Genomic DNA, 60,948 nt, shown 5'->3' with positions numbered 1-60,948 from the left:
GGGACGCCTTGTTGTTCACATAACACACATGTATCAATGTTTCGGTTAATACAATTATAGCATGGTATGTAAACATTATCATAAACACAAAGATATATTATAATAACCAATTTATTATTGCCTCTTGGGCATATCTCCAACACGATCAGCCTGACCAGCGAGGGTCTTAATTCCTACCTGAAATCGAGAACAAGTAAGAACTAAAGATGCAATCAGAATATTGCGAATATGGATGAAAGCTTTATTGAAAAGGTGGGATTCCGAATAGTCGGTCTTGTTCTGGGCGTTGGCCTCAAAAGAAGTACACGAGAGTTGCAGCGATGGCTAACTTTTAATCTAATCAAAATCCGAGTCTAAACGTGACGGCTATGGGGGTATTTAAAGGAGGAAAAGGTGGGGTTTTGGCCAGCCATACTTATGGTGGCCTAACCAAACCCTAGAAGGCCTTTCCCCCTTCAATACGGACTCTAAAAAGTGGCTGACTTAATTTCTGCGAAAATAACATGGACCTGGCCCAAAACTAAAGGTGACGCAGCACCATAACATGCTATGGACGAAATTATGAAGTGGGAAACTCTATATTTCGTTCATGTCTTCATCTCTTCTTATGGTGGCTTCAAAGTTCTGAAATCTCCACTTGCGGCGTCATCTTCAATCCTCAAATGCTGGCTGCCATCTCCTCCATGCGTGATCATGCTCCAATGCTTGTCCTCCTCATCCATGCTTGGTCCATCATTCCTAAGAGTAACAAACATATCTGATTTAGGCAGCATCATATTCTCATGTATGTGAGGAATAGTTCCAAGAAACGAAAGTATCTGATAGTTAAGTTGTTTGGCACGAGCTCGAGTGATTGGTCCTTGTATTTGTGTGCCTGTAGGTACAGCGGTTGTATCAAGAGATGGGATGTCCTCATCATGCCCCCCTTCTTGAATTGAAGTCGTCCTCGACGAAATCTCCTCTTCTTCACCAAAGTAAGGCTTCAAATCTGCAATGTTAAATGTAGGACTAACCGGACCCAATTATGCAGGAAGCTCAAGTTTATATGCATTATCATTTATTTTCTCTAACACCTTAAAAGGACCAGCGAGCGCGTGGCATTAGTTTAGACTTGCGCAATTCAGGAAAACGATCTTTGCGCAAATGCAACCAAACAAGATCACCAACATCAAACACAACATGCTTTCTTCCTCTATCCCCAGCAATTTTATACTTAGCATTCATGCGTGCTATGTTGTCTTTAGTAGTCTCATGCAATTTTAGTATCAATTCAGCACGGTCTGTAGCATCCAAATTATTTTGCACAGAAGATGGTAAAGGCAACAAATCAATAGGTGCACGTGGTACAAAACCATAAACAATCTCAAATGGGCACATCTTAGTGGTAGAATGCAGCGAATGGTTGTAAGCAAATTCAACATGAGGTAAACATTCTTCCCATAATTTTAAGTTCTTCTTCAAAACAGCCCGCAGCATAGTAGACAAAGTTCTATTTACTACTTCAGTGTGTCCATCAGTTTGGGGATGACATGTAGTACTAAACAACAATTTAGTCCCCAACTTAGCTCATAAACATCTCCAAAAGTGGCTAAGAAACTTAGTATCACGATCAGAAACAATAGTATTTGGCACACCATGTAAACGCACAATTTCGCGAAAAAACAAATCAGCAACATGTGTAGCATCATCAGTTTTGTGACATGGAATAAAGTGTGCCATCTTAGAAAATCGATCCACAACAACAAAGATACTATCCCTCTCCTTCTGTGTACGAGGCAATCCCAAAATGAAATCCATAGAAATATCCTCCCAGGGTACACTAGGAACAGGAAGATGCATATATAAACCATGTGGATTAAGTCGAGACTTAGCTTTTTGACATGTAGTGCAGCGTGCCACAAATCTCTCAACATATCGACGCATACGTGGCCAAAAGAAGTGTGCAGCAAGTACATCCTCCGTCTTCTTCACACCAAAGTGTCCCATCAATCATCCTCCATGCGCCTCCTGCAACAACAAAGGACGAACGGAACCATCTGGGATGCATAGCTTGTTAGCACGGAACACAAATCCATCATTGAGAACGAATTTGTTCCATGTTCTACCATCTTTACAATTCAGCAACACATCTTTAAAATCAGCATCATGCAAGTATTGTTTCTTTATGGTTTCTAATCCAAAAATCTTGAAGTCAAGTTGAGATAGCATAGTATATCGGCGCGACAAAGCATCAGCAATAACATTATATTTACCCTTTTTGTGTTTGATAACATAAGGAAAAGACTCAATAAATTCAACCCACTTTGCATGGCGACGATTCAACTTAGCTTGACTACGAATATGCTTCAAAGATTCATGATCGGAATGTATAACAAATTCTTTAGGCCATAAATAATGTTGCCAAGTTTCTAATGTCCGAACCAGCGCATATAATTCTTTGTCATAAGTAGAATAGTTCAGACTAGGCCCACTCAATTTCTCACTAAAATATGCAACAGGTTTGCTCTCTTGTAATAACACACCTCCCAAACCAATTCCACTAGCATCACATTCAAGCTCAAAAGTCTTATTAAAATCAAGAAGTTGGAGTAATGGAGCATGTGTTAACTTATCTTTCAGAATCATGAAGGCGTCTTGTTGTGCATCGCCCCACACAAAGGGCACATCCTTCTTTGTAAGCTCATTCAGCAGCGCAGCAATGGATCCAAAATCTTTCACAGAGCGCCTATAGAAACCAGCGAGGCCAAGAAAACTCCTCACTTGTGTGACCGTCTTTGGCTGCGGCCAACTCTCAATTGCCCCAATCTTGGCTGTATCAACTTCAATTCCCTGCGCAGTAACAACATAGCCAAGAAACGCAACTCGATTGGTGCAAAAGGTGCACTTCTCAAGATTACCATACAAACGTGCATCACGTAAAGCATTGAAAACAACACGTAAATGATCCAAATGTTCCTCCAAAGATTTGCTATAAATCAGAATATCATCAAAGTATACCACCACAAAACGTTCAATAAAAGCACATAAAACTTCGTTCATCAGCCTCATAAAAGTACTAGGTGCATTAGTTAAACCAAAAGACATTACTAACCACTCATATAAACCGAACTTAGTTTTAAACGCTGTTTTCTATTCATCTCCTAATTGCATACGAATCTGGTGGTAACCACTACGCAAATCAACTTTAGAGAACATAATAGAACCACTCAATTCATCAAGTATATCATCTAAACGAGGTATAGGATGACGGTAACGAATGGTAATATTATTAATAGCTCTACAATCAGTACACATGCGTGAAGAACCATCCTTTTTAGGTACCAAGATAATAGGGACAGCACATGGACTAAGAGACTCACGAATGTAACCTTTATCTTGGAGAACCTGAATTTGTCGCTGAATCTCTTTGGTCTCTTCAGGATTGGTACGATATGGTGCACGGTTGAGCAGCGAAGCTCCTGGAATCAAGTCAATTTGGTGTTCTATCCCACGAATAGGTGGTAATCCAGGTGGAACATCTTGTGGGAACACATCAATGAATTCCTGCAAAAGGTTAGCAACCGCAGGTGGCAAAGAAGGAGGCATATCCTCAAATGAAAACATAACTTCTTTGCAAATAATAGCATAACATTGAGTAGTGTTCATATCAAGATCAGCAATATCAGATTTGCTAGCAATCAAACAAGGATTTTTCAAATGAATTTCAGTAGCATGGTTCGAATCAGATTTAGTATTAGTCGTATGTGGCACAAAATCTGCAGCAACAATCTGATTTTCACTCTTATGTTTCTCCTCGTTTTTTACTCTACTAGCTCTAGCAAGATCATCTTTTACTATTTGTTCAGGAGTCATAGGTTTGAGACCAATTTTCTTTCCATCATGCATAAGAGAATATTGATTAGTTCTACCATTATGAACAGATTCTCTATCAAATTGCCACGGTCTACCAAGTAACAAAGAACAAGCTTGCATAGTACAACATCACAATCAACAAAATCAGAATATGTACCAATAGTAAAATGCACACGTGTAGTTCTTGTTACCTTGAGCTTCCGAGAGCTCTCAAATCATTGAATGTAGTATGGATGTGTGCGCTGTCTTGTAGGGAGAGAAAGCTTCTCCACCATGTCAACGCTAGCCGATTATTGCAGCTCCCTCCATCAATGATGATCCTTATAGCTCGCTCTTTTACAACGCCTCTTGTTTGAAACAGATTGTGGCGTTGATCATGCTCAGCTTTGCTCAATTGCACGCTCAACACACGCTGTGCAACTAAGCTCCTGTACTGATCAGCAGTGTCAGCTTCCATTACCTCCATCTCTCTTTCAGAATCAGAATTGGCACCATCACGTGCAACAATAAGGGTCAATGTATCTTCATCAAAGTCACTTGCAGAATCATATTCTCCATCCTCACGCACCAACATCACACGCTTGGTGCGGCATTCTCTCTCTATGTGTCCAAATCCCAAGCATTTGCGACATTGTATGTCGCGCGTCTTCCCCGTGGAGGCCATCGAAGAGGAACTCCGAGGAGGACCAGCAGACGGTGGTGGCGTAGCAGCAGGTGGTGCTCGTGATGCAGGCGCGGTGTACTTTGAGGTAGTAGGAGCTGGTGCTGTCCCACGAGATGGTGGCGCTGATTGTCGCGGAGACCACGACGATGTACGACCTGCAGAAATATTAACTCTTCTCCATGGTGGTTGACGATCCTGCACTTCACGTTCAGCTTTGCAAGCAAGATGAAACAAGCGAGTAATAGTGTTGTACTCCTTATAATCTAAAATATACTGAATCTCTTTATTCAAACCACCAAAGAAACGTGCAAGTATAGCCTCATTATCCTCTACAATACCACAACGAATCATGCCAGTTTGCAATTCTTGATAATAGTCTTCTACAGAATTTTTTCCTTGTTCTAAGCGAGATAATTTTTTCAGCAAATCATGTTGATAATGTGGAGGAACAAAACGAGTACGCATAGCAAGTTTTAAACCAACCCAAGTAGCAGGAATGTTTGCTGGATGTGCTCTACAATATTCAGACCACCAAATAGAAGCAAAATCTTTGAACTCACAAGTAGCAGCACTAACACGCAAGTGATCAGGGTATTTTAAACAGGCAAAGCGTTGTTCTACTTCCAATTCCCATGTAAGATATGCATCAGTATTATATCTACCCTCGAATGGCGGAATATTCAGTTTTAGCTTAGCAACATGATCATCATCATTACGTACCGGGCGTGGAGGTGGACGAGCGTTGCGGTTCAGTTGTCGTGGACGACCCGGTGCAGGTTGTTCGACTTCCTCGCCGTCCAGCACGTTCTCCTCGACCTGCTCGTCCGCGTCCGCTTCATAGTCTTCGTAGCCCTCATCAGAAGGCGCGTCAGGTGCGGCTGCTGCAGCAGGAGCGGTACCCGCAGGCACATCCGCACGAGGAACGCGGCGTGCGCGTCGTTGCACGTTGTCGCGAGGTGGCGGCAACCGAGTCAAAAGCTCCTGGAACTTGGCGTCGAGCTTGGAGTTGAAAGCTGCCTCGAGGCCATCCAGCTTGTCCAGTGTGTCGGTGAGTTTGGCATCCACGTCACCAATGCGCGCATCGGTGTCGCGTGCATGCCCGCCCAAAAGGTGGGTGAAGTGAGCATGTAACTGCTCAGACGTCATCTTGGCCGGGTCAACAGCGGCCGGATCAACTGGTCCTGACATGGTTAGTACAGACAAAAGCACAAATGTATATGCCTACAAAACTATGGAATATGGTGGTTCACGCGCAATTCATCAAGCAAAATACAAAGCTCTTACAAGTTCTTACCAAACAGGAGGAAGGCGATGTAACAACCAGCAAGGATCAACGTCTCCAAAGATTTCCAAAGCGATTACCAGGTGTCGACACAAAGCACGCGGAGACAATATGTGGAGCTGTAGGATGGCTTATATATGGTAGCAAAATAGCAATTGTCAAAACAACGATGCAGTATTGAAAATATGCTCAACAACGGTACTGTGCTGGTCCTAGGCTAGTCCGTACTAGAGACGCGAGCCTAGAACACTAACGAGGTCACGGCGCGGCACACAAGCAACGAGCAGCGATGAGGTGGCGATGATGTGGCGACGCGAGGTGCGAAAAATCACTATGATGGCAAGTGTCTCAAACTGATCCCCGAGGTCTAAAAACAGTATAGCCTCAGAAAAATTTTTGTCGAAATTTCGGAGGTGCTCCGGAAAGCGCGCAAGCGCCAAAAAAATGTCGCTATAACGGCCAGTGGTGAAAAGTGATCGCCAAAGTGAAAAACCAATGTAGCCAGAATTTTTTTTCGGAAGCGTTTCCAGACTTTTTTTTTCTCTCCTTCCAATTCTTTACTGGCGGCCGAAAGTTATCTCACGGAAATTTTTCTACAGCGCAGGATGATATTAGAAGGTAACAGCTAAGTAGGAAAAACAATAAAACCTAATTCTACACGGACTCTGTCGCGGCAGAGAAATAGCACGAATCCGTGTCGCGGTAGGACACAGGGTATATGGCAGATGTATATGTCTGTGGCGGAAACGATCTGGTGGGTGTATATGGAAGTGGCGGAAGTATATGGTGGGTGTATCTGGCAGTGGCGGAAGTATATGGTGGGTGTATCTAGCGGTGATCTGCGTATGGTGCGAGTGGGCGGCGGCGGCGTGACTAATATGACCAGAACTCGAAACTCTAAAGGAACTAGACGCTAAGACCAGCAACTCGACACGAAGATGCAGACACAAATTCAACTATGCAAAACTGAAAAGACAATGCAAGGCGTGGCAGGGGGTTTATGGGACGATATGATCTAAACCCTAACTGTATATTGTTTTTTGGCTTTTTCGTGGTTTGTGGGTATGATGGCAGATGCAATCTACACTAGGAAAACAGTAAAATCTCACCGAGCAACCTGAAATCTGATACCACTTGATAGGGCAAAGGTGTCCGATCTTTCGATGAGAGTATGATAACGTCGATTTGTTGGTGGAGTTCGTGCTTGACGATCCGACTACACGTGCAAAGCTCGTGCGCCAATGCAATCGCTAGGACAAGCTCCGAGAGTTACTGATCTTGCGGATGCACGATCAGCCTGACCAGCGAGGGTCTTAATTCCTACCTGAAATCGAGAACAAGTAAGAACTAAAGATGCAATCAGAATATTGCGAATATGGATGAAAGCTTTATTGAAAAGGTGGGATTCCGAATAGTCGGTCTTGTTCTGGGCGTTGGCCTCAAAAGAAGTACACGAGAGTTGCAGCGATGGCTAACTTTTAATCTAATCAAAATCCGAGTGTAAACGTGACGGCTATGGGGGTATTTAAAGGAGGAAAAGGTGGGGTTTCGGCCAGCCATACATATGGTGGCCGAATCAAACCCTAGAAGGCCTTTCCCCCTTCAATACGGACTCTAAAAAATGGCTGACTTAATTCCTGCGAAAATAACATGGGCCTGGCCCAAAACTAAAGGTGACACAGCACCATAACATGCTATGGACGAAATTATGAAGTGGGAAACTCTATATTTCGTCCATGTCTTCATCTCTTCTTATGGTGGCTTCAAAGTTCTGAAATCTCCACTTGCGGCGTCATCTTCAATCCTCAAATGCTGGCTGCCATCTCCTCCATGCGTGATCATGCTCCAATGCTTGTCCTCCTCATCCATGCTTGGTCCATCATTCCTAAGAGTAACAAACATATCTGATTTAGGCAACATCATATTCTCATGTATGTGAGGAATAGTTCCAAGAAACGAAAGTACGTGATAGTTAAGTTGTTTGGCACGAGCTCGAGTGATTGGTCCTTGTATTTGTGTGGCTGTAGGTACAGCGGTTGTATCAAGAGATGGGATGTCCTCATCATTCCCCGACGTTAAAAAGCCGCCACTCCAGTCGGATGCAGGCTGGCGCACCCTTCCCTCGGCGTCGCGCTTGTTGGCGTCCCGCATGCCAGCTACAGGTGGAGGGGGTCGGGGGAGCCGGCAGCCACACATAGGTGAGACGGAGCTCGGCGTGGGATCCGCTGAGGGCGAGGCCGTAGCAGGAGGAGGAGGTCGGGAGATTCGGTGGCTGCACGCAAGAGAGGCGAAGGTCGGCGTGGGGACGACGAGGGCGAGGCAGTTACGGGAGAGGCAACCGGCGACGAGGGGGCAGCAACTGGAGGAGGTGGAGGAGGTTCGGGGAGGCGCGACCGTGCGCAGAAGAGGCAAAGCTTGGTGTGGGGCTGGCTAGGGCGCGGAAAGCGGCCGCCGACGAGAGCGGGATGGTAGCCGGCCGAAATCAGGAGATCGCCATCGGGAGGGTAATGTTTGGGAAGAAGAAGGCAAAGGTGTGGGGCCCATACGTGTGGTTGCTGTCTCTGGCTGTGCACATCCCGCATGGTGGCTCGGGCTGTCCGTGTCCGCGTGATGGTCCACATCCAACGGCCACGCATTAGGCCTTATTTGGTAGTGGAGTATTTGTGGGGATAACTTTCTAGAAATTGGGTGAAACCCCTACCTTCACCCAATCCCCACTAATCCCCACAAAACCTCATTTCGTACGGCTGTTTTTAGAAGTGGGGATTAGGGATTGTACGAAATGAGATTTTGTGGGGATTAGTGAGGATTGGGTGAAGGTAGGGGTTTCACGCAATTCCTAGAAAGTTATCCCCACTAATCTCCACAAATACTCCACTACCAAACAAGGCCTAAGGAGGTTGGGCGGATATGAATCATTTTCCTTTAATTAATCAGTCAAGGGCCGTCGGTTCTAAACTAAGGTATGTAGACATTGAAAAATGCAGCTCGCGTCAACGAATATCAGCGGACGGATCTCAACTTAATCAGCGATTCCCGTCCAATCTATTTCTGCTTACCACTTTTGCTCGTCCAATGACGTACGTTGGGCCAAAATCAAGCCTGGCCATTCTTATTCAGTGACAGCGCAGTGTGCAATCAGCTAGCTATTGTTCTCACTAACACATGATACTATGATTGTCAATGAAATCATGGTACTGAGGTAAGGATGCTTGCTACATGCCACATCATGCAGGCTACACTAGCAGTAGCACACGCATCGGAGCAGGGCAGTCAGACATCGGCGAAGATATGGTATGTTTTGGAGTCGATGGCGATGAGCCTGAGTGCGGCGAAAGCGGCGGTGACAGCGAGGACGGTGAAGCCGATGACGTTGAGCCAGTGCCATGATTTCTGCAGCGAGGAGAGGCGGTGTCTGTTGGCGACGAGGTACATGTGGTTGTCGAGCACGAAGGTGAGCGGGAAGGTGCTGAGGGCCCCCGTGAGGCTCATGAAGTCCCCCAGGAACGGCAGCATCGCCGCCACCAGCGTGTTCACCGTCAGGTACCCTCCCCTGACCCCGACCCTGAACATCACATTGTGCATCGCGAAGGGGCCTCCCTCGGTGCTCCCGAACCGCGTGTCCAGGTACTCGTACATGGGCGACGCGAAGATCTGTCCAGTTTGTGCCACTCTGGTTAATCGATTGGCCACATGTATATATATGTAAAAAAGAAAATGACGAAAACACAAGGCTTACATGTAGTGCTATGACGGTCTGGAGGAAGGCAGAGAGGTTGGCAAGCGCCTTCACCCAGACGGGTCCATGGACGCTGTTGAGGAGGTAGCTGGAGGTTTCGTTTCCGTAGGCCCAGTATCCGATGAAGACGACGGCGTAGATGGGCACCACGCCGATGGTGAACTGGAACCAGAGCGCCTTCTCGATGTTCTTCACCACGGGGGGGGCGGATGGTGGCCTGGATCTCTGGCAGCATCCCAGTGTTGTACGCGAACACCAGGCTCGCCCACGCGCCGATGGTGGTGAACACCCTGCCCGGTCCGTCTCCGGGGATGCTATAGTCCCGGTGTGGCGAGCGCACGCCGTCCCGGAGCGAGAGCACGCACGCCGCCACGATGAAGATGAGGCTGAACACCGTGGAGAAGCCCAGCCAGATCCTCAGCGCCGATAGGTAGGGGATCCCGAAGGCGAAGAGCGCGCACACGAACCCGGACACCGCGATGCAGTAGGGCAGCTTCATGGCGCCGTTGTCCTTGATCAGCAGGTACAATGCCTGCTTGTCATGTAGCTAGTGTCAGAAGACCACCAAGTCAACAAGCAGATCGAGTAGCATGGGTGTCTCAGTCGTCAGAGCGTAGAGCATGTACCTTGAGTGCCTGTCCTGCTAGTATGATGAACCCGGTGTTGATCATGAAGAGGTTGACGTACTGCAGCGCCCAGGTGAGCCCGTACATCTTCCGCCCGTAGATGTGTCCGGCGAGGTCCCTGTACCTGATGTGGCGCTTGCCGCCGAGGAGGTGGAGGCGGCCGAGGAGCGCGTTGGCGTACATGGACACGGCGGCGGCAAGGAGGAACCCCACGGTGCCGCCCACCCAGCCCAGGGGCACCATCACCGACCCGGAGTAGCCCAGCACGTACGCGCTGTTCAACCCCGAGGTGAACACGAACCCCACCTGGTACCATGGATCTGACCAAAATAGACTCCATCAAACGTACACAGGCAGGTATATTCAGAGATTGAGAACCATCAAGCATGTCAACACAACGATTGTCTCATGTTTCTTCCGTCAGGACACCTCACTTTTCTGCTTTACAACTAGCACGGTGGTTCTCGCAAATGAGAGGGGAACATTTAAAATTATCTTACAGTATGTATTTCAATAGAAACTTGGAGTATTATGTGATTGGAGTTAACACGGTTCTTTCTAGTCACCATAAATATTTCTCTACATAAAGTTTCACTTTTGTGGAACACATATTTAATATATTTTTATTGGTGATTAATTAATTAATGTTTCGTTAAAAGACATACAATAAATATATATTATTTTGTACATGGTGATATAAGATAGTTAACTGAAAATAATTTTATATTGCAAGATAGGATATAGCTTTTATTGGGTGTTTTAGTGTGAGATAAAAAAATTGATCGCACATGTCGACTTTAGATCAATTTAAAGTTTAAAAACTGGTATGTTGATGTCTAACTAATAATTTCTCACCCAATAATGTTTAGCTATAGTTACTGAAATCAAGTAGTCATGGTCTATTATAATAAAGATACATCGGGTGTCAGATTATGTTGTGTTTACGTAGAAGATATAGCGGGTCATATCTGTTGATAATAATTAAGGCTCAAAAGATATATAGGTTTAAAAATAATACCAGTTTTTGGTTACTTGGCATAATATATTTTTTACCATGATTTTTTTATACCAATTTTTTATTTTTTTGGTTCATCATGTGATTTAGTATGATAGGTAGCATTCATTAATAACTCATAAAAGGATGTTTTTAAAACGAGGAAAAAACCACTTAGTGCTTCTAGTGGTAGTCCCTTTTATGATTCTTGTTTTATCATTCTTGTGTACGCAAACTCACGATTTCTTCATCATGGATAATATATCTTAACCACTAATCATTTGTTTGAGCACAATTTTAAATGAACTATAAAAATTGATAAAAAGATGACTAACTTTTTTTCAAGTTATATATTCTTTGTACTAACTACTGTAGAGATTGAACAAAGTAGTTTCATTAAATTTGAGTATAAAAATTATTTCTTGATATCATTTAGAAAAATTATGAAAATTTAAAGCGTGGACTCAAAATTTGATTAGCTGACAATTAAAATTTTAAGTAATCATGCTCAGATAAATAGAAAGATTGATTGACATGTGAATCTCTTCTTATGAATTATGATGCGTGATTGCTTTTGAGCTTCAAATTCTTACGCGCAAAAGTACCCAAAACACCATATTGAGCAAAGCATCTTAGAATTTTGAGATGTAGTATGAATCAAACTTTAGATGTTAAACTATGGACATGCTGAAAATATTAATTCCCCTATATGTTTGATCAATGGATTGAGCCTAGCCAATCTGCAATGTTTCTTTTATCTTTTTGAGTAGTCAATCTATAATATGAAATACGAACTTTTTTGTTTACAGGTGGAAAAGAGAATTAATCGTATTGGAGAAGAGAATGCCCTCAAACAAAAAACACATGTGTTTTTTTTTACGTGTATGGTTCATTGGAATTTTTTTGTACGTGTGTTTTATTGACTTACTCTATCTATGGGTGTGGATGTGCTCTTGAAATAGACAAGTTATACTATAAGAGCATCTACACTGGCAGCCCCGATAACGGCCCCGATAGTGTTTTGGGAGCTGGCATCGAAAATGGTCTCGCACCGGCGCGCCTCAAATAGCGCCGGCGATTGTTCGAGCCCAATAGATGGCAACCCCGTGCCGGTCCCTTCGCGAAGGGCGCGAATCGGGCGCGCCGGCGCATCGCGGCACAACGGTTTTCGTGGGTGGGGGCGCCTTGTCAGCGAGAGGACGCGATGGTCCGCATCGGACACGAAGCGGGAAGGTTCGTCGTCGGCATTTAATGGTCTCCCGCACGGAAACCGAGGCGGCGACGATGGTTGCGACTGGCCACGCGGCGTCAACTCGCCTATGCCGCCGTAAATGCGTGTAGTTGGCACCCATATTAGTAAGTATGCCATCCGCCGTCGCTGCCGTGCCAGTCTCTCCTCTCCACCTTAAAAATGCCGCGCCATCTTAAGACGACACACTCCATGCTTGGTCTCAACGGCCGCGTGCTGCTTGCGGCGCCTCCACCACCACCGTAGCCGGAGCCGGAGCCGCAACCCGATGCGGACTACAGCTCCGACGATGATGCAGTGGACCCACGGTTCGCGGTGTGGCACGAGACCTAGGTCGCAGACGCGAAAGCTGAGGCGGCGGAGGAGGCGGCGTAGTGGGGCGAGCAGCCGCAGGTCCCCGCCTACTCGGAGCAGGCGGCGATCCTGGCGTCGTTGAACGTGCGGCGCTTCCGGAGGTTGAAGGAGGAGGAGCGGGAGTTCGTCAACGACGCGAACCTCGAGCACACCCTCGAGATCTGGCGCCAGCGAGCGGCCACGGAGGAGGCGGGACGCCTCCTCATGGAGACGGAGCGACAAAATCTCATCGCCACTACGAGGCGTTTGCCCGCGAGCAAGCTGAGGCGCGCTGAGAACGAGACTTCTCGGGCAAAGGCTGCCAGTGCAGGCACATCATCGCCGGCAAGATCCTACGACACCGACCGCCATGTTCCACCGTCAAATGCGCGAAGCAAGGGCCGAGAGGTGGGCACAGACTGACGGACGCATGCAGCAAAGGGGAAGAACAACGATGAGGCAGGCGCGTCGCGCGCCCCAACGACGGCCAGTAGATTAGGGTTAAGTTTAAGTTGTATTTAGGTTTAAATTCGAGTAACTTTTGTATAAATTTCGTATGAATCGGGGTTGACATATGAGAGATGCCGGTGTGGGAGCAGCATCCCCAAATAGAGGATGTTGTGCCGACAACCATCATACGGCAATGTCGGCGCCCCTGCCGACACCTATTTGGGAGCCGTCGGTGGAGATGCCCTAAGGCTTGAAAGATGAATGAAGCGAAAAAAAACAGTTTCATGTTTCTGTTATCTACATTAGAAAGAGGTATGCCGTGTTGATGCTTGATATTCATATGCAAGTGTACTTTTCTAACTCGCTGAGGATGTGCTTCAGTATCTTGCTAGCCAAATCATACAATCTGGATTAAGGAATTCTGTCAACAGAAATGTTAATAAGTGGCATGTTGGAAGGACCTTTTTTTTTGTGTGTGTGCATGTGATAACTTTGCATCGGAAAAGAAAATGAGAAAAGTTTATGCCGTAGAGACTTCATTTTCAAACACTTTCTTAAATTGTACAATTGACTTTAGCCATTTCCACTCTTTGTTGAAGAATGCTATGGGAAATTACAGAGCATGTGTTGTTTCTGCTACTACATTCTACATATATGTGGGTTCTAAACATCTGGTAGGTCAATGACACACTGGCCGAGGGGCGAATAGGTACGAGAGGAGAAGAAAACAGAGGCGATCCCCAAGGCGGCTAGGGTTTCCGTCCCCTTCGTCCGCGCCGCGGCTGGTCCGCCCGCCTTCGATGGCCTCTCAGGACTTGCAGGCATGGCGCAACCCGGTTTCTCGCTGACGGGAGGGTTCTTTGTTTTAGGTTTTTTCCGGTGTCTTTTTTCGGGGTGGTGAGGCAGCGGTGACATCCTGAAGTCAGAATAATGTCCTCTTAGCCCTATTCTCGCTCCGGTGGTGCATCTAGCAGTAGCGGAGGGCGTGTGGAGTCATGTGTTCATCAGATCTCCTATGGTCCGCTCGGTTTTCGTGTTCGTTGGTGCGGTTTTGGGTAAATCTCTTTCGATACACGGTTCTCATCATTGGCGATTGTTCCTTCTATGGTGTGTTGGTCCTTTTGGGACTTAGCACGATGACTTACCATATGTTTACTACAAAAAACTCTGCTACGACAAAGGTTTTCCCTACTTCAGTGATTGGGGGGGGGGGTCGGGTAGCGGCACACTTCGCTAGGTGTTTCAATGATCTAATTGCAATTTTTTTACTTTTGGAATTCTTTGCATTTTTGTTGATGGTTATTAACATATCGGTGGAAATTTTGCAAAAGAAAAGAGACACTAGCTGGTGCGCGAGCAGAGTGGCATTTTGCGTTTTGCACTCAGCATGCCTCCGGTGCACCCCATAGTTGTACCTAACACACCTCCTTTGAGAACCCGACTCTTCGTTTACGGTTGGCAGGAGACCAAAAGCTGAACTAAATGCATTACAACCAGCAGCTATATACTCCACCGTCCTCAAATAAGTGTACATTTAGCTCTAAATTTTTTCCACAAAAGAGTGTACTCTTATCTTCTCCATGCATTTTAATTGCTTCTCTCTTGAAAATCAAACCCAATATTGAGCACATGTTCTTCTTGTTTTCTGTATGTATTTAACTCATTGGAGGTGAAAGAATTAAAAAGGAGAGATGCATGTTCCCAATGTATTATTTACTTCACTTTATAATTTATCTTGAAAAACCCGCATGTACACTTATTTGAGGTATTAGCTAGAAACACATGTCCACAAGGCTAATCACACAATGCATGGAGATCGCATCTGGAGACGGAGTCTCCTGAAACTGCTCCCGTGCAGCAGCGTTGGGTTGCACCAGAGAGTCGGCGCCCCCTCCTGTCTAGCCTCTCCATGCCCCGCCCTCCTCCTACTTACACTGGCCAAAGTTCTGGCGGCGCAGCGGCAACAGAGCTTTCTCGTTTGGTGTCCTAGCGCGGGTGGCGCAATCTCGCGGTGGTTCTCCCTGATACAGCGGCGGCACCCGCACCGGCATAGAATTCGATGGTGGCACGTGATGATGGCTCCAAGAAGATCTCGACAAGCATCCTCGCCGAAGCACGACGATAACGGGTGGTGGTGGTGGGCATGGTCCTACGGGTCATGACCATTGTTGCATTTGTTGCATCACGAAGTCACTAATGACAGCATGCAGCTGAACTCCTGGCTAGTCCCATGGGACAAGGACATCTAGGGTATCTGTCCCAGGCTTGGTAGTGGTGGCCTCCTTCTTCATTATGGGGGAGGGGAGGGGAGGGGAGGGTTGGGTTCGGGCTAGTTGGGCGATGGATAGTGGTGTGGGGGCGTGCTTGTCTACATCAAAGAATAAAGTGGGTTTGGCCCTTCTGGTTTTCGAGCACCAAGACGTCGATATGCTTCATGTCGGCCTCCTCGATCTGGTCGCCGCTGAGTTCCAGTCTTCCTCTCATAGATTTATGTAGTTCAGCATAGGGCAGTACTAGGTATCTAGAGCGGAATCGAAGTGTTCATGCATGCCCTTTTCATTTGGTGAGACACGAAGCTTCGCCTTCTTGTCCGTGACATGGGTCATGTCTTAATATAGATTTCCATGAAAATGATAGAGGTAGAAAAAAGTCATGGTGGCTGCGATCGGAGGTTGGTAATGACGGAGAGGGTATTGGATGCGATGAACACAATGCAACACATGTTTTTCCTATGTGTCAGGTGTTTGGCGACAAATAGTACTTAAATTATTCATGCAATCAAACAAATAGTACTTAAATTATTCATACAATCAATCAATCAAACAAATGGAAATTAAATTATTCATACAACCAAACAAATAGAAATAAAATCATGCATTATTGGCGGCTCCTCTCCTCGCCCATAAATGCGCACCTAGATCCGCCTTAAATTGTGCATGAACACATGCATCTCGAATTTCATTGTGCATATGAAGAAAAGCAGCAAATTCTTGGGGTACATGCTCTACCTCAGCAAGTGGCCCTTGATAATTAAATGGTTGATCATCCTGCACAAGTTCACCGCGCTCGCTCTCAATGATCATGTTGTGCATGATCACACAAGCGTTCATCACCTCCCACATCTGAGACTCAGACCAAGTGAGAGCAGGGTACCTGACAATGGCGAAACGCTGCTGAAGCACCCCAAAAGCACGCTCAACATCCTTGCGTGCTGCTTCCTGGCATGTTGCAAAATAAGCTTCCATCTCATTTGCTGGAGAGGGAATTGTCTTCACAAATGTAGCATCCGTCGGACAGATACCATCAGCTAGATAGTACCCCTTGTTGTATGCGTGGTCGTTTATCTCAAAGTTCATGGCAGGAGCTTGTCCCTCAGCTAGCCTGGCAAACACCATCGGAGAGCGCTGCAACAGGTTGATATCATTGTTTGTTCCTGCCATGCCAAAAAAAAGCATGCCAAATCCAAAGGTCATGGTTTGCCACCGCCTCAAGAATGACACTGCAATCACCAGTATGCCCCTTGTAGATCCCCTGCCAAGCAACAGGGCAATTCTTCCAACCCTAATGCATACAGTCAATGCTTCTGAGCATCATATGAAACCCTCTTGCTGCATTTTTTTTGCAGGATCCGAGCTGTATCATCTGCTCTTGGTGCTCTCAAATAGTTTTTAGCAAACACCGCTATGACGACTCGGCAGAACTTGTAGAGAGTCTCTGTACATGTCGATTTTGCCATCCGTAGGTAGTTATTGGATGTATCTGGAGGAGCTCCGTATGCAAAACAGCGTACTGCAGCACTGCATTTCTGAATTGAGGTGAAGCCCCACAAACCTGTACAATCTTGCTTGGCCATGAAGTAGTTATCGTACTCCCTGACGCCTTAGACAATCTTCAAGAACATCGCCTTGTTCATCCTAACAGATGAAGTCTGGTGATCAGGGGGATATGTGAGCACCCCTTCTCTACTCGACACGTGTCTAACGACGTTAGCACTGTACATCCCGTACGTCCTGCCAAATCGATGGTAATCCCCTCCCCTCCATCCTCGATCGGTGTCCAGTCCCTTCCAGTCCCACCACCAGCAGAGCTCCCCTCCTCCTCTCCAGTTCCCACCCTGCTCAACTCCCACCCACAACAGTTCCCGTCGGTGGTGGCCGGGTAGGCAGCGCGAGCTCCGTCGCCGTGTGCGGCGTCTCGATAGGAGCATCCCCGGTTCCCTGCCGCAGGAGACCACCTGCATCCATGGCTTGGTTGGCCGGGATCGGGCGGACGTGGTTCTCGTCCGTCCTTCACGTGCGCGACGTACGTCGTCTGCCGGCCAGATGGCACGTGATCTCGTCCGCCGCACCTGCGTTTGGGACGTCTTCAAGATTTCCCTCATGAGAATCTAAAAAAGATTTTCCTCGTCGTCAACCTGCTTATTCATATCGATTGCCGACGTCTAGTATACCGGGGCCCCTGCTCCCTTAGCTCCAACTGCGGCCGGCTCGGACAGCGAAGACCAGCCTTAGCTGCACTGCGAGCAGCCACCGTCGCGTGTATCATCTGGGCCGTGCTCGTGGTGCAGTTCGTCGAGCCGAGAAAGGGGCACAGAGGGCGGCGTCACAAGCCGGTCCTGGGAGAGGCATGGATACGGCCACATCTGCTAGCGCCTGCGTCGGAACGAGCGACCGTTGAGGCGTTGACTCGATTTGGGCCGGCGAGGTACTGCCGTGGCATTGGAAGAGCGAATGAGCGATGCAGCTGGTGGTGTTAAGAGCAAGTACAATAGAGTCCAGTCAGCTGACTATAAGACATTAAATAATATATTTTAGATGAGTTGGAGGAGAGAGAAGAGGAGAGAGAATGGAGGTGGGCTACTATGCAATAGCCAGCTCTTGCACGTGCTCCTAGGCACCTTGTGAGAGTGAAAGGTGGACCATATATTAGTAAAGTACTACACTCTTATAGCCAACTATTGTACATGTTAGCTATATGATGACTACAAATGATATGACATCTTGTTATAGCCAACAGTTGACTATACTATTGGAATTGCTCTAATGGCCGAAAATTTGGGCTAACTATTCGCTTAATACTACAACCCCACGGGTCATTAATGAGCGCAAAGCAGAGCGCTTGGTTAATTAGTGGTAAAAAACTCATGCGCATCAGTTCACATACACTACGGGAGAACCGACGTGTGCCGACGGCCAGGCTATGTGCCGACGGCCAAATGTCGGGGCCGTCGGCACAGAGGCCTCCAGCTACCGGCGACGAAGCTCACCGTCGGCACAGCACGGCCGTCGGCACAACGCACGGTACACCGACGGCCACCCTCGGCGCAACCGCAGCCGTCGGCACAGCTAGGTGGAGCCCGAAGGTCACCGTCGGCACATCTGCCACCGTCGGTACACGCTCTGACAGGAGGGCCCAGCCGTTAAACTGTCACGGCACTGTCTGCACTGTGCCGACGGTAGCCCACGGCGCAACGGCGGCCGTCGGCACAGCCGACCGACCGCTGGGTCCCCTTCTCGCTGTGCCGACGGTGACCCACGGCACAACGGCGGCCGTCGGCACAGCCAATTATGCACATTTTTTGGTTTTTCCTTTTTTTTTTGCATCAAAGAGATAATTATTACCCATATAATTATTAATCCATATCATTTTTTTTGTTTATTTATTTCTCACTGCTATTTTGGCGAACCCCTTTGCGAGAAACCTATATATATGTATAAGGGCGGTATAGAACCCCTTCGCCGTAAATCGAACCTCGGAGGGGGTGAATGGCCCACACACGATATAAAATACTTAAGACCCACACACGATACAAAATACTTAAATAACTAGACTCACACACATACCAAAGCGCTTACGTAACTAGACCCACACACGAACCGAAACAAGTTAAAGAACTACACCCACACAGAGGAAGCAAAACACTTAAAGAAACTACACCCACACACATGAACCAAAACACTTAAAGAACTAGACCCACACACAAACCAAAGCTTTTAAAGAACTACACCCACACACGAACAAAGCACTTAACACTGGGGTCGACACACACATATTAATCAGAGAAGTCGAAATCTTCATCCTCGCTCGGGGTGTCCTGCGAAGCGGTGGTTGTGAGGTTCCACAACCACCGTTCATCATTCTCCCCCATGTCGACGCCTCTCCTTTGGCGTACTCGCTTCAACCTCGGCCTTCCTCCGCCGCTTTCCCGCCCTCCTCTCTCTCCCGTACGTCCGCTTCTCCTTCCGGAATGCGCGCGTTGCCTCGACGTCTCCGGGATGGTCTCGCGCCACCGTGCCATGAACCGCTCGTCCGCCTCGGTGGTATCAATCCGCCGCCGGCCAGCCCCGTACCGCCGCGCTTCACCCCGTGAGCGAAGTAGTGGCTCGGTAGAGAGACTCGAGCTTCCGTCGGAGACCCGACCTCCGGAAGTTCATTTCGTGGCGCGGCCGGCCAAACCTCCAAGCCGCAACGTCGTATGCGCGGGCAGCAGCCTCCTTCGTGTAGAAGGTGCCGAGCCACACACGCGTACCACCGGCGGTGATTTCAGCCGCGAAATGTCCCGCAGGCCGCAGGCGAACGCCGATGAAGCCCGTGTTGCTACGGCGACGAGGAGCCATCTCAGCGGCAGCTCAGCTCATAGGATTTTGTGGTTCTATTGGATGAGAGAAGTGATGAAGGGAGAAATGTTGCTGGTGCTGTTAGTGGAGAAGCCATGGCTATATATAGGCCGACGAGGGGCTGAAACGGCGGGAAAACATGGCGGGAGAGAATGGGCGGGAAAGGGTGGGCGGGAAAAAAGGGCGGGAGAGAAGCAGCGGGAAAGGGTGGGCGGGAAAAAGGGCGGGAGAGAAGGAGCGGGAAAGGGTGGGCGGGAAAAAAGGGCGGGAGAGAAGCAGCGGGAAAGGGTGGGCGGGAAAAAAAGGGCAGGAGAGATTCGCATGTATGGAGGGAACTCCCTCGGAGGTGAACCGGAGAGAACCTTGGGATCATAGGGGATGGTACTTGTTTCCACATGTACCTATGACCTAAGCAAGCTCAAACGTAGGCATACGCCCACCGGGGACCCCGATGGGATGCAGTCAAAGGGGTAGACGACGCGGTCAACAGAACTAGGGTTTCGTCAGAAATCGAGCATCGGACCTAGGGAATGGCCCCAAAAGTTGTGTGTCTCCACATGGCATGCACAAAAGTGATTTTAGATGGTTCTATATCCAATGCTACCCCCTCCGGTGTGCCGGCTTCTCGGACATGGGGTTCCTACACTTAGGCGGATTCCGCATGTATAGGTGGAACTCCCTCGGAGGTGAACCGGAGAGAATCTTGGGATCATATGGGATGGTACTTGTTTCCACATGTACCTATGACCTAACCAAGCTCAAACGTAGGCATACGCCCACCGGGGGAACCCCGATGGGATGCAGTCAAAGGGGTAGACGACGCGGTCAACAGAACTAGGGTTTCGTCAGAAATCGAGCATCGGACCTAGGGAATGGCCCCAAAAGTTGTGTGTGTCCACATGGCATGCACAAAAGTGATTTGAGATGGTTCTATATCCAATGCTACCCCTCCGGGTGTGCCCGGCTTCTCGGACATGGGGTTCCTACACTTAGGCGGATTCCGCATGTATAGGGGCCGGAACTCCCTCGGAGGTGAACCGGAGAGAACCTTGGGATCATATGGGATGGTACTTGTTTCCACATGTACCTATGACCTAAGCAAGCTCAAACGTAGGCATACGCCCACCGGGGACCCCCGATGGGATGCAGTCAAAGGGGTAGACGACGCGGTCAACAGAACTAGGGTTTCGTCAGAAATCGAGCATCGGACCTAGGGAATGGCCCCAAAAGTTGTGTGTGTCCACATGGCATGCACAAAAGTGATTTGAGATGGTTCTATATCCAATGCTACCCCTCCGGGTGTGCCCGGCTTCTCGGACATGGGGTTCCTACACTTAGGCGGATTCCGCATGTATAGGGGAACTCCTCGGAGGTGAACCGGAGAGAACCTTGGGATCATAGGGGATGGTACTTGTTTCCACATGTACCTATGACCTAAGCAAGCTCAAACGTAGGCATACGCCCACCGGGGGACCCCCGATGGGATGCGATCAAAGGGGTAGACGACGCGGTCAACGGAACTAGGGTTTCGTCGTAAATCGAGCATCGGACCTAGGGAATGGCCCCAAAAGTTGTGTGTGTCCACATGGCATGCACAAAAGTGATTTGAGATGGTTCTATATCCAATGCTACCCCCTCCGGTGTGCCCGGCTTCTCGGACATGGGGTTCCTACACTTAGGCGGATTCCGCATGTATAGGGGGAACTCCCTCGGAGGTGAACCGGAGAGAACCTTGGGATCATAGGGGATGGTACTTGTTTCCACATGTACCTATGACCTAACCAAGCTCAAACGTAGGCATACGCCCACCGGGGACCCCCGATGGGATGCGATCAAAGGGGTAGACCGCGCGGTCAACGTAACTAGGGTTTCGTCGAAATCGAGCATCGGACCTAGGGAATGGCCCCAAAAGTTGTGTGTGTCCACATGGCATGCACAAAAGTGATTTAAGATGGTTCTATATCCAATGCTACCCCCTCCGGTGTGCCCGGCTTCTCGGACATGGGGTTCCTACACTTAGGCGCATTCGCATGTATAGGGGGAACTCCCTCGGAGGTGAACCGGAGAGAACCTTGGGATCATAGGGGATGGTACTTGTTTCCACATGTACCTATGACCTAACCAAGCTCAAACGTAGGCATACGCCCACCGGGGACCCCCGATGGGATGCGATCAAAGGGGTAGACGACGCGGTCAACGTAACTAGGGTTTCGTCGGAAATCGAGCATCGGACCTAGGGAATGGCCCCAAAAGTTGTGTGTGTCCACATGGCATGCACAAAAGTGATTTGAGATGGTTCTATATCCAATGCTACCCTCCGGGTGTGCCCGGCTTCTCGGACATGGGGTTCCTACACTTAGGCGGATTCCGCATGTATAGGGGGAACTCCTCGGAGGTGAACCGGAGAGAACCTTGGGATCATAGGGGATGGTACTTGTTTCCACATGTACCTATGACCTAACCAAGCTCAAACGTAGGCATACGCCCACCGGGGACCCCGATGGGATGCGAGTCAAAGGGGTAGACTGCGCGGTCAACGGAACTAGGGTTTCGTCGGAAATCGAGCATCGGACCTAGGGAATGGCCCCAAAAGTTGTGTGTGTCCACATGGCATGCACAAAAGTGATTTGAGATGGTTCTATATCCAATGCTACCCCCTCCGGTGTGCCCGGCTTCTGGACATGGGGTTCCTACACTTAGGCGAGTCCGCATGTATAGGGGGAACTCCTCGGAGGTGAACCGGAGAGAACCTTGGGATCATAGGGGATGGTACTTGTTTCCACATGTACCTATGACCTAACCAAGCTCAAACGTAGGCATACGCCCACCGGGGACCCCCGATGGGATGCGATCAAAGGGGTAGACGACGCGGTCAACGTAACTAGGGTTTCGTCGGAAATCGAGCATCGGACCTAGGGAATGGCCCCAAAAGTTGTGTGTGTCCACATGGCATGCACAAAAGTGATTTGAGATGGTTCTATATCCAATGCTACCCCCTCCGGTGTGCCCGGCTTCTCGGACATGGGGTTCCTACACTTAGGCGGATCTCGCATGTATGAGGGAACTCCTCGGAGGTGAACCGGAGAGAACCTTGGGATCATAGGGGATGGTACTTGTTTCCACATGTACCTATGACCTAACCAAGCTCAAACGTAGGCATACGCCCACCGGGGGACCCCGATGGGATGCGATCAAAGGGGTAGACGGCGCGGTCAACGGAACTAGGGTTTCGTCGGAAATCGAGCATCGGACCTAGGGAATGGCCCCAAAAGTTGTGTGTGTCCACATGGCATGCACAAAAGTGATTTAAGATGGTTCTATATCCAATGCTACCCCTCCGGGTGTGCCCGGCTTCTCGGACATGGGGTTCCTACACTTAGGCGAGTCCCGCATGTATAGGGGGGAACTCCCTCGGAGGTGAACCGGAGAGAACCTTGGGATCATAGGGGATGGTACTTGTTTCCACATGTACCTATGACCTAAGCAAGCTCAAACGTAGGCATACGCCCACCGGGGGACCCCCGATGGGATGCAGTCAAAGGGGTAGACGGCGCGGTCAACATAACTAGGGTTTCGTCGTAAATCGAGCATCGGACCTAGGGAATGGCCCCAAAAGTTGTGTGTGTCCACATGGCATGCACAAAAGTGATTTGAGATGGTTCTATATCCAATGCTACCCCCTCCGGTGTGCCCGGCTTCTCGGACATGGGGTTCCTACACTTAGGCGGATTCCGCATGTATAGGGGGAACTCCTCGGAGGTGAACCGGAGAGAACCTTGGGATCATAGGGGATGGTACTTGTTTCCACATGTACCTATGACCTAACCAAGCTCAAACGTAGGCATACGCCCACCGGGGACCCCGATGGGATGCGATCAAAGGGGTAGACGGCGCGGTCAACGTAACTAGGGTTTCGTCGTAAATCGAGCATCGGACCTAGGGAATGGCCCCAAAAGTTGTGTGTGTCCACATGGCATGCACAAAAGTGATTTGAGATGGTTCTATATCCAATGCTACCCTCCCGGTGTGCCCGGCTTCTCGGACATGGGGTTCCTACACTTAGGCGGATTCCGCATGTATAGGGGGAACTCCCTCGGAGGTGAACCGGAGAGAACCTTGGGATCATAGGGGATGGTACTTGTTTCCACATGTACCTATGACCTAACCAAGCTCAAACGTAGGCATACGCCCACCGGGGACCCCGATGGGATGCGATCAAAGGGGTAGACGACGCGGTCAACGGAACTAGGGTTTCGTCGTAAATCGAGCATCGGACCTAGGGAATGGCCCCAAAAGTTGTGTGTGTCCACATGGCATGCACAAAAGTGATTTGAGATGGTTCTATATCCAATGCTACCCCTCCGGGTGTGCCCGGCTTCTCGGACATGGGGTTCCTACACTTAGGCGGATTCCGCATGTATAGGGGGAACTCCCTCGGAGGTGAACCGGAGAGAACCTTGGGATCATAGGGGATGGTACTTGTTTCCACATGTACCTATGACCTAACCAAGCTCAAACGTAGGCATACGCCCACCGGGGGACCCCGATGGGATGCGATCAAAGGGGTAGACGGCGCGGTCAACGTGAACTAGGGTTTCGTCGGAAATCGAGCATCGGACCTAGGGAATGGCCCCAAAAGTTGTGTGTGTCCACATGGCATGCACAAAAGTGATTTAAGATGGTTCTATATCCAATTCTACCCCCTCCGGGTGTGCCCGGCTTCTCGGACATGGGGTTCCTACACTTAGGCAGATTCTGCATGTATAGGGGGGAACTCCCTCGGAGGTGAACCGGAGAGAACCTTGGGATCATAGGGATGGTACTTGTTTCCACATGTACCTATGACCTAACCAAGCTCAAACGTAGGCATACGCCCACCGGGGGAACCCCGATGGGATGCAGTCAAAGGGGTAGACGACGCGGTCAACAGAACTAGGGTTTCGTCAGAAATCGAGCATCGGACCTAGGGAATGGCCCCAAAAGTTGTGTGTGTCCACATGGCATGCACAAAAGTGATTTGAGATGGTTCTATATCCAATGCTACCCTCCGGTGTGCCCGGCTTCTCGGACATGGGGTTCCTACACTTAGGCGGATTCCGCATGTATAGGTGGAACTCCTCGGAGGTGAACCGGAGAGAACCTTGGGATCATAGGGGATGGTACTTGTTTCCACATGTACCTATGACCTAACCAAGCTCAAACGTAGGCATACGCCCACCGGGGAACCCCGATGGGATGCGATCAAAGGGGTAGACGGCGCGGTCAACGTAACTAGGGTTTCGTCGTAAATCGAGCATCGGACCTAGGGAATGGCCCCAAAAGTTGTGTGTGTCCACATGGCATGCACAAAAGTGATTTGAGATGGTTCTATATCCAATGCTACCCCTCCGGTGTGCCCGCTTCTCGGACATGGGGTTCCTACACTTAGGCAGATTCTGCATGTATAGGGGGAACTCCCTCGGAGGTGAACCGGAGAGAACCTTGGGATCATATGGGATGTTACTTGTTTCCACATGTACCTATGACCTAAGCAAGCTCAAACGTAGGCATACGCCCACCGGGGACCCCGATGGGATGCGATCAAAGGGGTAGACGACGCGGTCAACGGGACTAGGGTTTCGTCGAAATCGAGCATCGGACCTAGGGAATGGCCCCAAAAGTTGTGTGTGTCCACATGGCATGCACAAAAGTGATTTGAGATGGTTCTATATCCAATGCTACCCCTCCGGTGTGCCCGGCTTCTCGGACATGGGGTTCCTACACATAGGCGGATTCTCGCATGTATAGGGGAACTCCTCGGAGGTGAACCGGAGAGAACCTTGGGATCATAGGGGATGGTACTTGTTTCCACATGTACCTATGACCTAACCAAGCTCAAACGTAGGCATACGCCCACCGGGGAACCCGATGGGATGCGATCAAAGGGGTAGACGGCGCGGTCAACAGAACAAGGGTTTCGTCAGAAATCGAGCATCGGACCTAGGGAATGGCCCCAAAAGTTGTGTGTGTCCACATGCCATGCACAAAAGTGATTTAAGATGGTTCTATATCCAATGCTACCCTCCCGGTGTGCCCGGCTTCTCGGACATGGGGTTCCTACACTTAGGCGATTCTCGCATGTATAGGGGGAACTCCTCGGAGGTGAACCGGAGAGAACCTTGGGATCATAGGGGATGGTACTTGTTTCCACATGTACCTATGACCTAACCAAGCTCAAACGTAGGCATACGCCCACCGGGGACCCCGATGGGATGCGATCAAAGGGGTAGACGACGCGGTCAACGTAACTAGGGTTTCGTCGGAAATCGAGCATCGGACCTAGGGAATGGCCCCAAAAGTTGTGTGTGTCCACATGGCATGCACAAAAGTGATTTGAGATGGTTCTATATCCAATGCTACCCCTCCCGGTGTGCCCGGCTTCTCGGACATGGGGTTCCTACACTTAGGCGGATTCCGCATGTATAGGGGAACTCCTCGGAGGTGAACCGGAGAGAACCTTGGGATCATAGGGGATGGTACTTGTTTCCACATGTACCTATGACCTAACCAAGCTCAAACGTAGGCATACGCCCACCGGGGACCCCGATGGGATGCGATCAAAGGGGTAGACTGCGCGGTCAACGTAACTAGGGTTTCGTCGAAATCGAGCATCGGACCTAGGGAATGGCCCCAAAAGTTGTGTGTGTCCACATGGCATGCACAAAAGTGATTTAAGATGGTTCTATATCCAATGCTACCCCTCCGGTGTGCCCGGCTTCTCGGACATGGGGTTCCTACACTTAGGCAGATTCCCGCATGTATAGGGGGAACTCCTCGAGGTGAACCGGAGAGAACCTTGGGATCATAGGGGATGGTACTTGTTTCCACATGTACCTATGACCTAACCAAGCTCAAACGTAGGCATACGCCCACCGGGGACCCCCGATGGGATGCAATCAAAGGGGTAGACGACGCGGTCAACGTAACTAGGGTTTCGTCGTAAATCGAGCATCGGACCTAGGGAATGGCCCCAAAAGTTGTGTGTGTCCACATGGCATGCACAAAAGTGATTTGAGATGGTTCTATATCCAATGCTACCCCTCCGGTGTGCCCGGCTTCTCGGACATGGGGTTCCTACACTTAGGCGCATTCCGCATGTATAGGGGGAACTCCCTCGGAGGTGAACCGGAGAGAACCTTGGGATCATAGGGGATGGTACTTGTTTCCACATGTACCTATGACCTAACCAAGCTCAAACGTAGGCATACGCCCACCTGGGGACCCCGATGGGATGCGATCAAAGGGGTAGACGGCGCGGTCAACGAACTAGGGTTTCGTCGTAAATCGAGCATCGGACCTAGGGAATGGCCCCAAAAGTTGTGTGTGTCCACATGGCATGCACAAAAGTGATTTGAGATGGTTCTATATCCAATGCTACCCCTCCGGGTGTGCCCGGCTTCTCGGACATGGGGTTCCTACACTTAGGCGATTCTCGCATGTATAGGGGGAACTCCCTCGGAGGTGAACCGGAGAGAACCTTGGGATCATAGGGGATGGTACTTGTTTCCACATGTACCTATGACCTAACCAAGCTCAAACGTAGGCATACGCCCACCGGGGACCCCGATGGGATGCGATCAAAGGGGTAGACGACGCGGTCAACGTAACTAGGGTTTCGTCGGAAATCGAGCATCGGACCTAGGGAATGGCCCCAAAAGTTGTGTGTGTCCACATGGCATGCACAAAAGTGATTTGAGATGGTTCTATATCCAATGCTACCCCTCCGGGTGTGCCCGGCTTCTCGGACATGGGGTTCCTACACTTAGGCGGATCTCGCATGTATAGGGGGAACTCCCTCGGAGGTGAACCGGAGAGAACCTTGGGATCATAGGGGATGGTACTTGTTTCCACATGTACCTATGACCTAACCAAGCTCAAACGTAGGCATACGCCCACCGGGGACCCCGATGGGATGCGATCAAAGGGGTAGACGGCGCGGTCAACGTAACTAGGGTTTCGTCGTAAATCGAGCATCGGACCTAGGGAATGGCCCCAAAAGTTGTGTGTGTCCACATGGCATGCACAAAAGTGATTTAAGATGGTTCTATATCCAATGCTACCCCTCCGGTGTGCCCGGCTTCTCGGACATGGGGTTCCTACACTTAGGCGCATTCCGCATGTATAGGGGGAACTCCTCGGAGGTGAACCGGAGAGAACCTTGGGATCATAGGGGATGGTACTTGTTTCCACATGTACCTATGACCTAAGCAAGCTCAAACGTAGGCATACGCCCACCGGGGACCCCCGATGGGATGCGATCAAAGGGGTAGACGACGCGGTCAACGTAACTAGGGTTTCGTCGAAATCGAGCATCGGACCTAGGGAATGGCCCCAAAAGTTGTGTGTGTCCACATGGCATGCACAAAAGTGATTTGAGATGGTTCTATATCCAATGCTACCCCCTCCGGTGTGCCCGGCTTCTGGACATGGGGTTCCTACACTTAGTGCGGATTCCCGCATGTATAGTGGGAACTCCTCGAGGTGAACCGGAGAGAACCTTGGGATCATAGGGGATGGTACTTGTTTCCACATGTACCTATGACCTAACCAAGCTCAAACGTAGGCATACGCCCACCTGGGGACCCCCGATGGGATGCAGTCAAAGGGGTAGACGGCGCGGTCAACAGAACTAGGGTTTCGTCGTAAATCGAGCATCGGACCTAGGGAATGGCCCCAAAAGTTGTGTGTGTCCACATGGCATGCACAAAAGTGATTTGAGATGGTTCTATATCCAATGCTACCCCTCCCGGTGTGCCCGGCTTCTCGGACATGGGGTTCCTACACTTAGGCGATTCCCGCATGTATAGGTGGAACTCCCTGGAGGTGAACCGGAGAGAACCTTGGGATCATAGGGGATGGTACTTGTTTCCACATGTACCTATGACCTAACCAAGCTCAAACGTAGGCATACGCCCACCGGGGACCCCGATGGGATGCAGATCAAAGGGGTAGACGACGCGGTCAACGTAACTAGGGTTTCGTCGTAAATCGAGCATCGGACCTAGGGAATGGCCCCAAAAGTTGTGTGTGTCCACATGGCATGCACAAAAGTGATTTGAGATGGTTCTATATCCAATGCTACCCCTCCGGGTGTGCCCGGCTTCTGGACATGGGGTTCCTACACTTAGGCGGATTCTCGCATGTATAGGGGGAACTCCTCGGAGGTGAACCGGAGAGAACCTTGGGATCATAGGGGATGGTACTTGTTTCCACATGTACCTATGACCTAACCAAGCTCAAACGTAGGCATACGCCCACCGGGGACCCCGATGGGATGCAATCAAAGGGGTAGACGGCGCGGTCAACGTAACTAGGGTTTCGTCGAAATCGAGCATCGGACCTAGGGAATGGCCCCAAAAGTTGTGTGTGTCCACATGGCATGCACAAAAGTGATTTAAGATGGTTCTATATCCAATTCTACCCCTCCGGTGTGCCCGGCTTCTCGACATGGGGTTCCTACACTTAGGCGGATTCCGCATGTATAGGGGGAACTCCTCGGAGGTGAACCGGAGAGAACCTTGGGATCATAGGGATGGTACTTGTTTCCACATGTACCTATGACCTAACCAAGCTCAAACGTAGGCATACGCCCACCGGGGACCCCGATGGGATGCGATCAAAGGGGTAGACGACGCGGTCAACGTAACTAGGGTTTCGTCGAAATCGAGCATCGGACCTAGGGAATGGCCCCAAAAGTTGTGTGTGTCCACATGGCATGCACAAAAGTGATTTGAGATGGTTCTATATCCAATGCTACCCCTCCGGTGTGCCCGGCTTCTCGGACATGGGGTTCCTACACTTAGGCGGATTCCCGCATGTATAGGGGAACTCCCTGAGGTGAACCGGAGAGAACCTTGGGATCATAGGGGATGGTACTTGTTTCCACATGTACCTATGACCTAACCAAGCTCAAACGTAGGCATACGCCCACCGGGGGAACCCCGATGGGATGCGATCAAAGGGGTAGACTGCGCGGTCAACGAACTAGGGTTTCGTCGTAAATCGAGCATCGGACCTAGGGAATGGCCCCAAAAGTTGTGTGTGTCCACATGGCATGCACAAAAGTGATTTGAGATGGTTCTATATCCAATGCTACCCCTCCGGTGTGCCCGGCTTCTCGGACATGGGGTTCCTACACTTAGGCGATTCCGCATGTATAGGGGGAACTCCTCGGAGGTGAACCGGAGAGAACCTTGGGATCATATGGGATGTTACTTGTTTCCACATGTACCTATGACCTAAGCAAGCTCAAACGTAGGCATACGCCCACCGGGGACCCCGATGGGATGCAATCAAAGGGGTAGACGACGCGGTCAACGTGACTAGGGTTTCGTCGAAATCGAGCATCGGACCTAGGGAATGGCCCCAAAAGTTGTGTGTGTCCACATGGCATGCACAAAAGTGATTTGAGATGGTTCTATATCCAATGCTACCCCTCCGGTGTGCCCGGCTTCTCGGACATGGGGTTCCTACACATAGGCGGATTCCGCATGTATAGGGGAACTCCCTGGAGGTGAACCGGAGAGAACCTTGGGATCATAGGGGATGGTACTTGTTTCCACATGTACCTATGACCTAACCAAGCTCAAACGTAGGCATACGCCCACCGGGGGAACCCCGATGGGATGCAGTCAAAGGGGTAGACGGCGCGGTCAACAGAACAAGGGTTTCGTCAGAAATCGAGCATCGGACCTAGGGAATGGCCCCAAAAGTTGTGTGTGTCCACATGCCATGCACAAAAGTGATTTAAGATGGTTCTATATCCAATGCTACCCCCTCCGGGTGTGCCCGGCTTCTCGGACATGGGGTTCCTACACTTAGGCGGATTCTCGCATGTATAGGGGGAACTCCCTCGAGGTGAACCGGAGAGAACCTTGGGATCATAGGGGATGGTACTTGTTTCCACATGTACCTATGACCTAACCAAGCTCAAACGTAGGCATACGCCCACCGGGGACCCCCGATGGGATGCAGTCAAAGGGGTAGACGACGCGGTCAACGTAACTAGGGTTTCGTCGTAAATCGAGCATCGGACCTAGGGAATGGCCCCAAAAGTTGTGTGTGTCCACATGGCATGCACAAAAGTGATTTGAGATGGTTCTATATCCAATGCTACCCCTCCGGGTGTGCCCGCTTCTGGACATGGGGTTCCTACACTTAGGCGGATTCTGCATGTATAGGGGGAACTCCTCGGAGGTGAACCGGAGAGAACCTTGGGATCATAGGGTATGATCCTTGTTTCCACATGTACCTATGACCTAACCAAGCTCAAACGTAGGCATACGCCCACCGGGGACCCCGATGGGATGCGATCAAAGGGGTAGACGACGCGGTCAACGTAACTAGGGTTTCGTCGGAAATCGAGCATCGGACCTAGGGAATGGCCCCAAAAGTTGTGTGTGTCCACATGGCATGCACAAAAGTGATTTAAGATGGTTCTATATCCAATGCTACCCTCTCGCGGTGTGCCCGGCTTCTCGGACATGGGGTTCCTAACTTCCTACACTTATTGTTTAGGGTTAGGGTTAGGGTTATGATTTGAGATGATCTATTCTATTCTTATTTTTTGTAGTAAATAGTGACAATAACATCACCGTCGGCACACCGTCATGCCAACTAAGTAACCCGTAGTAAAAACAGCTCGTGCCGACGGCCGTCGGCACAACATCATGCCAACTAAGTAACCTAGTAGAACAAGTGCTTACTCCTATTCTATTCTTATTTTTTGTAGTAAATAGTGACAATATTTATTTAAAAAAATAAAAAGGAAAATAAAAAATAAAATAAAAAAATAAAAAAAACAGCCTGTGCCGACGGTCACCGTCGGCACAAACTCACCGTCGGCACGGGTGGGTGGACATAATCGGATCGCGCGCGCGGCCCGACCACCTCATCCACACCCCCACCCCCGGCCCGCCCTCGGTCACGCCCCACCCCCGCGCGCCGCCGTCTCTCCCGGCCGCCACCCGCCGCCACGCCCGGCCGCCCTCGCCTCCGCCACCACCCGCCGCCACGCCCGGCCGCCCTCGCCTCCGCCACCACCCGCCGACGCCCGGCCACCTCGCCCGCCCTCTTCCTCCGCCACCACCCGCCGAGGCCCGGCCGCCCTCGCCTCCGCCGCGTCGGCAGCCGCCCCGCCTCGACCCCCTCGCCTCCGCCACCACCCGCCGACGCCCGGCCAACGCCCGGCCGCCCTCTTCCTCCGCCACCACCCGCCGACGCCCGGCCGTCCTCGCTCCGCCGCGTCGGCAGCAGCCCCGCCGCGCCGCGGCCGCCCGCCCCGACCCCCTCGCCTCGCCGCGCCTGCGGCGCCGCCTCGCCCGGCCCCCTCGCCTCCGCTGCCCTCGCCCGCCTCGCCCGTAATTGAAGGTAATTTTTCTTCTTTTTATTTTTATTTTTGTGTCTATTTGGTAGTTAGTTAGTTATTGAGTAGTTAATAGTTAGGGAAAATTGAAATGGAAAATGAAATTGAAAATGAAATTGAAATTGAAATGCTAGTTGAAAAAGATATTGAAATGCTAATTGAAAATAAAAATTGAAATGCTAAATGAAATTGAAATTGAAATGCTAATTGAAAATGAAAATGAAATTGAAATGCTAATTGAAAATAAAATTGAAATGCAAAATGAAATTGAAATTGAAATGCTAATTGAAATTGAAAATGAAATCTATTTAGCGATGAATTTGCATTGACAAATTTTTATTATTTTAACTAGGTCCCGTAGTGAGCACCCCGCGTGACGACCCCGGATCTTGCGGCGCATCTCTACGGCCGTCGACATCGCCGGTTGTTCGACTACTTCCTCTACAGCTCGAGGGTGAGCTGAATTGCCGACTCCCCTTCGCATTTTTTATGTCACTAGATTTAATTTCTCCGTCAAGTCGCGTAACCTAGGTGTCAATTCCCGTCCGCAAGCGTTACGCGGATAAATATGCATTAGTGGTCAGCATATTTTGAACCGTAACGCTTGTGGCATTTACGGGACAGTCGCCGGACTCGTAGTTGGGCACGTTTTCCATGCTGCTCGGGTGCGAGACAGGATTTCGTCGCGCCTCCCCGTTGTTCTCCGGATGCACATCCTCTCGGCTTTTGCCGAGACGTGTATCGGGAGAGCAGCGGGGAGGTGCTGTCGAATTCCGTCTCGCACCCGAGCAGAACGTGGAGAACGTACCCAACTACGGGTCCGGGGCTGCTAGGAGCCCACCTAGTAGAGATGTAGGTTGATGCACGCGTTTTCGCCGGTAGAAAAATAAAAATATGATGCATTCAATTTCATGCTACTATTTGTTGTTTGTCACGCAATAAAGCAGGATGGCCGATAATGAGTGGATGTACAAGTGGCCGTGTTAGTTCGACTCAAGTGACAGATGAATGGAAATGGAAGACCGATTTGTTAGTGAAGGAGTTAGCTCGTGGTTCGAAGGGGATTGTTCGTCCCCGTTGCCCTTGCAATGTCCAGCAGGAGGCGTCATCCTAAGGATATTCTAGAGATGACTAAACACCTTTGGTGGAATGGGTATATGCGTGACTACGACCCGCCGGTCGACTTTTCTCGGCACGAACGTGATAGAGGTGAGGTGATGCGGCAGCTGGATCGATGGCAATGAGAACGATGGCATCTTAAACTTGCTAGATGATCTTCGGGATGCTAACATGCCGAGTTACCATGGGACGAACGTAGCCTGAACCGGAGGAACCGCTCGAACCGGAGGGACCGCCACAACCGGAGGAACTTCCGGAGGAGGAACCTGAGCCAACCGCGAGGGCCTTCATTGATATGATGGCCTCGGCTAGGAGGCCTCTATACCCGGGTGCAAAAATGTCTCAACTTGATGGCATCACGCAGCTTGCTAGCCGACAAGTGCATGTTTGAGAGTACTCGAGCATCCTTTGAAAAGACTCGAGCACAGAGTAGGTAACATGTTGCCCGAAGGTCATTGCTTGCCCAAGACCATGTACGAAACGAAGAAAATCTTGAAAGCATTGAAAATGGATTATGTAACATATGATGTCTCGTCCAAAACTTTGCCTTTTGTTTTGGAAAGACTATGCGGATGACAAGTACCGTGCCAAGTGTGGTCACTCTAGGTATCATGAGGTAGATGTAGGCAATGGTCGAAGAGTGCGGACAAAAGTAGCCATAAAGATTCTTCGTTATCTCCCATTCATCAAAAGAATCCAGCGGCTTTACATGTTCGAGGAGACTGCAAGCGTATGACATGGCATAAGACCGGGATAAGATTGCAAGACGAGAAGAAACGGGTACCCATGGTACATCCATCTGATGGTCAATCATGGAAGCGCTTCGATGAAAAGCACCCAAATGAGGCAAGTGAGGCTCGGAATGTTAGAATTGCGATAGCAACCGATGGATTCAACCCATATGGTATGTCGACTGCCGCGTACAGCTGCTGGCCCGTGTTTGTTATTCCGCTCAATCTCCCTCCCGGAGTCGTAATGCAAAGGAAGAACATATTCTTGTCGATGATCCTTCCAGTGGCCCGAATATCCAGGGAAGAAATTGAGTGTCTTAATGCAACCACTTGTGGATGATTTGCACCACTCGTGGCATCACGGTACATTGACATACGACCGAGCTTCAAAGAGAAACTTCATCATGAAAGTTTGGTTCCACTATTCGATGCATGACCTACCCGGTACGCCCTATTCCGTGGGCATAGTACAGCTGGTAAGTTTCCATGCCCAAGGTGCGTGCACGAACTAGAATTCAGTGCACCTAAAAGCTGGACACAAATATGTTGCCTTTGACAAACACCGCAAGTTCCTCAGTCCAGTGGCATCGGTTCAGATCCGACAAGAAAAACTTCACGAAAGGCGTAGTTGTGCTTGAACATAAAGAAATACCAAAGTTCAATGGTGCAACCGTTGATGCCGAGCTACGTGCTCTCCAACCCTAGTAAGGAACCCGGCCACCAATTTGAGGGATATGGTAAAACGCACAACCGGACTCACATAGCGTGCATAACGAGCTCGAGTATTACAAGGACCTTGAACTTCCCCATAATATCGATATGATGCACACCGAAAAGAATTGTGGGGAGGCATTCCTTAACACCTGCTGCAACATACCAGGCAAGTCAAGGGATAATGTTTCAGCCTAGAGTCGATATTGAGGAGATATGTGACAGGGTGGCTCTACACATGCAGCCTCCCGAGGGCAATCGAAAAGGTTGGTTAAAGCCGCATGCCAAGTACTCGTCTTGATAGCGCCGACAAGAAGGAGGCATTTACGTGGCTCAAATATGACGTGATGTTCCCCGATGGTTATTGTTCGAATATGAGTAAGGGAGTCAATCTTGCTACAGGAAAAATAAACGGGCTCAAGAGTCACGACTATCAGATATGGATTGAGCGGCCGATGCCGGTGATGCTTCGAGGGTATCTCCCCGATCATGTCCGGCGAGTGCTTGCGGAGGTGAGCCATTTTTTCCGCACGGTCCGTGCTAAGCGTATATGTACCGAGGTGATTGAGAAGCTACAGGAGCAAGTGCCGGACATGCTATGCAAGTTAGAGATGATATTCCCCCAGGCTTCTTCACTCCGATGTTACATCTCATCGTGCATCTCGCCAACGAGGCACTCTTGGGGGACCGTGCAAGATCGTTGGCGCTTTGTATTGAGAGGGAGTTCAAGTATATTCGGTACAAATGTGGAAACAAAAATAAGATTGAAGCATGCATAGCTGAGGCAACTCTCCTCCATGAGATGGCAGTACGCCACGACAATGTACTATGCCAATGATGTGCCCACTAAGCATAACCCGGTCGCTCGGTACAATTCCGATGAGCCCAACCGTGACCCAAAGCTCTTGCTCTTCAAATATCCCTGTGGCAAGGCCGGTGCCTCAAAAGTGGAGAACATTTCGCCGTAAGAGAAGGATTGCATAATGCTTTACGTGCTTATGAACATGGAGGAAGTGGTCGATTTCATGAGGTAAAATGATGAACCAATTACTTTGCAACCAAGTAACTTGGTTTTGGTCTAATACGTATTTTCTCCTTTCAACTAATTCCATGATGAAATGTGGTCGGGAAGAAATGGTCCCACTCCCACGCAAAGTGGTACACTCTTCTCGAAAGAGGGTGCCCCGCCCTTAAATAAAAGCTTCGTGAACTCGGTTCCATGAAAAAGTAATTTCTCAAATGTTCCTCTTACTTTGCAATCCGTGACTTGTCTTATTACACGTAACTAATGCACAAAATAATCTGAACCGAACTTGTAGGGAGCTGATCCCAACGTTGAGATGACGAGATGAGTTGAGATGCGTTTCCCGTGGTTTTAACCGTAGAGTCCATACGCATGAGAAGTATGATGTAAATGGGTATCGCTTCCATACGGAGTTTCACCGAAGAACCGGCCTAATGCAAAAACAATAAATACTGGGTCTACACTCGCGGAGCCGATGATCTTGATTACTATGGAAGGTTACAAAAGGTATACGAGTTGACGTTCAACAACGCAAACATAGAACTCAAGCTCTTTGTGTTCAAATGCCACTCGGTTTGACCCACACGGTGGAATGAGAAGCACCCCTTCCATTGGTTTAGTTGAAGTTAGGCCTACAACCACCTACAGCGGATCCGACGTCTATGTTGTGGCTCACCAAACCAAGCAAGTTTATTATTTGTCCTACCCATGTCGAATGAGGAACTCATGGGCTGGGAAGTCGTGTTCCGGTATCGCCACATGGTAAGCTACCCATCCCCTCCGAGGACGATTACAACAACATTGACCCGGTAACATATGAGGGAATTTTCTATCAAGAGGAAGAGCAGTTCGGGGCTCTTCAAATAGACATAGGTCTTCGGGATCTCCACAACGATGTACAAATGCGTGGTGAGACCGTGGTGGACCCGAAGGACATAGCTATGCTCACCAAGCGCCATGCGAGCAAAGACAACATTGTCGAGACTCAACCGGAACCCAATGCCGACCATGAATACTCATATGATACCGATTTTGATAGTGAGGCTGAGAACCCAATGCCTAGAGATGAGAGTGGTGATGAATGGTGAGGGTCTTTTATGCTTAGTACCTACATTATCATTATGCTTAATACATACATTTGTCATTATGCTTAGTACCTACATTATCATTATGCTTAATACATACATTTGTCATTATGCTTAATACCTACATTTTTCATTATGCTTAGTACCTATATTTGTCATTATGCTTATTAATTTTCAACATGCTTATTAATTATTTTCTCTTTTTCTTATGCAGGTAATTGCCCAATATGAGCGGACGGAAGGCATCATCGAGCTCCTTGCTTGATCAGATGCATCAGCGGAAGCCAGGGCCGGGTGCTTCCAGACGGAGTGGAAGACCCATTGTTCCCACCCGGCGTTACGAAGACGCAGCACGGAGGGCGGGGAGGACGAGGGGAGGACGAGCCGGAGGACGAGGGGGAGGACGAGCCGGAGGACGAGGGGGAGGACGAGCCGGAGGACGAGGGGGAATGCACAGCCTCCTTCTAGCCGACATTCCCTCTCGCTTCCCGGCTCGGTGGCTTCACGCGCCTATGGACGAGGAGGAGGACACTAGGGAGGAGGAGGAGGACACTAGGGAGGAGGAGGAGGAGTCTAGGGACGAGGAGGCTTCGACGGAGATGGCTCCGAAGAAGTTGCGGATTCGTGGGGAAGCGCAGGTTCCCGATGAGAGTAAGGAACCCGCTACGGAGGATGAGAAGTGGCTCCTTGTCCAGGAAAGATAGAGTAAGTAGTAAGGTGATTTCATTTTCGTTATGACACTTAGCATTTTCTAATGTTTGATAATTGTGCAGGAATTTCACATACACGGGGAATGTCCGCGTGCCAGGGAGTCTGATTGGAGCTGCTATTAGGAAGTACTGGCCGGGGATGTACACTCCGGTCCTTGGGGGCGAGTCCAAGCTAGCCTACACTTGGGAAGACTTTGAGATAGCGCCTTACCCTGGCTTTACTTCCGCCGCCGACGCCGTGATCAAGAAGTTTTGGGTACGTAATGCATACTCTTTGGGTTTCGTTCATATGTAGTTGATAACCCCACCGTGATAACTCATGCCTCTCACACTTTCTGTTATGCTTGATTGCAGCGCAATTATAGGGTGGCGACTGAGCATAAGGAGAGGGCGGACGTGATCCTCCGTAGCATGTGTCGGAAGTTGACACGGCAGCAGTGGTACAACCAGAGGATCACGTGCATCGGCCACTTCTATGCTGAGCAGGGCGTAAGGTACACAAAGCCTGAGATTGTGCAGTGGACTCGCCCCGGCTATGACGATAGAGCAATTCATGTCGGTAAGTAATTGTCAATGCGATTCTATGTACTGCGGCTAACTTGCAACTATATTGTTTGTTCTTCAAATGAGTTTTGATTTTGCAGGTTGTACCACATTGGGCTGATAATAATAAGAGGGCCGCCTTCATGGAGTTGGTCAAGAATTGGGTCGGCGAAAACCCCGATTTCAAGGCCGTGAGCGACCGGAACAAGGCCAACCGTGGGAACACTACAACATATGTGACATTATATGACGCTCATTCCATGACGTTTCAGTCAAAAAACGTCACAGTTTCTGAATTTTTGACTATTCCCTGACGTTTTTTCACTGTATCGTCACGGAATGAGCGTCATAGAATGTCACATTTGTTGTAGTGGAACCAGGGAACACACAGTGCGGGGAGCAGCAGCACCGATCGCTATCGGGAGCGTCTGGTACATATAAAAATGGAACAAGCTGCATTTTTTTGATTTTCGATGATATGCATAACATTTGTTTTGTGATGCAGTGGAAGAAGCTCGGGAGGGAAGTTGGTGAGATGGAAGCGTGGACGCACATGAAGCTGGTGACGCCCAGTCCGAACGAGCCTCGGCCCGCGCCTGAGAGGTACTACGGCAAGGCCAAAGAGAGCAAGGAAAGATACTGCGAGGAGTACGCCAAGCTCCATCCAGAGGTGGAGGACCCGATGACCGAGCCGGTCGACGAGGTGGCGATGATGTCGGCGGGGTCCGGCCAGCCGCATGGACGTCCCGCCCGCCTTGTCGGGGGTTTCAAGCCTCGGAGGAACTTCACGCAGATCAAGGCTACCCTCCTCCGGCAGCCTACGCTACCTCCTCGCGGACTACATGCCGTTCTCGGGTAGAGGTAGATGTAAGTCATCCACACTTTCATCCTCTGTTTTGACTCTTGTTCCTGAATGGCTATGTTGATGAGACGCATTATTTCTGAAATTGTAGACTCAGCTCGAGGAGGCCTATGCAGTAGCTTACGAGGAGTATCTCGAGAAGATTAAGGAGCATGACCTTGTGAAAGATGCCTATGTCCAGTGGACGAGCAACCAGATGGCGGTAAGTTTCAATCTCTATGGTTGCAAAACATCATAAGTCCCCATGTTTGAATCTGAGCTATCTCTCCCGTTTCTTGCGAGTTTCACTCGGCTCATGATGACCGGAGTGCGAGAGGAACCACTCCCGGAGCCACCTCATCCGGGCCGACGCCGTTGTTCCCGTCCAAGGAGGAGTTCTATATCATGTACAAGCGTCGCGTCGTTGACCCCGGTAAGTTGCTAACTTGGCTAAGTTGCTAACTTGGTGTGACATGGCTAAGTTGCTAACTCCCTCCAACATGTAGGGATTGGGAGAATCCGGGAACGACACTCCTTGTGGTACGCCGATGCACCCCGGTCTCCATTCTCCTCGGTGCTTCGCCGAACCTCGGCATTTTTCTCGGTTCCGGTGGCTCTCGTCGTGGTTCTACCTCCCCGAGCACCGTCGAGATACAGCGGCCTCACTTCACCGACTCGGAGCTAGCTCGTCACCGTAGCTAGATCGTCACTCGGGTGGTGCACCACCATAGTTTCTACATTGTACTAGCACATGATGACACGCTCCATCTTTGTAGTGGATCCGGTGTATGTACCATGGTCTTGTATGCTATATTTGTGCTATTTGTGAGATTTGATGCTATATTTGTGAGATTTGGTGCTATACGGTGATATCTTTGTGCTATATGGTGCTATATATGTTACTGCATATTCAATCCTATAATATGTGCATTTTGTGCGATTTATCGAGCAAATGAGGCCAAATTGGCAAAAATCAGAAAAAACTGGGCCTGGCTGTGCCGACGGTGTCACCGTCGGCACAGGCCCGTAGCTGTGCCAAATGGCAGGGTCTGTGCCGACGGTGACACCGTCGGCACAGCCAGGCCCTTTCGCGCGTTTTTTCCAGTTTGAATGCCACCGGTTTGCCGCCAGTTCTGGGGAAAAAAAAGGGAAACTATGCCGACGGTTACACCGTCGGCACAGCTGGGGACGTTGACGGCGCCGGCGTGACGGCTGGGTGGCTCTGCCGACGATGGGGCGGCCGACGGCCACCGTCCAGCCGTCGGCGTACGACCGTGCCGACGGTGACTTGCCGTGCCGACGGTGCGCGCGCGGACCCCGACGCTCGCTGTGCCGACGGGGAGACGCCGACGGTGACCGTCGGCAGAGACTGTGCCGACGGTGATCATTGTTGTGCCGACGGTGCGGGGCCGTCGGTGTAGCCGGTCGTCCCCGTAGTGATAGATAATCCACCGTGGTTGCTACTTCTGTAGACTAGCGACAAAACAAAAAACACAGCGCCAAACCACCAGCTCGCCCCCCGTGGTTCACAAGAAAGTCGACATCAGCCAGAAAAAGTAGGTACACGCCGTGTGTCGCCGTGAGCATCTCCACCAGCGGGACCGTTAGTGAGTAGTATAATTCAATGGTGGTGGACCAAATCCAACGGTGATACACCCGTACCCCTCTGATCACCAAATCCACTCTCTTCATCCTAAACCGGCGCCGAAATTTCTTCGTTCGCGTCGTCGTTGAAGTAGTCGGCGTCAAGCAGCATTGCACCGGCTTGACGATGCCGGTTGATATTCCTCCTCTTGCCTGGCTTTGAGCCGCCGCGCTGAGGCACGCCGAAGAAAGGCTAGAGAACACGCATCATGCTCGTCAGAATCAGCTGCTGCTATTGCCGCCGGATAGCCTCAGCGTTCTGCTCCTCCGTGAACAGCTGCACCATCATCTCGTCGTCGTTGTCCATCGCGGAAATCGAACGAACACCTTGTGGGCAGGGCGGTTGTGCCGCGGTGGCGGCGAGCTCTTTTCCGGGCGAAACAGCGGCGCCGGTCGAGGGGGTGGCGGCCGCGTCGATGGATAGCGGTTCCTAGACATGCAGCGGTGTCTATTGCAAGAAGGGGCGTGACGGCGACAACGACGGTGGCGATCTAAAGGGATGGGAGTCGGCTCGAGCGTGGGTAGGAGGTGGGGAAATCGGTGTGTCTGGTTGCCAGGCGGAGCCCACACTCATTTTCTGGCGAGGCGCCGGCACGCCCTATTCGCGTCCTACGCGAAGGGGCCGCCACGGGGATACCATCGATTCTATTGGGCTCGAAAACTAGCCGACACCGTTTGGGACGCACCGGTACGAGCCCAAAAACCACGCCGGCCTTCAAATCGCTATCGGGACCGCTATGGTGGGCGCCAGTGGAGATGCTCCAACAATGATCGATCAAGGAGCACGAAACAAGAACAAGATCGTCTTTCCTCTTTTGCTTTAGGAGAATTAAGCAAGGCTACAAAGTACTGCAGATGGGAGGGGTGAAGGGAGATTATAATAGCACGCGCGCGCGTACGTACCACTGATCTGGTGTTTAGTGCCATCGGCGACAGACACGTTGTCCAGCTCGTCCCCCCGCCCATTCTTGGCGTCGACGTCCAGCGCGATCACCTTCTCTGCCGCCGACATGGACATCTTCCTCCTCTTTCTATCGATATGCTGGAAGCTGGGAGAGGATGCTGGTGGAGGTCTGGGGAAATGGAAGGGGAGACGGCCGGCGGACGAATGAACTAGAGTGAATCACAGTTAAAAGGGCGGAGAGAGGGGAGGCCGACTGTTATAGAGGACTGCAGTCGTCGACTAGGAGTCATCATTTGGTCGTATCGTAAGAAACGAGAAAGATGCATGCGTACTCACTACATCAGCTATACAACTATTTATTCAGAGGAGCTCCACCGACCATCGGATCAGCATCCAATGGCGACACCTTGATGCCATACGTGGCATGTATTGTATTACCTACAACATGTAATCTTGTTGACAACCGTGCGTGGGGGAGCACCGGCTCAGCCTACGGTGAACAGTAAATCTATGAACAGTAAAAAATAAAACCGCTCCACTGCTCTACCGGCGATCCGGTCCACCTCCGACCCAGCCCAGCACCTCCATCCCCTGCACCACTCCCCTCCCTGCTCCTCTTCTCTCGGGCGCTCTAGGGTTGCAGGATTGTGGCCGCCGCCGCCGCTCGAGCTCCTCTCCCTGCATCGTCCTGCCCTCGAATTACATCTGGGCATGGGCAGCCCGGCCCGGACGGCCTGGCCCGACCCGGCCCGAAAATTCCGGGCCGGGCCGGGTCGGGCTTGCACTTCGGGCCGGGATCGGGCCTGAAATCTGAGCCCGAACGTCGGGCGGGCTCGGGCCTTCATTTTCGTGCATTTTAGCCTGGTCGGGTCGGGCTTATCGGGCCGGGCCGGGCTTTTTGCTCGTTCGGGCCGTGTTCAGGATTTAATACAGGGCTGGGCCGGGCTCGGGCCTGACTTTTTACCCGCGGGCTTTTTTAAACCCGTCCCGAAACCCGGCCCGGCCCGAACTTTGCCCAGGTGTACCTCGAGTGTCCGCCGCGCCACCTCCGCATGGCACTGGCCCAGCCATGTCGCGTTGCCGCTGCCCCAGCCCCATCAAGTTCCCTCCTCTCCTCCCTGCCGCCTCCTCTCTTGCGCTCATCTCCTTTAACTAGCGCCAAAACAGCAGGGCGTTAGAGAAGGTAGTAGTGTGGATCTGATGGAGGAAGGAGCACAAGTACAGGTCTCCTACCATGAGTGCCACCGGCGAGCGCATCCTCCACCCCGGCGGACGCCATGTCAAGGAACTACCGTTGATTTAGTTTCCACCGCGTCCCGGCTCAGGTCGAGTTGAGTTCTATTCTCCCCGATTTTCTACTCTCTGTCTCCGCACGACATATATTCTGAATTTGGACATAGATATATAACATCACATGTCTGTGGCATCGTTCTTGGTTCCTCGGAAGATTTTAACATAGGATTAGAAGGTTTTGACCCTACAATTAATCAAGGATTTCAATGTAGCACTACTAGGAAAAGGCCTAGCCGTAAGACAGCCAGCAGTGGCGCACCATGACTGCCGTGCACCACTACTACTTAGCAGTGGCGCACCACAAAACGGTGGGCCACTGTTACAAAAGTAGTAGTGGCGCACCTTGATAGTGGTGCGCCATAAGTAAGTGGTGACAGGAGGCCAGCTCCCCCCCAACCTAGTAGTGGCGCACGTCACCGGGGTGCGCCACTGCTACATTCCTTACCTATGGCGCACGTTGGTGAGGTGCGCCACTGCTAGGAGGTGTCCAAAGCCCGTTTAGAGATGATAGGCTTAGCAATGGTGCACTTCGTCGGTGCGCCACTGCTACATAGGTTACCTATGGCGCATGTCGGCAGGTGCGCCACTCGCTAGGGGGTGGCCGAGCCCATTTAGAGATGAGAGGGTTAGCAGTGGCGCACCACTTAGCGAGTGCGCCATTGATGTCACCCTAGCAAGTGGCGCACGGCTAGGTGGTGCGCCACCGCTAACCCGGGACCATTTCCCGCTTTTAACCCCTCCACTCACATGTGACACCCACTTTCCCCAAACACTCTTCCACCACCACCTCCCACCAAATCTGGATCCGGTCGTGTTGCCCCTCCTTCCCACCTCATTTTCACCTCTTCATTCACCAAAATTAAGTTGGTAAACTTAATTTTCTTCATAGGTAAGTAATGGTGAAGCTTTCTTAGCTCAATACCCTACTTAATCTCAACTTTTTACCTCATCCAACACTCTAGGTCTCGCTGTATCGGTAACTTTGTTGGTTTTATGCTTTGTGTGTGACCGGTTCCGATCGTCTTGCACACACGTCACGTACACGTGTATGTGCACATATGTTATGTGCGAAGCTCGATGATCATGTGTTGTGTGCATGCGCGAAAAGCGTCACGTGCATGTGTGTTGTATGCGAAGCCTCCGGATCCACATGTGTTGTATATGCGAAGCCTCCACACATGTGTTGCATGTGTTTTTGTTTGCGGGGATTTGAAATGCGATGGAGTTGCCAATATTTTGCCGAAACGTTGATTCATTTCCGTTTCGGCGAATGTTGGGCATACTACGCATATACATGTCCTATTTTTAGGGAAGGTCATGCCAAAATTTTCTTTTGGTATGCTAAGATATCCATTTTCTTATATCCGCAGGCGACCATGGTCCGCATGATGAGCGAAGGCGTTGTGGCTAGGTTTTTGAAAGCCGCGACAGCCGAGATGATTAGAAATAACCAAAAGGAGATAAGATGTTCGTGTCGAAGATGCAAGCTGACGAGCCTTATGGACCCTAAAGCCGATATGGTGCGGGACCACCTTCTCATGCGTGGTTTCATGGATGGCTATCGGTGGGAAGGCGACGAAGATGATTATGAATTTGTCCATGGGAATTCAACAAGAAATAAGGAAGGAGGTGATCAGGATGTAGAAGATCTCGGGCATGATCAGGATGTAGAAGATCCCGGAGATGATCATGATCACAATGTAGGAGATCCTGGACTCGATGATGAGGAAGATCAAGATGGAGGTCATCATGACGATCATGAAGATGAAGACGATGGACCATCGTCGATGGACTGGGTGCAGGACCCTTATCTTCAAGAGCTGCTTCTCAAGCTAACGAGTAACGCAAGAGCTGCCGCCCGAGAGAAAGCCAAGATGGATCAACTGGAGGTAGACGCGGTTACTCCATTGTATGAAGGATGCAGGCCGGAGGATACCCGCCTGAAAGTAACGCTCATGGCTCTGAGATGAAGGTAAAGCACAAAATGACCGACACATCCTTCAACGACAACATGTCATTCTCGGCAGAACGTCTTCCCAAAGGTAACACGTGTCCGACTAGTATCGAGGAGGCCAAGAAAATCGTGTGTCCTCTCGGATTTACCGCATGTGAAATACCATGTGTGCTTGAATGATTGCATCATTTATCGGAACGAGCACGCAGAGTGTACCATATGTCCGGAGTGCGGCGTCGGTCGGTACAAGAAGGGGAAGAAAGCTCCTCGGAAGGTGGTGTGGTACTTTCCGATCACTCCTTGTCTGCAGCGGTATTTCGCGGATCCTAAGCAAGCAAAGCTAATGCGCTGGCACGCGGAGATGAGGAAGGGAGAAGATGACGCAGATGATCCGAAGAAAAGAAAAAGGACAGGATGTTGAGACACCCTTCGGATGCTAGCCGATGGAATGCGTTGAACCTCGAGTACCAAGAATTTGGGGACGATCCTAGGAACATAAGGCTGGGCGCGAGCACCGATGGAGTCAATCCGTTTGGCAGCCAGAGCAAGCACGCATAGCACCCGGCCCGTGTTTGTGTGGATGTACAACCTCCCCCTGGTTGTGCATGAAGAGGAAGCACATTCAAATGAGTATGCTAATTGAAGGACCGAAACAACCAGGGAACGACATCAATCTGTATATGGGGCTTCTGAAAGAGGAGCTAGCCACGCTATGGGACACGCCTGCCAATACGTGGGATGCCGTGGCGGAAGAATATTTCCCTATGAGAGCCGCACTGCTCACGACGGTGCACGACTTTCTCGGTTACGGATATGTCGCGGGGCAGGTGGTCCACAGATTCAATGCATGCGTCAGGTGCATGGACGACACAACGTACCGCCAGCTAGATAGAGATCCCGGGTCCTCAAAAACGGTGTTCATGGGACATCGAAGGTGGCTTCGCGAGGACGACGCATGGAGGAAACGCAAGGATCTGTTCGATGGTCAAGACGAACCCCGAAGACGGCCACGTACGAGAAGCGGCGAGCAAATAGACGAGCTATTGAAAAATTGGAAAGAGTGCCCACCGCCGGGAAAGAAGCGAAAGGCGCCGGAGCCGCTGCTTAAGGTATGGAAGACGAGGTCTGTTTTCTGGGACTTGCCGTACTCGGAAGATCCTCCGTGTGCCTCACAGCCTTGATGTCATGCACATCACGAAGAACGTGTGCGAGAGTCTGCTTGGTACCCTCCTCAACATGCCGCAGAAGACCAAAGATGGGCCGAAAGCAAGGTACGACTTGCAATCAATTGGGATCGTGGAGGAGCTTCACGCGGGACGCCCTAATGATGATGATGATGATGACGATGACGATGATGAGGCGGAGGACACGCAAAGTCGTCGCAAGGGCAAAAATGCCAAAAAGATTGAATATTACCCCCCCCCCCCCCGCGTGCTTCACTCCAGAAGGAGATCGAGCAGTTTTTCGACTGTCTCCTAGGTGTAAAACTTCCTTACGGTTACGCGGGGAAGATAAGCAGGTACCTAGACAAAGCGAAGCAGAGGTTCAGCGGGATGAAGTCTCACGACTGTCACGTGCTGATGAAGCAGATACTTCCGGTTGCAATCTGTGGGATCATGGACGCGCACGTCTGTGAAACGCTTTTTGGTCTATGCAACTTTTTCGACGTCATCTCTCGGAAGTCTGTTGGCGTGAGGCAACTTAGAAGGCTATAGGAAGAGATCGTGGTGATATTGTGCGAGCTTGAGATGTACTTCCCGCCCGCATTCTTCGACGTTATGGTGCATCTGCTGGTACATATCGTGGAGGATATCATCCAACTGGGGCCGACGTTCCCGCACAAGCATGATGCCGTTCGAAAGGATGAATGGTGTCATCAAAGGGTACGTTCGCAACGAGGCACGTCCAGACGGAAGCATAGCCAAGGGCTTTCGACCGAAGAGTGCATCTCCTTCCGCACGAGTTATCTAGAAATCGAGAACCCCGTTGGCCTGCCCGTAAACAGGCATCTCGGGAAGCTCGCCGGATGGGGTCACCGCGACGGTAGCCGCGAAATGCATGTCGACTTCAAGGGTCGAATCGCCGACTTTGAAAGAGCAAACCTAGTCGCGCTACAACACATAGACGTGGTCGATCCTTGGGTGGTAGAGCACAAAACCTTCATCGCAAAGACGTACGCTGATCGGGGCCAACGGAGGACGGACGGAGATATAATCAAAGAGCACAACTCAACCTTCACGCGGTGGTTCAAGGACAAGATGCTGACGTACCCTATAGACGAGGATTCTTCTGCGGAAGAAAAACTCATATTCGCCTTGTCACGGGCGCCGAACACAACTCCGATGACATTTCGAGCGTACGATATCAACGGCTACACATTCTACACCGAGGAAAAGGACATGAAGAGCGATTATCAGAACTCCGGGGTAACGATGGAGTCCTACACCGGTGACGTCAAGCGTAGATACTACGGAAAGATCGAGGAGATCCGGGAGCTGAGCTACGCCGGAGAGAATGTGCCGATGTTCCGTGTCGGTGGGCCAAGAACGTCATAAAAGAAGACCGGCATTTCACCACCATGGTTATACCCGAAGCCAAATCCAAGACAGCGGGCGCAAAGGTCACCGCGAAATATGAGCCATGGGTACTAGCTTCCCAAGTGGACCAATGCTTCTTCATTACCGACCCGCAAAAGCCCAGCCGTGTTGTCGTGAGGAGAGGCAAAAGGAGCATCATCGGAATGGATGGAGCCGCCAACGAGCTAGACTTTGACCAAGTACGGCGATCCGAAGATGGAAGATGACGACGACGATGATGAAGAACCATACACAACAAGAAGAAGCAGGACCACCCTACCTAAAGGCCGTCCATTCAAGAGAAGAAGTCAAGGAGTTTCGGGGCTAAATTATTCAACCGCGAGAAAGAAGGGCAAGAAGATTGTGAAAAGATAATTATGTATTATTTTCTTGTATGAATAATGGATGTCATATTGTTAATCTACACATTGTACCGATCAAAATAGACATATAATTTATTCCTTTTATTTTGGTGTATTATGCTATTTTAGATGTTTATTATAGTGTTAAATCAATTTTAAAAAAAAGGAAAAAAATTTGGGGCCGCCAGGGTTCGAACCTGGCCGGCAAGGGTTTGGCACAAACCAACCAGGAACAGAGCCAGTGCGGTACCAAGCGGGATATGTCAATCACCCCAGCGTTACTCTTTTGACCCACTGATGCGTGTAATTGACACGTCCGTTGGGAACCCCAAGAGGAAGGTGTGATACGCACAGCGGCAAGTTTCCCGCAGTAAGAAACCAAGGTTTAATCGAACCAGTAGGAGTCAAGAAGCACGTTGAAGGTTGATGGCGGCGGGATGTAGTGCGGCGCAACACCAGAGATTCCGGCGCCAACGTGGAACCTGCACAACAAAACCAAAGTACTTTGCCCCAACGAAACAGTTGAGGTTGTCAATCTCACCGGCTTGCTGTAACAAAGGGTTAACCGTATTGTGTGGAAGATGATTGTTTGCGAGAGAAAACAGTAAAACAAGTATTGCAAGCAGATTTGTATTTCAGTATAAAAGAATGGACCGGGGTCCACAGTTCACTAGAGGTGTCTCTCCCATAAGACAAAAGCATGTTGGGTGAACAAATTACAGTCGGGCAATTGACAAATAGAGAGGGCATAACAATGCACATACATGTCATGATAAGTACAATGAGATTTAATTGGGCATTACGACAAAGTACATAGACCGCCATCCAACCGCATCTATGCCTAAAAAGTCCACCTTCGAGGTTATCATCCGAACCCCTCCAGCATTAAGTTGCTAACAACAGACAATTGCATTAAGTATGGTGCATAATGTAATCAATAACTACATCCTCGGACATAGCATCAATGTTTTATCCCTAGTGGCAACAAGCACATCCATAACCTTAGGGGTTTCGTCACTCCCCGCATTCACGGAGACATGAACCCACTATCGAGCATAAATACTCCTTCTTGGAGTTACTAGCATCAACTTGGCCAGAGCCTCTACTAATAACGGAGAGCATGCAAGATCATAAACAACACATAGGTAATAACTTGATAATTAACATAACATGGTATTCTCTATCCATCGGATCCCGACAAACACAACATATAGCATTACGGATAGATGATCTTGATCATGTTAGGCAGCTCACAAGATCCAACAATGAAGCACAATGAGGAGAAGACAACCATCTAGCTACTGCTATGGACCCATAGTCCAGGGGTGAACTACTCACTCATCACTCCGGAGGCGACCATGGCGGTGAAGAGTCCTCCGGGAGATGAATCCCCTCTCCGGCAGGGTGCCGGAGGAGATCTCCGTAATCCCCCGAGATGGGATTGGCGGCGGCGGCGTCTCAGTAAGGTTTTCCGTATCGTGGTTTTTTCGCATCAGGGGTTTCGCGACGGAGGCTTTAAATAGGCGGAAGGGCAGAGTCAGAGGGCTGACGAGGGGCCCACACCATAGGGCTGCGCGGGCCCCCCTCTGGCCGCGCGGCCCTATGGTGGCGGCGCCTCGTCGCCCCACTTCGTATCCCTTTCGGTCTTCTGGAAGGTTCGTGGCAAAATAGGACCCTGGGTCTTGATTTCGTCCAATTCCGAGAATATTTCGTTACTAGGATTTCGAAACCAAAAACAGCAGAAAACAAAGAATCGGCTCTTCGGCATCTTGTTAATAGGTTAGTTCCGTAAAATGCACGAATATGACATAAAGTGTGCATAAAACATGTAGATATCGTCAATAATATGGCATGGAACATAAGAAATTATCGATACGTTGGAGACGTATCAGCATCCCCAAGCTTAGTTCTGCTCGTCCCGAGCAGGTAAAACGATAACAAAGATAATTTCTAAAGTGACAGGCCATCATAACCTTGATTATACTATTTGTAAACATATGTAATGAATGCAGCGATCAAAACAATGGTAATGACATGAGTAAACAAGTGAATCATATAGCAAAGACTTTTCATGAATAGTACTTCAAGACAAGCATCAATAAGTCTTGCATAAGAGTTAACTCATAAAGCAATAAATCAAAGTAAAGGTATTGAAGCAACACAAAGGAAGATTAAGTTTCAGCGGTTGCTTTCAACTTGTAACATGTATATCTCATGGATAATTGTCAACATAGAGTAATATAACAAGTGCAATATGCAAGTATGTAGGAATCAATGCACAGTTCACACAAGTGTTTGCTTCTTGAGGTGGAGAGAGATAGGTGAACTGACTCAACATAAAAGTAAAAAAGAATGGTCCTTCAAAGAGGAAAGCATCGATTGCTATATTTGTGCTAGAGCTTTTATTTTGAAAACATGAAACAATTTTGTCAACGGTAGTAATAAAGCATATGAGTTATGAAAATTATATCTTACAAGTTGCAAGTTTCATTCATAGTATACTAATAGTGCCCGCACCTTGTCCTAATTAGCTTGGACTACCGGATCTTTGCAATACACATGTTTTAACCAAGTGTCACAATGGGGTACCTCCATGCCGCCTGTACAAAGGTCTAAGGAGAAAGCTCGCATTTTGGATTTCTCGCTTTTGATTATTCTCAACTTAGACATCCATACCGGGACAACATAGACAACAGATAATGGAATCCTCTTTAATGCATAAGCATGTGGCAACAATTATTATTCTCATATGAGATTGAGGATCTATGTCCAAAACTGAAACTTCCACCATGGATCATGGCTTTAGTTAGCGGCCCAATGTTCTTCTCTAACAATATGTATGCTCCAACCATTAAGGTGGTAGATCTCTCTTACTTCAGACAAGACGGACATGCATAGCAACTCACATGATATTCAACAAAGAATAGTTGATGGCGTCCTGGGAAAACATGGTTATCGCACAACAAGCAACTTAATAAGAGATAAAGTGCATAAGTACATATTCAATACCACAATAGTTTTTAAGCTATTTGTCCCATGAGCTATATATTGCAAAGGTGAATGATGGAATTTTAAAGGTAGCACTCAAGCAATTTACTTTGGAATGGCGGATAAATACCATGTAGTAGGTAGGTATGGTGGACACAAATGGCATAGTGGTTGGCTCAAGTATTTTGGATGCATGAGAAGTATTCCCTCTCGATACAGGGTTTAGGCTAGCAAGGTTATTTGAAACAAACACAAGGATGAACGGTACAACAAAACTCACATAAAAGACATATTGTAAACATTATAAGACTCTACACCGTCTTCCTTGTTGTTCAAAACTCAAAACTAGATATTATCTAGACTCTAGAGAAACCAAATATGCAAACCAAATTAGCAAGATCTAAGTGTTTCTTCATTAATGGGTGCAAAGTATATGATGCAAGAGTTTAAACATGAGCACAACAATTGCCAAGTATCAAATTATCCAAGACATTTTAGAGTTACTACATGTAGTATTTTCCAATTCCAACCATATAACAATTTAACGAAGAAGAAACTTCGCCATGAATACTATGAGTAGAGCCTAAGGACATACTTGTCCATATGCTACAGCGGAGCGTGTCTCTCTCCCACAAAGTGAATGCTAGCATTTTATTCAAACAAAACAAAAACAAAAACAAACCGACGCTCCAAGCAAAGTGCATAAGATGTGACGGAATAAAAATATAGTTTCAGGGGAGGAACATGATAATGTTGTCGATGAAGAAGGGGATGCCTTGGGCATCCCCAAGCTTAGACGCTTGAGTCTTCTTAGAATATGCAGGGGTGAACCACCGGGGCATCCCCAAGCTTAGAGCTTTCACTCTCCTTGATCATATTGTATCATACTCCTCTCTTGATCCTTGAAAACTTCCTCCACACCAAACTCGAAACAACTCATTAGAGGGTTAGTGCACAATAAAAATTAACATGTTCAGAGGTGACACAATCATTCTTAACACTTCTGGACATTGCATAAAGCTACTGGACATTAATGGATCAAAGAAATTCATCCAACATAGCAAAAGAGGCAATGCGAAATAAAAAGCAGAATCTGTCAAAACAGAACAGTCCGTAAGTTGGATTTTATTAGGGCACCAGACTTGCTCAAATGAAAATGCCCAAATTGAATGAAAGTTGCGTACATATCTGAGGATCACTCACGTAAATTGGCTTAATTTTCTGAGTTACCTACAGAGAATTAGACCCAGATTCGTGACAGCAAAGAAATCAGTTTCTGCGCAGTAATCCAAATCTAGTATTTACTTTACTATCAAAGACTTTACTTGGCACAACAAAACATAAAACTAAGATAAGGAGAGGTTGCTACCGTAGTAAACAACTTCCAAGACTCAAATATAAAACAAAGTACTGTAGCAAAATAACACATGGGTTATCTCCCAAGAAGTTCTTTCTTTATAGCCATTAAGATGGGCTCAGCAGTTTTAATGATGCACTCGCAAGAAATAGTATTTGGAGCAAAAGAGAGCTTCAAGAGGCAAATTCAAAACACATTTAAGTCTAACATGCTTCCTATGAGGAGGAATCTTGTAAATAAACAAGTTCAAGAAGAGCAAAGTAACAAGCATAGGAAGATAAAACAAGTGTAGCTTCAAAAATTTCAGCACATAGAGAGGTGTTTTAGTAACATGAAAATTTCTACAACCATATTTTCCTCTCTCATAATAAGTTTTAGTAGCATCATGAGCAAACTCAACAATGTAAGTATCACATAAAGCATTCTTATCATGAGTCTCATGCATAAAATTATTACTCTCCACGTAAGCATAATCAATTTTATTAGTTGTAGTGGGAGCAAATTCAACAAAGTGGCTATCATCATATATAGGAGGCATATTGTAATCATAAAAGAAAATTTTCTCCTCAATGCTTGGGCGAATAAAAAGATCATGCTCATTAGAGCCAGCTTCCCCAAGCTTAGAATTTTCCATAGCATTAGCAACCATGGTGTTCAAAGCATCCATAGTAATAACATTCCCATTAGCATGCATATAAAGTTCCATGGGTTTTTTAATTCTCTCTTCAAACACATCATGTCCTAATTCAAGATAAAGTTCATAAAGATCTCTCATATTTTTGTTGTTTTCCATTATGCTTAACTAGTGAAATAAAAACATGCATGATATTAAGTAAAGTAAAACAAGTAACTAATTTTTTTGTGTTTTGATTTAGTGCAGCAAACAAAGTAGTAAATAAAATAAAGCAAGACAAAAACAAAGTAAAGAGATTGGGAAGTGGAGACTCCCCTTGCAGCGTGTCTTGATCTCCCCGGCAACGGCGCCAGAAATTTGCTTGATGCGTGTAATTGACACGTCCGTTGGGAACCCCAAGAGGAAGGTGTGATGCGCACAGCGGCAAGTTTCCCTCGCAAGAAACCAAGGTTTAATCGAACCAAGAGGAGTCAAGAAGCACGTTGAAGGTTGATGGCGCCGGGATGTAGTGCGGCGCAACACCGGAGATTCCGGCGCCAACGTGGAACCTGCACAACACAACCAAAGTACTTTGCCCCAACGAAACAGTGAGGTTGTCAATCTCACCGGCTTGCTGTAACAAAGGGTTAACCGTATTGTGTGGAAGATGATTGTTTGCAGAGAAAACAGAAAAACAAGTATTGCAGCAGATTTGTATTTCAGTATAAAAGAATGGACCGGGGTCCACAGTTCACTAGAGGTGTCTCTCCCATAAGACAAAAGCATGTTGGGTGAACAAATTACAGTCGGGCAATTGACAAATAGAGAGGGCATAACAATGCACATACATGTCATGATAAGTACAGATGAGATTTAATTGGGCATTACGACAAAGTACATAGACCGCCATCCAACCGCATCTATGCCTAAAAAGTCCACCTTCAGGTTATCATCCGAACCCCTCCAGTATTAAGTTGCTAACAACGAGACAATTGCATTAAGTATGGTGCGTAATGTAATCAATAACTACATCCTCGGACATAGCATCAATGTTTTATCCCTAGTGGCAACAACACATCCATAACCTTAGGGGTTTCGTCACTCCCCAGATTCACGGAGACATGAACCCACTATCGAGCATAAATACTCCCTCTTGGAGTTACTAGCATCAACTTGGCCAGAGCCTCTACTAATAACGGAGAGCATGCAAGATCATAAACAACACATAAGTAATAACTTGATAATTAACATAACATGGTATTCTCTATCCATCGGATCTCGACAAACACAACATATAGCATTACAGATAGATGATCTTGATCATGTTAGGCAGCTCACAAGATCCAACAATGAAGCACAATGAGGAGAAGACAACCATCTAGCTACCGCTATGGACCCATAGTCCAGGGGTGAACTACTCACTCATCACTCCGGAGGCGACCATGGCGGTGAAGAGTCCTCCGGGAGATGAATCCCCTCTCCGGCAGGGTGCCGGAGGAGATCTCCAGAATCCCCCGAGATGGGATTGGCGGCGGCGGCGTCTCAGTAAGGTTTTCCGTATCGTGGTTTTTTTGCATCAGGGGTTTCGCGACGGAGGCTTTAAATAGGCGGAAGGGTAGAGTCGGAGGGCTGACGAGGGGCCCACACCATAGGGCGGCGCGGGCCCCCCTCTGGCCACGCGGCCCTATGGTGGCGGCGCCTCGTCGCCCCACTTCGTATCCCTTTCGGTCTTCCGGAAGGTTCGTGGCAAAATAGGACCCCGGGTCTTGATTTCGTCCAATTCCGAGAATATTTCGTTACTAGGATTTACGAAACCAAAAACAGCGAGAAAACAAGCAATTGGCTCTTCGGCATCTTGTTAATAGGTTAGTTCCAGAAAATGCACGAATATGACATAAAGTGTGCATAAAACATGAAGATATCATCAATAATATGGCATGGAACATAAGAAATTATCGATACGTTGGAGACGTATCACCCACACATAAAGAGGCAGTGGCGCACCCCTAGAGGTGCGCCATTGCTAAGCCTCATAGTGGCGCACCCCGAGAGGTGCGCTATTGCTAAGGCGCCAGGGGACTTAGTGAAATTTCCCCGTCCAGACCAGATCCACTGCCTCCTCTCCGACGACGACGCCACCTCTCCGACGCCCTCACCACCCCGGCGACGCCCTCCTCTCCTCGCCACCTCTCCGACGCCCTCACCACCCCGGCGACGCCCTCCTCTCCTCGCCATCTCTCCGACGCCCCCTCTCCGTCTCGATCTCGATCCCACCGACGGCCTCCTCTTCGCCCCCATTCACCGACGCCTCTCTCCACCGACGGCCTCCTCTTCGCCCCCATTCACCGACGCCTCTCTCCGTCGGCGCCTCTCTCCGCTCGCCGTACTCGCTGCTCCCGGAGCAGGATCGAGCAACACGCCGTGGAGCACCGGCAGGAGAAGCGCGCCTTCGACCGCTGACGCCGCCACGCTGACGCCGCCGAAGAGGACCGCTGTTGCGCATCCTTCCCAGGTAGCCGCCGTGCTCCTCCCCTCCTCCTCCTCTGCTAGGTTACTTGCTGCTGCTGCTCGGTGCTCCCCCTCGAGCCGGCTGATTTACTGAATACTGATGGCTGCTTTACTTTGGCTTTCGGAATAGTGCACTAGTTGAGATTTGATGCGTGTAATTGACACGTCCGTTGGGAACCCCAAGAGGAAGGTGTGATGCGCACAGCGGCAAGTTTCCCTCAGTAAGAAACCAAGGTTTAATCGAACCAGTAGGAGTCAAGAAGCACGTTGAAGGTTGATGGCGGCGGGATGTAGTGCGGCGCAACACCGCAGATTCCGGCGCCAACGTGGAACCCGCACAACACAACCAAAGTACTTTGCCCCAACGAAACAAAGTGAGGTTGTCAATCTCACCGGCTTGCTGTAACAAAGGGTTAACCGTATTGTGTGGAAGATGATTGTTTGCGAGAGAAAACAAGTAAAACAAGTATTGCATCAGATTTGTATTTCGAGTATAAAAGAATGGACCGGGGTCCACAGCTCACTAGAGGTGTCTCTCCCATAAGATAAAAGCATGTTGGGTGAACAAATTACAGTCGGGCAATTGACAAATAGAGAGGGCATAACAATGCACATACATCTCATGATAAGTATAGTGAGATTTAATTGGGCATTAGGACAAAGTACATAGACCGCCATCCAGCATGCATCTATGCCTAAAAAGTCCACCTTCAGGTTATCTTCCGAACCCCTTCCAGTATTAAGTTGCAAAACAACAGACAATTGCATTAAGTATGGTGCGTAATGTAATCAATAACTACATCCTTCGACATAGCATCAATGTTTTATCCCTAGTGGCAACATCACATCCACAACCTTAGAACTTTCACGTCACTTGTCCCAGATTCAATGGAGGCATGAACCCACTATCGAGCATAAATACTCCCTCTTGGAGTTAAGAGCAAAAACTTGGCCGAGCCTCTACTAATAACGGAGAGCATGCAAGATCATAAACAACACATAGGTAATAACTTGATAATTAACATAACATAGTATTCTCTATCCATCGGATCCCGACAAACACAACATATAGCATTACGGATAGATGATCTTGATCATGTTAGGCAGCTCACAAGATCCAACAATGAAGCACAATGAGGAGAAGACAACCATCTAGCTACTGCTATGGACCCATAGTCCAGGGGTGAACTACTCACTCATCACTCCGGAGGTGACCATGGCGGTGAAGAGTCCTCCGGGAGATGAATCCCCTCTCCGGCAGGTGCCGGAGGAGATCTCCGGAATCCCCGAGATGGGATTGGCGGCGGCGGCGTCTCAGTAAGGTTTTCCGTATCGTGGTTTTTCGCCTCAGGGGTTTCGCGACGGAGGCTTTAAATAGGCGGAAGAGCAGAGTCGGAGGGCTGACGAGGGGCCACACCATAGGGCGGCGCGGGCCCCCCTCTGGCCGCGCGGCCCTATGGTGGCGGCGCCTCGTCGCCCCACTTCGTATCCCTTTCGGTCTTCCGGAAGGTTCGTGGCAAAATAGGACCCCGGGTCTTGATTTCGTCCAATTTCGAGAATATTTCGTTACTAGGATTTCGAAACCAAAAACAGCAGAAAACAGAATCGGCTCTTCGGCATCTTGTTAATAGGTTAGCTCCGGAAAATGCACGAATATGACATAAAGTGTGCATAAAACATGTAGGTATCATCAATAATATGGCATGGAACATAAGAAATTATCGATACGTTGGAGACGTATCGGCATCCCCAAGCTTAGTTCCGCTCGTCCCGAGCGAGGTAAAACGATAACAAAGATAATTTCGAAGTGACATGCCGTCATAACCTTGATCATACTATTTGTAAACATATGTAATGAATGCAGCGATCAAAACAATGGTAATGACATGAGTAAACAAGTGAATCATATAGCAAAGACTTTTCATGAATAGTACTTCAAGACAAGCATCAATAAGTCTTGCATAAGAGTTAACTCATAAAGCAATAAATCAAAGTAAAGGTATTGAAGCAACACAAAGGAATATTAAGTTTCAACGGTTGCTTTCAACTTGTAACATGTATATCTCATGGATAATTGTCAACATAGAGTAATATAACAAGTGCAATATGCAAGTATGTAGGAATCAATGCACGGTTCACACAAGTGTTTGCTTCTTGAGGTGGAGAGAGATAGGTGAACTGACTCAACATAAAAGTAAAAAAGAATGGTCCTTCAAAGAGGAAAGCATCGATTGCTATATTTGTGCTAGAGCTTTTATTTTGAAAACATGAAACAATTTTGTCAACGGTAGTAATAAAGCATATGAGTTATGAAAATTATATCTTACAAGTTGCAAGTATCATGCATCGTATACTAATAGTGCCCGCACCTTGTCCTAATTAGCTTGGACTACCGGATCTTTGCAATACACATGTTTTAACCAAGTGTCACAATGGGGTACCTCCATGCCGCCTGTACAAAGGTCTAAGGAGAAAGCTCGCATTTTGGATTTCTCGCTTTTGATTATTCTCAACTTAGACATCCATACCGGGACAACATGGACAACAGATAATGGACTCCTCTTTAATGCATAAGCATGTGGCAACAATTATTATTCTCATATGAGATTGAGGATATATGTCCAAAACTGAAACTTCCACCATGAATCATGGCTTTAGTTAGCGGCCCAATGCTCTTCTCTAACAATATGTATGCTCCAACCAAAAGTGGTAGATCTCTCTTGCTTCAGACAAGACGGACATGCATAGCAACTCACATGATATTCAACAAAGAGTAGTTGATGGCGTCCCCAGAAACATGGTTATCGCACAACGAGGCAACTTAATAAGAGATAAAGTGCGAAGTACATATTCAATACCACAATAGTTTTTAAGCTATTTGTCCCATGAGCTATATATTGCAAAGGTGAATGATGGAATTTTAAAGTTAGCACTCAAGCAATTTACTTTGGAATGGCGGATAAATACCATGTAGTAGGTAGGTATGGTGGACACAAATGGCATAGTGGTTGGCTCAAGTATTTTGGATGCATGAGAAGTATTCCCTCTCGATACAAGGTTTAGGCTAGCAAGGTTATTTGAAACAAACACAAGGATGAACGGTACAGCAAAACTCACATAAAAGACATATTGTAAACATTATAAGACTCTACACCGTCTTCCTTGTTGTTCAAAACTCAATACTAGATGTTATCTAGACTCTAGAGAAACCAAATATGCAAACCAAATTAGCAAGCTCTAAGTGTTTCTTCATTAATGGGTGCAAAGTATATGATGCAAGAGCTTAAACATGAGCACAACAATTGCCAAGTATCAAATTATCCAAGACATTTTAGAGTTACTACATGTAGTATTTTCCAATTCCAACCATATAACAATTTAACGAAGAAGAAACTTCGCCATGAATACTATGAGTAGAGCCTAAGGACATACTTGTCCATATGCTACAGCGGAGCGTGTCTCTCTCCCACAAAGTGAATGCTAGGATCCATTTTATTCAAACAAAACAAAAACAAAAACAAACCGACGCTCCAAGCAAAGTGCATAAGATGTGACGGAATAAAAATATAGTTTCGGGGGAGGAACCTGATAATGTTGTCGATGAAGAAGGGGATGCCTTGGGCATCCCCAAGCTTAGACGCTTGAGTCTTCTTAGAATATGCAGGGGTGAACCACCGGGGCATCCCCAAGCTTAGAGCTTTCACTCTCCTTGATCATATTGTATCATACTCCTCTCTTGATCCTTGAAAACTTCCTCCACACCAAACTCGAAACAACTCATTAGAGGGTTAGTGCACAATAAAAATTAACATGTTCAGAGGTGACACAATCATTCTTAACACTTCTGGACATTGCATAAAGCTACTGGACATTAATGGATCAAAGAAATTCATCCAACATAGCAAAAGAGGCAATGCAAAATAAAAGGCAGAATCTGTCAAAACAGAACAGTCCGTAAAGATGGATTTTATTAGGGAACCAGACTTGCTCAAATGAAAATGCCCAAATTGAATGAAAGTTGCGTACATATCTGAGGATCACTCACGTAAATTGGCTTAATTTTCTGAGTTACCTACAGAGAATTAGACCCAGATTCGTGACAGCAAAGAAATCTATTTCTGCGCAGTAATTCAAATCTAGTATTTACTTTACTATCAAAGACTTTACTTGGCACAACAAAACACAAAACTAAGATAAGGAGAGGTTGCTACAGTAGTAAACAACTTCCAAGACTCAAATATAAAACAAAAATACTGTAGTAAAAACATGGGTTGTCTCCCACAAGCGCTTTTCTTTAACGCCTTTCAGCGAGGCGCAGAAAGTGTAACTCAAGTAATATCAAGAGATGAAGCATCAACATCATAATTTGTTCTAATAATAGAATCATAAGGTAACTTCATTCTCTTTCTAGGGAAGTGTTCAATACCTTTCTTGAGAGGAAATTGATATTTAATATTACCTTCCTTCATATCAATAGTAGCACCAACGGTTCGAAGAAAAGGTCTTCCCAATATAATGGGGCAAGATGCATTGCATTCAATATCCAAGACAACAAAATCAACGGGGAAAAGGTTATTGTTAACCATAATATGAACATTATCAACTCTCCCCAAAGGTTTCTTTTTAGCATTATCAGCGAGATTAACATCCGGATAACAATTTTTCATTGGTGGCAAGTCAAGCATATCATAGACTTTCTTAGGCATAACGAAATACTTGCACCAAGATCACATAAAGCATTACAATCAAAATCTTTGACCCTCATTTTAATGATGGGCTCCCAACCAACCTCTAGCTTTCTAGGAATAGAAGTTTCAATTTTTAGTTTCTCTTCTCTAGCTTTTATGAGAGCATTTGTAATATGTTTTGTGAAAGCCAAGTTTACAGCGCTAGCATTGGGACTCTTAGCAAGTTTTAGTAAGAACTTTATAACTTCAGAGATGTGGCAATCATCAAAATCCAAATCATTACAATCTAAAGCAATGGGATTATCATCCCCAAGGTTGGAAATTTTTTTAGTAGTTTTATCACAGGCAGTTTCAGCAGTTTTAGCAGTTTCAGGTAATTTTGCGCGCTTTGCACTAGGAGTAGAAACATTGCCAACACCAATTATTTTACCATTAATAGTAGGAGGTGCAGCAACATGTGAATCATTAGCATTGCTAGTGGTGGTAATAGTCCAAACTTTAGCTACATTTTTCTCTTTAGCTAGTTTTTCATTTTCTTCTCTATCCCACCTAACACGCAGTTCAGCCATTAATCTTATATTCTCATTAATTCTAACTTGGATGGCATTTGCTGTAGTAACAATTTTATTTTCAATATCCCTACTAGGCATAACTTTCGATTTCAAACGATCAACATCAGAGGCAAGACTATCAACCTTAGAAGCAAGAATATCAATTTTATTGAGCTTTTCCTCAACAGATTTGTTAAAGGCAGTTTGTGTACTAATAAATTCTTTAAGCATAGCTTCAAGTCCAGGGGTGTATTCCTATTATTGTTGTAAGAATTCCCATAAGAATTAGCATAACCGTTACCATTATTATAAGGATATGGCCTATAGTTATTACTAGAATTGTTACGATAAGCATTGTTGTTGAAATTATTATTTTTAATGAAGTTTACATCAACATGTTCTTCTTGGGCAACCAATGAAGCTAACGGAACATTATTAGGATCAACATTAGTCCTATCATTAACAAGCATAGACATAATAGCATCAACCTTATCATTCAAGGAAGAGGATTCTTCAACGGAATTTACCTTCTTACCT

General features: G+C 48.5%; 1 pseudogene; it reads right to left on the bottom strand.

The window, feature by feature from the left end:
- Positions 1-9,071: 9,071 nt before the first annotated feature.
- On the bottom strand, positions 9,072-41,635 carry LOC124699147 (annotated as a pseudogene).
- Positions 41,636-60,948: the final 19,313 nt, after the last annotated feature.

The sequence above is a fragment of the Lolium rigidum genome, chromosome 3 (genome assembly GCF_022539505.1).
Source record: "Lolium rigidum isolate FL_2022 chromosome 3, APGP_CSIRO_Lrig_0.1, whole genome shotgun sequence".
Classification (NCBI taxonomy): Eukaryota; Viridiplantae; Streptophyta; class Magnoliopsida; order Poales; family Poaceae; genus Lolium; species Lolium rigidum.
Note: the sequence above shows the minus strand (reverse complement) of the source record. Positions and strands in the feature narration are given on the sequence as shown.